The sequence below is a fragment of the Medicago truncatula genome, chromosome 5 (assembly GCF_003473485.1).
Source record: "Medicago truncatula cultivar Jemalong A17 chromosome 5, MtrunA17r5.0-ANR, whole genome shotgun sequence".
Taxonomy (NCBI): domain Eukaryota; kingdom Viridiplantae; phylum Streptophyta; class Magnoliopsida; order Fabales; family Fabaceae; genus Medicago; species Medicago truncatula.
In genome coordinates, this window is record NC_053046.1 from 7,022,794 (window position 1) to 7,094,365 (window position 71,572).

A 71,572-nucleotide genomic window follows, 5' to 3' on the forward strand; every position below is an offset into this window, starting at 1 on the left:
ACACTAGGAAATAACTTCAATGCACTTCAGTCTTGTTTGTCGCTACACGTTCCACTTTGCCTTATTGCACTCCAACTTTAACTTCCTTGATCGAAATTGCGGTGTGTCGAAGTCTGTATGTTATTGGTCAAAATCCCTTTACACTTTGCAGCATGTCGAAATAACCCATCTGCCTTGTCGAAAATATAATCATGAATTCGACCAAATAATTCCTTTTTGGTACTAAACACCAGTAAACTATGAAACTCGTTAGTACACCCCGAAACAGGTTGGGTAACATGTTTTCACAGCTCAAACGAAAGGTGTAATAGCGGGTGAGGTACGTAGTGAGAAGAAATTCTCCTTAAAAATACACAATAGGCTTAATAGAAGATATGTAATTCCAAACTAACAATGTAACATGAATGAATCAGATATTTAGAAGAGGGCTAGTCTTTCGTCGATCCCCAAAATCATAAAAACAAGTAGTTTCTTTTATTTAATTAAGTTTAAGGGTTAAACAGTAAAATAATTTTAAAATTCCTCCCCCTCTCCCCTCCCCTGCCCCTTGCAAACCAAACACATTTTTAATTAAAATAGGCTTAAATAGGTCTTTCGTCCCTGCAAATATAGGCCATTTGAATTTTCATCCATGAAGTTACTAATCATTCCAATCTGCCACTGCAAATATTAATCATTTGACTTTTGGTCCTAATTAGTTTTTTTTTGCTGAGATGGGCTATCATTAGCGACGTGGTGCCTATGTGGCAAGTGATGATTGGACGAGGTGGTTGGCTTAAATAGGTCTTTTGTCCCTGCAAATATATATCATTTGAATTTTCATCCCTAAAGTTACTAATCAGATGTAATTAGGACTATTTTTCAAATGATTAATATTTGCAGTGGCAGATTGGAAGGATTAGTAACTTCAGGGACGAAAATTCAAACGACTTATATTTGCAAGGACGAAAGACCTATTTAAGCCATTAAAATATATCCCCTCCCCTCCGTTAAAATCTCTCCCCTCCCCTCCTCTCCCCTTCTAATTCTCGAACCAAACGGACCCTTAATACACACACTTATTAATATACTAATATATTGCATTTATTATTTGTTGGTTTTTACTTTTTTAATAATAATATTAGTTAAATTAAATCCATTTTTTTACTATATCATATCTCTCAAACATAATCAATTATTTTCATTCCTTATTGTTTGTTTTTAGTATATTATTTGTTACGATTTGCATCAAATCTATGATTTCACCTTGTCATTTTAATAGATTTTTTCACACAATTGTAATTTGGATATTAAAAAATTGATCCTAACTAAATTGCTACAATTTGGATATTAAAAATCGGTGTATTTGATTAGGATTTTAAAGGACAATTTTTGTTTAAAAAAGTTTTGAGGATTTTAAAAGACTTTGCAAGATTTTGATGACTTTGATGATTTTAAAAGACTATTAAGGATTTCAATGGATTTAATTCATAAGATTTTAAAGGATTTGAAATGATTTTATGGATTTCAAGAGATTTCAACAGATTTTATGAATTTTAAGAAATAATTGAAAAAAATATCATAACACACTCTTTTTCACAAAATCTCAATAAAGACTCTTTTATTTATTTTATTTTATTTTTTACGGGAGAGCTAGAGAGAGAGAGAGAGGTTTTTTACGGGAGAGCTAGAGAGAGGTTTTTTACGGAAGACCTAGAGAGAGAGAGAGATAGAAGGAAGGGGAGGGAGAGAGAGAGGAGAGGAAAAGAGAGAGTAAGAGAGAAGGGAGGAGAGAGAGGGAGAGATAGTAAAATCTTAAAAGAAAAAAACAATTCTAAGAAATCTCATGTTTTTATGAAAGACTTTTTCATGCTAAAATTTCACTAGAAAATCCCACAAAATCCATCAAAATCTGATTTATTAAACAATCCTTCGAAATTTGAATGATTTTGAATACCACTAGACTTTTTTTAAGTGATTAAGAGTCTTGATTGAATACTACAAGACTTTTTTTAAATTGAAAAGAGTCTTGATTGAATACCACAAGACTTTTTCATGATAAAAAAGTCTTTTAAAATCCCTTAGAATCATGATCCAATACACCCCCTAAATTGCGTAAAATTGGATCAAATTAATTTTTATATTTTTATTCTATTTTTAAGTCACTAAAATCAAACCGAAACGTAAGTGTTAAAATATATAAACCCTAGAAAGCACACCTTATTATATGTTTGTTAAGAGCGGCAATAAATAATTTGGGGGATTTCATCAAACCAACAAGCTGCCTTCGTTTTGGTGGTGGAGCTTCTCTTGTGTGGCTGGCTGTTCGCACAAGCAAAGCAGGTGTTCGTTGTGTTTCTCAGTTATAAGATGCTTAATTCATCACTCACAATTCACAACTCAACAGCAACGACGACAAGAACGCGAGGTATTTTAATTTTCTCTTTTCCCCTTAAATCATTCTTTATTCTGCATGATTACTTCTGATTCAGCCGTACAATTGTTTGGGTTTGTTTCAGTTGCAAGTGAAATAATTAGAGAATTGTTGTTGCCACATGTTGTTTGGCTGAAAAACACAAGTAAATTACCCAAATACCCCCTCGATAGTTAACTGCTGAGGAATTTGAAATCCGGCTGCAGTTAACTCTCAAGGAAAACCTCGGTAGTTAACTGCCGAGGAAAACTGATTATGCAGACAGTGGGTCTGCATAATTCTAAACATTTTCAAGCCATTTTTTCGGCCAGTTTTTATCTGTAATTAAACCAGAGCATTTCCAAAGGCAAAATAATTCATACAAGATTGAAACTCGGACATAATGAAGATAAGTACAATATCTTTTACAATTGTTCATAATTAAATTAAACCGACATTTGGTTAAAATTAAACAAACGTTTGAAATTCATCAAAACATTACAAAGTGTCCATAATTAAACTACTCATTACACATCATTAAATTAAATCCCTACTTACATTCAACGCAATTGCATATGGAACGAACATACATATATAATATATTATCTTCCACCATATTCTGACGTCGCCGTCGTCGCGAATAAGCAAAGGCATATAGCTTGCCATTTTCCATGTGTATTCATCTCTATCTACTCCTAGGTCTATGCATGACATTTGACCAAACAAGTGACGTGTATATTGATTTTCACCAAGATGCTCAAAATAAGTGTTAAGTTGTGCCTTCAAATTTTCAAGAGAGTCCGTCGGCGTTATCATAACCTTAACCGTCTTTTTAAACGCGGAGTACCTAACACGCCCTTCAATTTGTGCAACCTCAGACATGTCTCACTTGAAAAAAAAATTAACAAAAGAATCATATATTAGAACAAAATTAAATGGAATGTAATAACGAATAAATCAAATGCGTAAACATTAATAAGATATAAAAAAGTATTGCATTATTTTCACCACATAAAAATCATATTATCATATATATATATATATATATATATCTATATATATATAAATTACATAATGTTAGTTATATATTGGCCACAAAAAATTGGCGTTACAATTTAGACCCCAAAAAATATGTCGGTGTAATTTCTACAAAAAAAAAAAGAACTAACACCGACAAAAAAATCACTCATTAAAGACCAAGTGATTGGAGAAGATCAAGTGACATAGAATCTTCCTCATCTTCCGCAATAACTTCAAATTGTTGCTTTGGTTTTTCGGGAGTGTCCAACAAAATAGGCGCCGCTTTGTTTGACTCCTTTTGTGGTTTGGACGGTTTGTTTCCACTTTCAATAGCCATGAGCTTTCGGAACAACTCATGTTGATCCAAATACTCATCTTCCCAAGTCACCGCATCTTCTTTTTTGTGATTATGCCACTCCGTAGATGATGGATGTAGTGGACAACCATTCTTCAAGGAAATAAGCACAAAATGATTTGGAATTTCCCCAAGGCACAAGATGGGAGTTTTTTGATTACCCGGCGGTGGTGGCCCTCTTAGTGGGAAAAACGATTCCGAGTTTCCAACTTCAAGATTTATCAACACCACCACACACATTTTGTAATAATTAGCAACAATGTGTCCCATGTCCGGAAAAGTCAACCACTTATCAACAAGATGTGCACAAGTTTTTGTATTTGCGGGAGGATGTAATCCGTTTAAAATGTAGTTATAACGATCCTCACCCGCAAATACTTCAACATAATCATCTCTATGATCTATCAACTCTTGAATAAGATGTGTACGGATCATGAGATGATTTTTTTCGGTCAAGCCCATGAACTTGGCTATAGCCCGGAATCCGCAATGTCCATCGCCGATAACATCCACCACTTTTTCAATAAATGGAAGCATGAAGCGTGGCATATAATCAATAGGACGCATAACGCATAACCGGGATAGCCTTAGGCTTTGGATACCGAGTAGGTGGTGGAAGTGGGAAAAGTGATGTTTTACCAAGACGAGCACTTTTTTTCCTTTTATACGATGATGTTGGTGATGGTGATGGTTGGCTATCCGAATTTTGGGAATCAACAACCTCCCACGAAGAAGGGATCCGACTAGTCGATGTAATTTTTCCTTTGGACCTCGCAATGTCGACTTTTTTCTTTGCTCCCTTGGTTGGTTCTTTTCGTGGTGGTGGAGACATCAAGGTGGTTTCAGGAAATGCCAACTGCCGCAAACCCTCTTTGACCTCAAGCTTCATTTGGAAAGGGAGTTTCTTTAGACGTTCTACAATAGCCTTCAACTCAACCTCGACACAAAAAGCAACTTCGTTACTTTCTTCGCCCATAGATAACCTTAGCCAATGGTGGTATATCTCATCCAATAAAATTGGCTTCTCTTGAAGGAGCTTAGTAGCAATTTCGCATGCACATGGTAGCCCGTAAGATGTCCTTTGAACACAACCACAAATGTCATTGTCCATGCACAATGTTTCCCTACAACGTGTCTCTTCCAAAGCAATGTTGTCCAAAGCATATCTAGACACATGACCACCTAACCCCGAGTACAAAGTGACATCTTTGAATCTATGTTCCAACACGCAAACACTATGACCAAAGGATGTTTGTATAGCAGTGAACTGAAGCAACAACATGTCATGTATTTTCTCCCAACAAGTACCCAAATCACCCACACTATTGTCCAAGTATTTCTTCAATAATGCATGAGCCGATTCGACCCTGTTTGTGGTCCTGCAACCAAGATGCAACACATGGTCTGTCCATGCCCTCACAATTTTCTCCTTCACTTCATTCAAGGTGGTCATGGCATAATCTACCGAAATTGGGAAATCACTACATGAATCTTTGAACTCCACTAATGCATTTGCATATAACCGTTGAGTGGGCGATTCAACCATAGCTTTCCATGCCTTCATTATCTTCTTCACCACATCGCGATTGCTCACCTCTTTCCCATCCTTTTTAAAACCCAAAGGATATTTACAATCTAAGACACACCTTTGTTTAACATTAGCTTGCACATGAAAGTAACAATTCATTGCATAACTTTCCAGAAAAACATGTGCAACTACCTCAAACAAAGTTTTCCTCTTTCTCATGTGTCATAAATCTAAACCCAACCGAATATGTCAAATCGGTTGAAGTGACCCCAACTACCTCAAACATTGGCATCCTATACATGTTGGTTTTGTAGGTGGAGTCCATAACCAAAACCGTTGGAAAATTGTTAAACAACTTAATGGATGTTGGATGAGCCCAAAAGATATCTTCAATAGTATTACTTTCAAGTTGTGTTCTTGAGTAATAAGTATAGATGTGCTCCTCCAACTTCGAGATTAGAAATTGCAACGGCTTCTTGTCACCCCTATTTGCCTTCCATATTTGTTGACGTTCATTGTACACTTGCTTCACATTTGTCATGCAATGTGGTCTTTGGTTCTTCAAATGTATCAAAATATTTCTTGGAAGCATCTTCCTCTTGGTCAAGTCACATACAATCTTCTTGTCGTCCTCCTTTAATCTACCGGCAAGAATGTGTCCTTCTAAAGCCGGCTCCATGGGATGGTTGTGAACTCCATTAAGAATGTTCAATCCTCATTCCTTTGTTTGCTTACTTTGATATCCACTATGAATAAGCAACCACATTTTCTTGAGCCCGTTCTCGCATGCTTCGGTTTTTTTTTTTGGAACTTTGTGAGTTCCACTCCTTTCACACACTAACCGGAACATTGGATTGATCAAGCTTGATCATTGTGTGACAATTGTAAATCCCGCCTTATTTGCTTGTCGACGCACCCACTCAAGCAATTCATCTCTATTTTTCGACTTAACATCTTCTGAAAAAAAACTTAGCCATGTCGACCTCGTGGGGTTGAAGTGGGAGGACACCGGAGCCGCCAACATACTTTGAAGCTTCAACATGGACGGAAGCTCCATCAATGTTTGTTTTCGCTTCAACATTAGGCGGTTTGACATCTCCAGAATTTTCGACAAAATTTTGTTTTGTCTCTCCCGGAACATCTTTCGCATTCTCTACCATTACTATAATTAAACAACACATAAATATGAATTAACAACTAAGTAATGTATAAACATCAATGCCATAATGAATTAAAACAAAAAAAAAAAACAAAAGAATTTTTTTTTTGAAAATCTAGCAGTAGTTGCCATTTTTTCGTTGTGAAATTTTTTCACCAAGAGTTCCTCGGCACCTAACTACTGAGGTTTTCCTCGGCACTAAACTACCGAAGTTTTCCTCGGCAGTTAACTGTCGAGGATTCCCATGACAGGGTTCTACGTAACTGACGTAGATACCCATAAAACACCCAAAAAATCAATCGAATAAAATGAACAATACCTGTTTTTTTACGTCAATAGTGTGTTGATACCTCCTATGTTTGATGCTTGAATTATTTTGGATCAAAAATTGATTAAAAAAAAATGGATTTTGGGATTGAATGGAGGTGAAAATGAAGGTGATGAAGAAAATAGTGTGTAGGGGGAGCAGGTGGCTGTTTCATCGGATGAAACATTTTCCTCGGCAGTTAACTGCAGCCGGATTTCAAATTCCTCAGCAGTTATCTACCGAGGGGTGTTTGCGTAATGTACTTGTGTTTCTCAGCCAAACAACAAGTGGGAACAACAATTCTCAAATAATTATGAAGAATAACAACAATAATGAAATCAAAGACAGTTTAAGTGATTTACCTAATTGTCTTGTACTTCACATACTCTCCTTTTTGGACACCAAAGTAGCCATCCAAACTTGCGCGCATTCTATCCACGAGATGGAAGAATATTTGGAAACATCTTCCCAACCTTACACTACTTTATTCCTCGCAATTTAACACGCTCGAATCTTTCACAACATTTGTTTCTAATATTTTATCTCTTCGCGATTCCTCAACTATCTTCGCGACATAAAATTTATAGTTGACCCTCGCCTACTCGAAACTATCATTGAATACGCTGTTTCACCCAATGTCAAGCTATTAGATATGGATCTCTCATCTCATATTCAACGCTTTCCTCTTTGCTTATTTTCATCTCCCACTTTAACATCTCTCCACCTCCAGGTCAAAACTCATCACAAAATATTTTTTCCAAATTCTCTTAATTTGCCAGCCTTAACCAGCTTAGTTCTATGGTACTTTTGCTTTCCTCTTAGTTATGATGGTCGAGACGAACCTTTTTCAAAATTAAAAAAGTTGAAGAGTTTGTTCATTTACAAATGTGAAGTTAATGATGCACAAAACCTTTGCATATCAAGTATCACACTTGTCACTTTACATATCATCACACGTCCCAAATATTGTTTCGGAATCGAGCTCTTTACTCCAAGTCTTATTAACTTTCTTTTTAATGGTATTCCTCTTCAAAAACTATGTGGAAGCAATACCAATCTCCCGAACATCAAATGTGTACATATTGATTTAATCAATTTGGAGAATTCTTCCGAGACTTCATTGCTTCTACTCAACTAGCTGGTCTAGCTTGCTAATATCCAATATTTGAGCATCAGTTCAACTACTCTTAAGGTACTTCAGGCCATGTTTATTTTGACTTGTTTCTTTATTCTACTTAAAAAATTCTTCAAAAATATGACTTTTTAAACCGATCCTAATTCGTCTTGATTTCTTAGGTTCTTTCCTTAGTTCCTAACTTATTGATGGCTGAGCTCCCTTCCTTGTGTAACTTGAAGTCACTGAGAGTATATGTTGACTCATGCTTATCCATACCTGATGGAATAGTTGACTTTTTGCTTCGAAAGTCACCCTCAGCAAAGGTCGACATCATAGACTGGTCGAGGTTAGATGTGCATTCAACTTTTTTAAAGAGAGATTTATTGCTATAGTAATTTTATTTCTGCCTCCTTCTCCATGAAAATGTGGTTATTGATTGTTTGTAAAAAATATTGTGTTTGAGATCAATAAATGTTGACGTGAAAAAAGGAATAACAAACTTATTTGTAAATGTTAAAGGGAACACAGAAACTAGAAAGTGTGTGTAGTGGAATTGATATTGCATAGTTCATCTGATTGGTAATTAAAAGATCTTGGCTAGATTGTTTTCCTGCTCATGGAAGACACTAATGATCAGTTAGTTGTGTGGAAGGTGCAATGGAGTGGATTTATAGAATGTACGTGAGGGATAGTTAGGTACTGCCAGGTTTGATATATGAATGTTGATTAATTGTTAACTCCTTTATAAACTGTAATTTGATAAGTTCAGGATTAGTTTCGCCGTTCAAAAGAAGAAGAAATAAAGTCTCACTAATTTCTTGATTCCTATTTCCTTTTTACTGGTGTCTGCTTCTGTTTTCTGTTTGATGTGCAACATTTTCCCTCTAAATTTTTTAAGATTTTGACATAAGAATTGACTTCCTATTTTATTGATTTCATGATGTTGTTCTTGTTTGATAATTTGAAAATGGCCTGATTGGTTTTGAGTTAATGTAAGGCTTTTAATATGAATTTTGTGGGAAAGTGAATACAAGTTCACATTCTTAATGGGTTACTTTTTCAGTTGAAACGAGAGTCAAGAGCACATGAGAGCAGAAGTTATCCATGTTTGATTTTGCAGTAAAGGCACGGTGGAAGGTACGAAAGCTAGAGGAATCTCTGATATGTTTTGCCAAGAACTTGGAATCAAGAGAGTCCTCAAGCATGATGACCTGTAACAATAACATTTTTTCACAAGAGATATCTTTCTCTAATAGCTAGATAACATGTTTAAGATTTATTTATTTTCCACAGTTTATTTGTTTGTTTCAAGTATTCTACTTTTAAGGGATTTATATATTTTCATTTGATTATTTTCGAGCCATATGTTTGATCCCTCTTTACTTAATTTGGAGAAAATGATGTGATTTGGATTAGATTCTCCAACTATTTGGTTACAAAATCGTGGGCTACATGTTATATCAATCTACAGGTTTTAGTTATCTTAACTCTTGTGTTTCTTGAGATTGTTGTCAATTGAATGCGAAAAAATGATTTAGTGCAATGTCCAACTGTCATTATATTTATCAGGAAATTATTTACCAACATCAAAACACAACACAATCATACAACTACAATCTACTTTGTACAAAAAGAATTACATAGAACAAACAATGTAAAACCGTTTCTCCATTAAGATGTAACACTACCAAGTAGTATCATTTTAAGACATCCTTAGATATGAGATATCTAAAATTGAAGTTATGTGGAATCCATTCTATGCACTTCTTGGATTTTGGAATCTGACATTTCTTAACTCTTTTCCTTAGTGATTCAGGTAGAGGTTCTAGGATCATATCCATGACACCACTAGGACACAAATCCGAGTCTTTTGCGAATGATTCAACAAGCTTCGGTAGAAGTATTTTTTGGTCCTTTCGTACGCCTAAAGTAGCTCGAATGTACTCGTCTTTCGCTACTTCTAGATCTTGAAACACCCTCTTTGGTGTATATGCACGTACCTATCATAGTTCATCAGAATTATAAACAACTCATTAGAGTTAAGCAAAGGAAAATGATAATGAAGAAATTCCTAGTATCTTTGTTATGGACTACGACACTTAAATCCGGTTACAAAAATAAGCTGATGTCGCAAAATTTGTGGATTTTAATAAGATGTTAATGTAAAACTGATATATACCAACGGTGCGGATCCTTATAATCTAAAAATGAGTGTGTTAGAAATGTAATGTGTAAAAATGGGAATTAGGAGAGTACCGCTGGATCAGAATGGTTTCCTGAACATAGAGCAAAGTGTGAAAGTGGCTCAAGATGTTCCAATGCATATGCTTGTCGTCCATCTCCTGTTTTGAATTTTGTCTTTGAAGAAAAAAACAACCGTAGCCACTACAAAAGGAGGCAAGTTTGAACATGTTCCTATGTCAGTCACACTACATTATAGGATTTAATTTATAGTAAAAATTTGCATGTTGAGGATCATTTTTCTTTATAACTTTTTTTTAGTATATGGAAGTGGTTTGGATCATAGGGTTCACCTGTCCAGGGCGAGACATTCGACACCTAAGTATAGTATTTTGTATTGTGTCTGCACTAACTGTATAACCTCCAACTTTATATGCAGCCTGCAAAGACCAAACAAACAAATACATCATATACTTAAGACTTAACAGTTTCATCTTTAAATGGCATAAAATATTAGTCCTTAGTTTTTACCTTCAAAAGAAGAAATACTCTTTTCATATTGTTTTGTGGAATGCCATAAGCCAAAAATGCCTATCAGAAGCCAAAGAACAGATTATAAGTTTAACTTATAATCAAACTAGATAAATGCATTGGAAAATTATTATAGGGAAGCATTTTATTAGACAAGATAGCAATATTACATGCATCACCAATGCATTGTGTATGTTGATCCAGAAAGCTAGCTTCTCCTCATGCTCCAACTTTCCCGGATCTACTTCTTCTAATCGAGAAATAAGTGACCTTAAACAACAAAAAGGACATGTTTAATAATACTTAGCTATGTGCTTATAACATAAGATCTTTATTATCTTAATCACATGAATATAAGAGACTCACTTGTAATTTTGAAGCAACTTTTTTGTATCACCTGATTTCTGATTCTCTTTATAAATCCATGATATTTCAACCATGGTGCTGTATGGTCCACTAAACTCCTTGAGTCCTTCAACATGGAAAGGATTGTCTAAACTTACATCAAAAGAGGAGTTATTATTCTTGAACCTTGGACTCCACATATCACCTTGATCTCCAATAGAAAAGCCGCTCGCTGAGGACAATGACGAACTGGGAGATGAAAGGCCAGGATGTATCATAGGAGGGTCTGCAAGCTTGCAATATATAGCTGATATGCATTTTACCATATCCTCAGAAAGTTTATTTGGTTCCACCGGAACATGATCAGATATTCGCGTACCGAGATGTTCAGCCAGACTGATTATATTTGATGAGTTTTCGATATACTGCACAAAATCAACTCATGCTCAAAATAAACTCTTCACGATAACTTATGAAAACAATTTATATTGTATATGAAAAAAGTTTTATTGTATTTTATCTGTTGTTAGAAAAATAACTAACACATAAGCACTTAATTAAGTTGTTTATCCAAATAGAGCCTTAGGTTGATAACATGGTTGCAAAGAAAAAGGGATGACATCATGAGTTCACTAATGATATCATGATCTCGTTAATTTCACAAAGAAGTTTATTGGCTTCCTTCGACATGCTTAATTAACAAGTGATCTCATCAATTTCACAATGAATTGCATGGCCTATTGTCAAGTTTATAAAAGAGAGAAGCGGGAGTTTCAAAGTTCAATCTATCAAAAGTATTTTATGATTACTAAACTGCATTAACCAGGTTAAATGATTTTCCATGAGACTAGATTACCTCCATCATGGACAATGGCTGCGAATGACAAGTGCGCAGAGATTTCGTTAAAGATTCTTCTGGAAGAGATGCTCTTGTAAATGTTGTACACTGTGATAATGACGAATGACAACGATAAACACGAGAATCTAAGTCATTTTCTTTCCTCAAACTCTGATGTTCATATCTACTATGTTCATTTTGCAAAGTCTCGAGCTCATCATGGTCGTTATATTGTAGCGTAGAACATTCAGTTTTGGTTAAGACCTCAGGCATAGAAGGTTTGACAAATGGTGCTTCAGGTGTTGTCGGAGAATGTTTTACAGTTTCCTCCTTGGTAGATGGAGATGCCGAAGATAATTTTTTATCGAAAGCTTTTCTGTACAAGGAGAGAAGATGTTGTTCTAAATACACAACCTCCAACTCTAACACTGCAATTTCCTTAATCAGTTCTGTGGCTGGCTGCATAACAAAAAATAACAAACAAAAATTAAAACATGAGAAACAAAGCCTAATTAAAACAATATTGTAACTCTCTAGTTCCGAAGTATATTGAACTTGTTGCTACCTTAGGCATCATCTTTTCATTTGAATGGACTAGTGATGAAGATCTGTTTCCAAGTGCCTTTTCTAAAGTGGATCTAACCTCAAACTGGTCCTGTAATCTTCTCTCTAGTTGTAGAATCTGTCACAAGGTAATTATTTTTCTTCAAAAAATAGGCATAAAGCAACTAGGCCAAGAAGAAGCATGATTAAAATAGCATGGCAAAAAGTCACACTGAGGGGATGCACAAAGTCATTAGAAATTGATGAATGCAATGCACCAAAAAGAAAAGGACAAACAAAAGAGCATGATTAAATGGTCCAAATGTCAATAAGTATTATATGACTGCAGGAAAACATGCACCAAACCAATTATGATGAGGTTCTGGTATTCTACCTCTTGCTTCATAGTACTATGGACTTCACCTTTAGGGCTTTGTTTATTCCTTGATTTAGCACATTCAGTGACGTAGCCCATATCCTAAAACCAATTCAAACAAAGACTTGAGGCAAATTAAAATTGTTGTGTGTGGGGGACTATAAGGAATGATTACCAATATGGACCATTAATGTCCCAACATTATGGTTGGGACTAATAACATCAATCATATACCTTTGAGAAAGGTAACAAGGAAAAAGGTCAACTATCTGTTCATCCATTTCATAACAAACTTTTGAAAATATAGTTCTTGAATTTTTGGCTCCCCGTGGCACTCATGATACATAATTGACTCAATATGCCAAAATATGAACCATGACACCAACAGAAATACACGACACTGATAAGTCAACTCCGGTAATAATTTGAGAAAATAGAAGCAATTGAATATGATCACATGTCGGCACCGACACGTGTCAGACAGTGGCCATGCTTTCGATCTGAAGTGTTGGTGCTTCAATTGAATGCATTTATTCAATTTTAAGATGATATAACAAACAGAAAGAAAGAAAGAAGTGATGATTATACCATCTTCACTCTATCAAAGGCCTCAACATGATTATCTGGATTATCCCCTTCAACTCTTTTCTTATTATCAGGAAGACTGCCACATAGAAAGAGCAAACCCAGAAAAAATAAAATAAGTTTGTCTTTTTCTGAAATTGTTTTCAATATTAAGATGCTTAAAACTTAGCTAGTTGCAGCATAATGAACACCAAAAAGGACCTCAATTCAAGGAACATGAGAAAGAAGAAAACCTGTTTGAACGGTTGTGCCTTGGAGTAAATCTAAGTCCTAACATTTTATTTTCTCTACTCTTTTCAAGTCCCATACCTGAAAGCCACAAAAACCATAGCTATTCACATACAATTCACAAAACAACAATTATAACAAAGTTACAAAAGATTGACCATCCTACCTAAAAACTTCACAGTAGACAGAACTCAAATGATTAACACTTAAGAGAAATGAGCTAAAAAAAAAGCTTCCAAGAGTCTAAATATTTCACAAGTCACTTTGCATTTCAGAAAAGCAGAATTTCCTTCCTGGAACTATCCTCAAAGTGATCATGTGCTGCTACTGCATAATGTCAAAATCACATGAGCAAGAATGTGAAGAAAAGACTAGTAACTCTTTTGACCAAATGAGCCTTCTCTTTGAAGACTCTCCCTCAAGTTTAGTGTTCTTCTTTTGCTATGGCCTTTGTAAAGGATGAACTTTTTGCATTTTGCATGAAAAGGAGTTATTGGAGAATGCCTTTAAGGCTTTAACACAAGAACAAAGTCTTTATAGAATAATAACTTTGACAAATGTGAACTAAGGGAAAATGTCAAAACATAAATATAAAAAAGTGAAGTCACACTCTAAAGTCTATAAAAGAAGAAAATAAATAATTGCAAGTCTCTTAATTGCTAAGTAGAAAAATGTACCTATAAATGAATAGCTACAAATTTATTTTCAACATTCTCTTCTCTCGTTGGGAAGCAAGTGGGAGTTGGTGACATTTCGTCCACCCTTTTGTCTCATTTTACATCTACCATTTTGTTATGTATATTATTATACTTAGAAATTAAGCCATTAGATTTGACAAAAAACAATGAGGAGAAAAAATAATGGGACAATAATTGAATAGTTATTTATTCTTAGCTCAAAAGATACATTGTGGTCCATTGTATAGTAAGTTATATAATAACATGGTACCATTTCATTTTAATGTATATTTAAGCAATCTGTATTGTGTTAGAGAAGCCTAAGTAAAAATAAAAAAAATGGTGTGGTACTAAATATTTACATTCAATCTATATGGTTGAACATTTTTGTTTAATTCATTGATTTTGTATTTATTTTTATGTGGTTTTCACTTTTTAGACTTTGTGTTAGGCTAAAGTTTTATGTGGTTACCAAAAAAAAAAAAAGAGTAAAGTTTAGTGTAAAAACCAACAATAATGAGAAAACAGGTGACTATGTAACAAAATGCTGGATAGCAAGAAAGAAAAGCAAGGATTTACCTAAAAAGTGATGAAAGTTAAGCAGAAAAGGGCATTGGATACTTGAAAGGAATAGAGGTTTTGTGGGGTTCTCTTTGTCAAAATGGCTTTTATTTAAAGGGAGATACCTATATTGTCCTTGAGTATCAAAGAAACTAACGTTTGTCACAGAATCCACAAATATAAATAAATATAGTAATGTGGAGTCACCTTTTTGGTTCCAAAACCAATACAACAAAAGAAAAGGATGGAAGTGCGGTAGTTCTCTCTTATTGTCCTCATACAATACAACCTTGCTCATAAATAAAGTTTCTTTTTTGCTGCTTGCACACTTGTGTTAAAGAAAAAGGTAAAAAAAAGTGCAAGAGTGGAGCTTAAAATTAGGACTCATTAAAAGATAAAGAACATTAACCATGGTTAGTAAGAAATTATTTTTATATTTTACAAAAATTTCAACTTGGACTACGTATTAGATTTAGAAATTTTTGTTGTACCAGTTAGATTTAGAAATTTTCATATTATAGGTACCAAATTTTCACCGTCGATTAACGGTGACTATCTCTGACAATAAATAACATATATGGAGCATATAAGATAGTTTCTCCGTCTCACAACTAGATTTTTTGTATATACATGAGTTGAGATCGAACTCCAAATCCTTATTAAATATTGGGATGCAACATATTTTTTTTTGTATAACTTGTATGGAAAATGAATTATAACATCTGAAATTTATTTTTTTACTCTTCTTTTTTTCAAATATTAAGACAAATTTGACAAAAGTTTTGTAAAGTTAGTCTCTCTATGAACAATAAAAACAAAATGCAGGGTTCTTATTTGGACTCATCTTATATTTTAACCTTCAATGCAGAATTCAAATATATATCTGCTCCCAACAAATAAACTAATGAAACTTCTATTTTATCTTATTATATCAAAATTGCATATAAGTCAGAAGAACCATTTTCAATGCTAAAAAATAGCACTATAAAACAAGAGACAGATCAATGTATAATTTATGGATTCAGTTAAATTGAATTGAAGATTCAATTTTTCAAATGAATCTGACAGACATGCTTCCTTGATCCATGTAATCATCGAAAAAACATATTGCAAAACTCTTTAATTAAGAAATAGGATTACAAGAGTACAAAAAACTGTGGCATCCCAATAATTAATAAGGATCAAAATTCACATAGTTCTAGAGAACTGAGATTCTCCTAAAAAAAAAACCAATCAAATCCACTTATCACCACTAGACTAGCTCACTGAAAGTCTGAAATGGTAAAATATTTGTTTTGCCTAAACATTTTCAATTGAACGCTATAGTGTGTATAGAGTACACCTTGATTTGTAATGTAATGGATAAGGCCTGAAATTGTGTTTACAAGTGGCGGATGGCCATCGCCTTACAAGTGATTTTTGTACGGGTTGAATTATGTAGAGTCCAAATTCTTAAATAGTACAAGAGCTTATCCCCATTGAACCATCCACAATCAGACCACTCTCATGCATGCTCCAAGCAGTGACGGATCCAAAAAAATTGATAAGTAGGGGTCAAAGTTATATCATAAAAATTTATATAAAATTATATAAGTTATATTTGTAATTGCTCTAAACTGTTGATTTCTTAAAACATTTTTTCATTTCTAGTAGAGTATAAAAAATATAACCTTAATTAATTATTTTTTCAACCACCAACGTCAATCATTGATCCTTTTTCAACAAATATTAGAATAGTTTAGAACAAAATAGTAGTTTTATGGTCTTGCTAATGATATGTGAAGGTGAAAAACACAAGAGGGGGGGGGGGGGGGGGGGGGGGGGGGGTTGAATTGTGTTTTCTTTTTCTCTTAAAAAATACTTCTTCTGATAAAACTTCAGAAGCAGTTTGATTGCTTCTGATGAAATGATCAGAGTCAGATTGCAGCGGAAAAGAACAGAGCAGAGAAAAGAAAGACAAAGACACAAGCAGTTATCCTGGTTCCTTCCACAACACGGAAGTAGTCCAGTCCCCCTTGCACTTCCAAGGAGATTTCACTATAATCACAAAGATTACAAATGCTCAATACTATCTAAGTATGAGACTTCACAAAAATGCTCAAGCACACACGCAAGAGTCTTCCAATGCTCAAGCACTAAGCAAGAGACTTCTAATCAAACAAAAATACAGAGAATTGAGTTTGAGTTGAACACTTGATATACAATCAGTGGTGTTCACAATACAATACAGTAAAGACTCTAGACTTTGAATTTCTAAGATATATCAAATCAGTGCAGAAATTCAGTGTGCTTTGTAGAATCAAATTGACAGAGTTTTGGCGCTTTTGAACTTATGTATCTCTATCTTCAATCTTCAAGTCTTCACACCTTTATATAGAGGCGTGAAAGAGACGTTGAGATAATCAGCACGTCTAAAGAGTCGTTTGAAATCCTTTGATTATCCACCAGTGATCCTTTGCCTGATTTGGGTGTAGTCCTTTGAAGAATAAGCTTCAAATTCATTCCCATCTTGAACGTACAAATTCTGCAGGCATGGCTGTTGTTTTGTCTTGTAGCGTAGACAGAAAAAACAGAGTAGTGGAGGTAGTGGTTGTACACTTGTACTTTGTCAACTCTATTAACGAGAGACAAGTGCTCAGTGCTATCCATATATCCGTTGATACCTCCCTCTCAATTCTTCGTTCTTCTTGGATAAGACTGAATTGAGAATCAGCTACTTTGAATCTTCAATTTGATTAAAGGATCAAACGTAGCTTCTGGTGAAGATATTGCTTCTGATGAAAACTTTTGCTTCTGATGACCTTCTGCTTCTGATGACGTCATCACTTCAGAAGCACTTCAGCTTCAGGAGCAGTTTTCTTCAGATGCTCAGAATTTCTTTTTCTTTCCATTGTTCTTCCAAGACCTATTGAAATAACTTGAGTAGCCTTTGGTCCTGTACACTTGAACAATTATTAGTAATAACCAATTGACAATTTTTAATACCTTGTTATCATCAAAACTTAATAAGGTTCATTGTGAAACACATTTTGTTCCAACAATATGTTCTAAGATAATTGGTTAAAAATTTCCTAAAAATAAATATTATTGTAAAAATAAGTGGTATTTTTATCGATATAATAATTATAACAATTTTTTATAAAAAAATTACTTTTGATTTCTTAACTAGTGCTCTTAGAACACTCATTAAAATCTTTTTTAATTTTGTAATTTTTTGTAGTGTTATGAATGGACTATATGAAAATAATAATACTTATCTAATTTAGGATTAAAAATACAATAAACAAGTGGAGGCAAGTGGGGTCGGTTGACCCCATTGCCCCCACACTACATCCGTCCCTGGCTCCAGGTGTCCAGTTATAGGCGTGAGGGGGTGTCCAATATCCATTGGACTATCCGTTATTAAGCAACTCAGATCATGCTTTAGATGAGATATTTGTTTGTAAGTGGATGACAATTGTTACATTATAAACCAACATTGTAAGATTTGAATTAGCTTCAATTCAAATTCTAAGAGAGTGCGCAAACAATGCCAACATAGGATTTGAAATAACAAACAAGCCCGCAAATATGTTTAAATTAAATCAAGATAGATAATTGCTTATATATTTTAACAGACAAGACACGGTTAGTCAAAAAAACAAACAAGACACAGTTATTTTGGCTGAATTGATCAAAGAAGACAAATTAGAAGTTATTTCATATATGCAGAAATTCAAAATAAGCTTCTAGGGCTTACAAACTAGCGTGAAGTTGTACTTTCAATATGTGATATTTTTGTCGTTGTTTATATTTAACTGGTGTGTGTTTGTTGTCACATGAGAACCAAAATAATTTTATATGAACACTGCGACAGAAAACAAATTAAAGTAACACAAGCTAGTGGAACAATGACAGTCGTTGTTTTTGTATTTACTATTTAGTCTCTTGTTCTTGGCAAGTTTTTTCACTTTGAAACCATATTCTAACTTGCTATTAGAGAAATGAAGTTGAAAAATGAAAAATTAATTATCTAGCGCATGAAGTACGGACACAAACACGAACATAAGATACATACACCGACATCGATATTAGTTAAGAAAAATAATATAATTTAACGTAAATACGTGTATTAGTGTCAATACTGACGCTTGTTGGACATCTGACACGTTTTTGATAATAAATATAGATGCTCCGACATAAAAGTGACTTTTAAAACAAAGTGTGAATGTGTTGGGCAAATTATGAGACCAATATAGTGAAGTGGCAAAATCACAGATGTGGTTTTGTTTCCAAAATTTGAATCATAGTTTGAATGTTGTTACATTGCATTGCACTGCCTATGTCCACAAGTGGTGTCAATTAGTTAAACGTGTGGGAGAAAGGAGATAGAGACAGTGTGTAATAATATGAAGACACACATTGGTATTGGGTTTGGGAAGGTGTTAGTATAATCCCTATTCCCTCCCTCCCCTACCGTGGGACAGAAAAAGTAAACTTTCCAAAGAGGGTTTGGACAAGTTAGTCAATGCCAATCATATATAGCCATCAAAAGGCATCTCACTCTCTTCCTTGGTCTGTCCCTACTTCTCTAAGATCCATACATAAGGTATTGGTTTGTTATGCCTCTCCTCAAGAGTCCCCTAAATAATAATAGCTTCCCTTCCTCTCATTATCACTGTAATTTTATTTCACATAAACTAAATAGTTTAATTTTAATTTGTATGTTTTCACTTTTATTTTATTTCGCATAAATTAAATAGTATATATATTGTCAATGTAATACATTTTACACCAAAAGTAACTATAATTAAAGCTAAACATTTTTAATAATTTAGTGTGAAAATCATTTACATCAATAGTATATATAAATTAGTCATCTATCGTAAGGGGCTGTCCCCATTTCATCTGGTAAAAGATTATATAACTCGATTAACAAGAGCGTCAAGTAGTTTCTCAAACAAGTTGATTGGTTTGGACAATGCGTAAAATATGTAAGGTTCAGATTCAAACTCCGACAAAAAAAAAAAAAAAAAAAAAAAACAAGTTGGGCGCCAAGCCAACTAGTTTATTAAACTTTATAAAATTAAAGCTTTCAGTTTAGAAAATGCATGAATACTAAACACTAATCTTACTTTTGCGGAATGCCAACTAGTTTATTTAAGGAAACTGCTCCAAGTTGGAGTTGGTAGATAAATGAATTTCCAGGCACATGTTAGCAACAAATTGGTTGATGCATGGATAATTTGACAAAAGCGACTGTCTGACATATGGGTAGATCCACAGGCTTTGAGCCTGAGCCCACTAAGGAAAATGGCGCCCAACATCATCCAACAGGAACCACTGCATTTGTAACTGAATGAGTGTGTATGTTTGGTTCTATGTCTGACGAGGGAATTGATTTTGAGTGATTTTATTGTGGAAAATTAATTCTGATTAAAATTGAGTTAAAAGTAAAATGATTTGTGTTTAGAAAAATTTATGTAAAAGTGAATTCAATTGTAGATTTGTATGTAGGGTTGGGAATATGCTAGGTCAGGTCAGGCTTTGATAGGTCTGAGTCTGGCCTACGAAAAAATTTGCAGGCCTGAGCCTGGCCTATGGCCTTTCATAGGCCTATTTTTTTGGTCTGGTCTGGCCTGAAAGCCTATTTACAGGCCTACTTACTATTAAAGTCACTAAACATTCCATTTTATCTACTTTTAAATAGGCTTAATAGGCCTCAAAGCCTATTTCAGTGTAAGACTTGTCTATCACTATATAAGGCCTTAAAAGCCTATTTCACTATAAAGCTTTAAAGCCTATTTAAAAAGTCCACTATGAAGCCTAACATGCATAAACAGGTCAGCCTACTAGGCTTCATAGGCTTTTTTGATAGCCTAAGTCTGGCCTATTTACTTAAATATGCTTTTTAAAAAGCCTAATCCTAACCTTTTTAATAAACAGGTCAGGTCAGGCCAGACCATAGACCCCTGTAGGCCGGCCTGGCCTATTCCCAACCCTATTTGTATGTAAAAATCATGTCTAAAAGTAAAAGTTACAAATTTTAACTTCAAACTTGAATCAATTCTTAAGACAAAATCAATTCTATTTGAGAACAACCAAACATCACAACCAATTTTAAGCTTTCAAATTCAATTATGGGTCCTCTAAAAGTGAAACCAAACATACATGAGTTTGTTTTTTTAAGTCATATACATTATTTTTTAGGATAATGGCTTGTTTGCGTTGAAAAAAATTGATTTTGATAAAAAGCGGATTAAATTTAAATTGATTTATGTTTGCATACATTTGTTTAAAAGTCAGTTGAATAATAAATTTGAGCGTTAAGTAAATCAATTCTATAATAGCCGGCCCTAGTTTTCTAGTGAGAGAAACTCAAACTTCTCTCTAAACTTTCTTTCTCCTTCATTCATCAAGGTGGGGTGGTTTTAGGTCATTTTTTGACCTAAAATCACTCATCTACATCTTTTTTCCTCTTTTCTTTCAATCTAAATAAGTGGTTTTCACATATATCAATTTTTTTCTTTTGTGATTTCGTCGTCTGATTGCGGCGTGGTGTTAGTGGTCGTCTTGTGCGGCGTTTGATTTCGCGTCTTGTCATGGTGTTCGTTTAGTTCATGTTAAAAGATCGACATAAGTCAATTACAAATTGAATCTATGATTTGGGCGTCAACGTTGCAGATCCGAAAGCATGGGTATTTCGAGGACTTAGATTTTATCATATTGTTTGTAGGAATTTTGCTGTTGTATGCTATTAAATTGGTTGTTTGAGTTTGTTTGCAGATTCACCTTTGAGTTTTCACCTTGTTTTGGGATGAAAAAATGAGTATTTCACCAATTCAGATTTTATAATCCGAAAACCACAAAAAAAATAGGGCGTGTTTCTTACTTTTTTCAGATTATAGAATTCGAGCACCCCGAAAACACCCTTATTTAGAGAACAACAATTCATACTGTACAATATGAATTGTACCAGCTCAAATTTTGAGCTTGTCTATAACATGGATAACCAGTTCAAGAACCATATAATCTTCCTAACTCTTATCCTTCTATATTAGGTCATTGTTGGTTGTTCACAGTTAAAAATCTGATTTTCGGGCTATTTGATTAGATTTCTTCGAAACTTTTCTTTAAAATTAGGGGAAAAAAATAAAAGATTAAGACTCCCATTGTAGGGATTATGCCCCTTGAATTTGCATTAATTTTCTTTATTTTGAGAATTTTTTGGTTGTATTTTTATAAAAAAAATTATGTTATGTGACATGTTTTTATCAATTTTTACTTTGTTTTTGTCCTTTTTAAAAGTAAAATTTGCAACTGTTGAAATGAGAGAGATTCTGATCGTTGCTTATATGTAAGCATACTTCAAATTATATAATTCAAACCCATCCAAACTATGTTCGAATTATATAATCTAAAATCTCATGGACATTTTTGTAAAAAAATAGAGCGCGTGAGAAGATAATAGGATGAGAAAAGTAATAATCATACTTTTTAATCTCTTTGTTGTATTTCTCCCGTGCTGTATTTCAACCTAAGAATCTCTCGAAATCCCCCAAAATTCGAAACCCATCGTATTGTATTATATTTTGTCTAAACTAGCTTGAATCCATCACATTTTAAAGGTTTCTAACTACTAGATTTAAAGTTTTCTAACTATTACACAAGATAGTACATATTTGCTCAAATATTGTGTTTTGATTTGCATTTTTTTCCTATCAGACTTATTTGATTCATATTTCAAATTTGAAATTTATTCTTTGACGTTCTGGATTCTAAAATCTGAAATATGTGTGAGAATTAGGGAAAAATTGATTTTTGTATGCCTTTTATCAATGTTTTTGCTACGGACATACACATTTATCACATTATGGAGAACATGGAGTAGATGATTACCTCTGTTATACAGGAGCTTCAGCTACAGTGCAAAGCTAGGAGAGGCAAACCAGATGCACCACGACTAGAGCTTGTGCATGAGCCACAACTAGAACCAACTTGAAGTGCATCGAGCAAAGATAGATTAGGAGGAGGATACACTGCCAAAACAACTAACGGAGTCATCTCTCAGTGTCCCATACGATTTGTCATTGTATGCGAACTATGTGGCCAGACACATAACAGAGGTAGATGTGTGATACTTTCGCCTTATTAACTTCAATTGATTTTCTTATTTTATATTAAATTTTTACTTAATCTCTTTGTTTTCTTGGTTCCTTGTCGCACCAAAATATGTCAACAACGGAAAAGATATATTGGCTAAATATTTCAGAGAAGAGGGGATTCACATACGCCATTGGAGTCGGTGGATAAGAATTCGTAAAAAAAAAAAAAAAATCTTCAATTTGTGTCCTTCTAAATATCATGTTTTCAATATTAGCCATTTTTTTATACAAAATTTCATGTTTCGTATTTCAAATCACTTTTTTTTATGACATGTCATTGATAAGACCATAAAATATCATTACATTGATAATGTTATTTATTTAATCATTTAGACACACGTGAGTTATCAAACCAACAATTTTTCAAAGACTATGACAAATACTACAAACAAAACATTTGGACCCAAAGAACATCGGAAAGAGAGTGTAACAAAGTATTAGCAAATATTACTGAGTGGGAGACTTGGTCACCAAGGACAGAGGAGGGCATGCGATTTATAAGATAGTACCAAGGTGAAAAGTCTGAGTGGATTCAACACGTAAACTCGTTGAATTTATTTCATATTCAAATAATATAAAAATTATGTATACATGACATATATACTTATATAACACATTCTTCAATAATCGAAAGTCCAAACTTTCAACTTAATTATAAAGCAAAAATATACCAAATCATCACAATAAAGTTTCACGCTCATAAACTTAAATCAAACTATGTAAGCCATCCACCAAATTAAAAAAATACATAACTTCTAAAAAAATTAAATTAAGGGTAAATTTGGGCCAACTGGTACAAATCCACAATAATTTAAGGTAAATTCACGATTTCACGCATGTTAAGGCAGTCTCAAGTACAAAATTATTGAAATTCGAATCTATTGGAGAGTTGATTCGTTTCTAGCACCTAAAATATGTAAATTTATACGTATTTACGCATTAAAACACAATTTTCGTAAGTAGCTTGAAAAGCCTTGGGAGAACCGTTGGTTTGGATAGTGCTAGATAGAGAAAATCTAAGGACGTGGAGGGTGACTATGGAGTTTCCAACATCGAACAATAGTTTATCCTAAACGGTGACAATAGTTGCATTTGGGACGAGACTTTGATGTGGATGGTCGTCCATGAGAATAAAAAACAACCATAAATTGTAAACAAAGGGTCACAAAAAACGACGTTGAAACTGTCAGAGAGAAAATGTGTCCAAACTCGAGAAATAAAGCGTTGTTTGCAACATAATATGTATAACTATAGCCCAAAACCAAAGAGTGGGTCATAATATGGAACTAGTGGAGTGAGTCTAATCAAAGAGAAATAAACAATGTTCTTCCTTAACAAATAAGTCGAAATTGAGTGTTGGGATGATTTAGGCTACAAGAGAAGGGAAAAAAGTATTTGGAACAAGGTTTGTTAAAAGAATTCTCACGAAGAATAGTTGGTCCACTAAATTATCAATAATTTAGGATTGTCTCTGAATATACTCAAGATGCCACATTGAATAAGAGAAAAAACAACGAACATATGATAAAACTGTGTGTTTAAACGACACAATATACTTTTTTCCCCTTCTAATCAAACAACATATATTCTATATATAAACTTAAAAACATTAAATAAGATAATCAATCCATATTTTCAAGATATGATATCCCTATGTTAAAAAATAAAATAGATATTCCTATTTATAAAGATAGTAACCATTTGCTAATCTTGTTTTAACTATTTAACAAAAAAAAAAGTACCACCTTTAAGAAAAGCAAAAAAAAAAAAAGGTATTTACTATGGTAGTATTGACCTGGGAGTATGAGCATTCTCAAGGTTTCAAGTTAGATTATATTAATTTATCAAAAAAAAAAGAAAATTAGATCATATTAAGAAAATTACATTATCTTATTTTAAAAAATGATTTTTTTTTTTCACTTTCCCCTAAACAAGTCATAAAGCAAATCCGAAAAAAAAGTCATAGAAGTTTTTTTTTCCCTTCCCAAAGACAAAAGGCATTTAATATTAATTTATTTTGTGTTTGATTTCCTTTTTCTCTCTAGAGGAGGTGAATGAATGGAAGTTTAAAAGTAGACGGCAATTGCAGAATACATCATATAAATCTAATTTTTTAGGTGTCAACTAGACGTCATCCTCTTCAATTGATAATTTGGGGGTTAAGAAAAAAATTAACATATACGATTATCGACCACTATTATAAACAATATTTTTTTTTAGATTTATTGAAAAACTGACGTATCTGATCGTTATAAACCAAAAACGTCAGTTATACAACAAATTTAAAAATAATTTTTTGTTTATAATAGAGGTGGAATGAAGTAAATATTTAACTTTTTTGTTGGAGAAGTAAATGCGTAACTAAGTGCAAATGATTCACTCAAAACACATAAAACTCGTTGTGCTTCTAATTATAACCCTGGAACATTTTTGTGTTCTCTAACAAAACTCAGCAAGTCCAAAAACACATGAAAATTTAGTTACACACATTAGAATGTGCAAGTGTAAGTGATGTACAGCCGTGCAAGTGGGGTCCACTTACCCATGACTAAATCATCAAATACGTCGTCGTTTGGTTTCCCATGACCATCGTTACAAACAAAGTGTCTTCCCCATTCAACCCAAACAAAATTCCCAAATTACCTCTCCTTCCATAGCTACTACAATACCAAATCCAACCCATCTTTAAAATTATATTTATCTTTTTCTTAATATTATTTCACATTTTATGGCAACACTTAAAATCATACTAGTATAAGAATAATCAAATCAAGGAAAAAAACTTTTTCTTTTTATCTTAAATCTTACCAAACAAAAAAAAAGTCAAGTCTATAAGACGGAAAAGAGACGTGACGAACACGGATCCTCTCTTGCCCTTTTCGTCATGCCGTCCAATATGTTTTGATCTTAACCATTTGTCTGTGTTACGATATATATGGTCAAAGGTGTTTGAACAATCGAAAGGATCCAGATCCGAGTCCGAGACATGACCTATACATTAATAATATCCAAAGTTTAGTATCAAAAAACATACTTTACCAATTGCTGTTTTTCGCAAGCTGCAGAATACTGAAAAACTCTCTCTACCCCAAACTCAACAAGAGTAGTCACAGACCCACCTACAATTTAGGACCCATCTCTTTTTTTGGTCTTGGTATAACCCCACTTCATCTTACACCTCTCAAATTTCATTTCTTTTTTCATGATTCCAAATTATCCTCAATCACCTCTATTCATCCACCCTCTTTTATTTAAGTAAATTTTACCCAAAAACCAAACATGTCCCAGAAGAACCCAAACCATTATTTATTTATTTTATCAAAAAAATAAATAATATTTTTCCTTGTGTATATGAAATTCATTCAATTTGGGCACGGGACCTGACCCAATAATAACCTCTTTCCTCTCAATGCCTAAAACCTAGAGCCGCACTTGGTATTATACATCATATACATACACATCTACATCTTCTCCTCAAAAAATAAATCTATATACTTTCTTTTCTACATCTAAACCAGTGAGGCATCATCGATCGATTATTAGAGAAAAACGATACAAAACAAAACAAAACAAATTTGTTCACATAAATAAAAACCAATTTCATACCCCACCCCACCCACCACCCCTCCATCATAAACTTCCACATCTCATATTTTAAGGTACATTTTGCAGTTTGCACTACCCTAATTTCTAGTCTTTTTTTTTCCCTTAGCCAAATCTATTATATTTTATATTTTATTTGTCACACATATATAATTTTGCAGTCAATTTGGTTATGGTCTTTGACCTAGAAACACATATAAATTGGGTACTTTATGTTTATTATATATAAACAGAAAAAATAAAATTTTCTCATTAGGTGACAGAAAAAGACGTACTAGTAATGGAAGGAGGTAAGATCTTACCCCTTTACATCTTTTAAGTGTCGAGGTTATATATTTCATGCACTTTTTTTATTTAATTTTAATTATATATGGTTCTGCAGCAAATTTTTATTACATGCAATTACATTACATGTTTATAATGTTATATACCATGATTTTGGTTAGGGTTTATCTTAATTTTACTAGCTAATGTACAATTATGCAGGGATTTAACCAGTTTATGCAATTGGGTATTTGTGATTAAGGGTTTTGGGTTTCAATGTAATAATTGTTTAACATTTTGACTCTAATTGGATTTGCATGTTATGTATTCTTGCTGTGTTGGATTTATATCTTCTGGGTACTTTGATCATTTGATAATTTGATTTATATACCATAATAACTGGGTGAATAAATTTAAAAAAAAAATGTTTTTTTTTTTTTTTTTTTGGGTTTTGATTGGTTGTACTTTGAAAGTACGAACATAACATGTCCAACGTGTGAGAGTTGTTAGATACATTTGATTTTGATGCAGTTTAACAATTGTTAGCTTTCTGTTTTCATTGGCAACACAAAATCACAATCTTTACTGTTTCTGTTTGGTTGGATTTTTTGTTTTGTTTATTGAAGAACTTATTTTTTACACAAAAAAAATTATTGGATTTTTTGGGCTTAGAGGTTGATTATTTCCTTAAACTTTAAAATTTAAAGATTAATTTTTTAATGCTATTATTTTTTAAATTTTCTTCACTCTTTGTTGCATTAATAAACTAGTGAATGCGGTGGATATTGCTAGGCGGGATACCTTCATCCGGGTTCGAACCTGGGCCTAACAGTTGTGTGTATGAGATTCTAGTGCTTGCCACTTCGTCTGCGGACAAAAAAAAACTAGCGAATTTAACTAAACGTAGTTACTAACAGATCGTGTTTATATTTGCAGTGTGTGTATTTATTGAAAATTTCCATAAACAAATATGTTTTGGACTGAATTAAATTTGCTGTGAATTTATTCTTTTCAAAATTGATGAAAAGATACCGATTTTTTCTTTTAAAATGGTGTTTAATTACTAAAGCTTCTTAGCTATTAAATGATTTCTCTCCCATTTGGGAATTAATCAAGAAAATATTGAGTACTTTGTTAATTCTCATTGGACTGACTGAAGCAGGGTTTATGTCAACAAATAAGTAGCCAAATGCACGGGTTCGAACCCGCAATTCTCCACTTCTTTGCACTTAGTGTGTCTGTATTTCGCCGCTAGGCTCACAATATCGATAAAAAGTTATCAAGTTTCTCCCCCTGCATGCGCTCAGAACACAATAAATAAATAACAGAATACCTTAAACATGAATCATATCATATCGTAATTTATAGAGATTATTTTGTACTATCTTGCATATGGTTCTGTTTATTCATTTTAACCAATTCAGACTTTTTTATTCCTCTTTTATGAACTCATAATTCCTTTCATTATCATATGCAGTCATTTAAACTTTTGCTAAACAAGTATTGTCATTGATAAATAAACTAATTTAATTGTATTTATTAGTTAGTAGTAACTGTGTGAAGATTTTGCTGTAAAAGAAAACTATGAAGGGTTTTGTACCAAGAAACCGTAATGAAGCTTCGACAAACATTTTAAATAATCTAGCATGAAATGGAATTGAATAAATCTTGAATAAAATAAAATGTGCCTATTAAACACTGGTTTTTGGATTGGTTCTGTTCTGCTTCATATTTCAACATAAATGAGTTTTCCATTAAATATTTCACCTATTGAATGCTATATCTAGATGGTTGATTTCCCTTGTAGATGTTTATCCAGGGACATTTGGAAATGCCTTATTTCCCTTGCTACCGTATCTAACGGTGATCTATACAGTATATAATATGTAATGTATGATGAACAGAAAGTTCAATTCTCTAGTGCACTATTGGTTCGTCCAAATTTGACTCCCCTTCAAAAGTCAAAAGTCAAAACTAAGTTCGAAGTAGAAAGTTTATTTGAACTTTGATAGAGCTATCATATTTGTGTTCCTCAACAGATAGAACTAACAGCAATATAATTTTTCTCTAGTATTTTTAAGTTGAATGTGAATCCTGGTGTAATGGTAAGGTTACTATCTTGTGAACACTAGGTTCTACTTGTAGAAACAACCTCTCTGCTCATGGGTTGAGGTTACATACATCTAACCTTCCTATATTCCTCAACGGTGGGGGCTTCATGAACTGAGCTGCATTTATTCATTAGCATTTTTGAATTTGACATACTTGGGCCATTTAGTTTCAATGTGTTTTCTTTCTCTTTTATTTCAGCCTTTATTTATTTTAAATTGAAACCAAAACACCATTTTCTGATTTTTATTAGTGGAATGACATTTTCTTGAGCAGAGTGGTGAGATAGGGAGTCATCAATCATAGCACGTGCATTGGATCAGATAGCACTGGATTTTAGAGTAGCATCATGGAAATACTTCCTTGTTCCGGTGTTCAATATGCTGGAGAATCTGATTGCCCTCAACGCGGTTCTGGAACAGCTTTTGTCTATCAGGAAGAACCTAATTGCCCTGAAAATGTCGAACAAGCTAAATTGGTCGACGGTCAACTGAATGGATCATTGCATAACATGCAAGAGTTAGAGATAGAAAGGAGAGATGACGGGACACAGAATGTTGCTGATTTGTTGACTAATTCGAATTGTCAATGCAATGGAGCTTCATGTTGTAACTGTCAAGGGGAAGACCAAAAGGGTTACGGTGGTTTCCATGATTTTGATGAAGACATGATAAATGAACGTTACTTAACCTCTGAGAATTCTCTCTCCGTGGTTGATACAATTGACAGTGAATCACCAAATAACGGTAGGGAAGGAGACTTGTCTTTTTCAGAACCCAAGTGGCTAGAGGGGGATGCATCTGTTGCATTGTGGGTCAAGGTAACCAAATGTTTTTGTTGCCAAAATTTAGTTGTTTACTTTCTCTGGAGTTTTTTTCTCTTTCGTTTTTTTTTTTTCTTTTTCTGATGGATGAATGCTATTTTCCTTACAATGTGATGGTTGATTACTCGTAACTCAATCCGAAATGCTGTTTATTTATCGACAAAGCCTTGAATGTCTCTAATTGGCATGCAATGTGTAATACCTGATCACGAGGAATTATCTATGTTCATGTTTTCTTTATGGCAGTAATGTCCTCTTGTATATTTAGTTTATCAGCTTATAAGATTTTGGCGTTGTTAAGAAAAGGGAAATTAAAATGTAAGCTCAGCTAATTTTCTATTCTTTCTGATTTCTATCCTTTTTAGTGGAGAGGGAAGTGGCTAGCTGGTATCCGATGTGCAAGGGCTGACTGGCCATTATCAACTTTGAGAGCAAAACCAACTCATGACCGAAAGAAATATTTTGTCATATTTTTTCCGCACACAAAGATTTATTCTTGGGCAGATATGCTGCTTGTTAGGTCAATTGATGAGTATCCGCATCCTGTTGCATACAAGACTCATCAAGTAGGACTGAAATTGGTAAAGGACTTAACAGCTGCACGGCGGTTTATAATGCAAAAGCTAGTTGTTGGCATGCTGAACATCGTTGATCAGTTTCATCTTAATGTATGTGATGGTTACGCTACTCGCTTTTCTCCGCTTCCTATTTTTTCGGTTTCTATCTATTTTCATTTTTAACTGGAAATTTCTACAATACTGTAGGCTTTGACAGAAACTGCCCGTGATGTGAAAGTCTGGAAGGCATTTGCCATGGAGGCTTCTCGTTGTAATGGTTATTCTGATTTTGGAAGAATGCTTCTAAGGATACACAATGTAAATTCCATTTTCTGATGATAGTTTAGGGAGGACGGGTCATATATCTTTTCGTAATCTGCAATTTATGTCACTTGAGCAGTATCATGGCTATAAAATTTCCAAGTTCTACTGTAATTTAGTTCTGTATATAAACACAATGATTATTGTTTCCATGAAATTTTCCTTACAGAGCATCCTGGCGCACTACATAAGTGCCAACTGGTTACAGCATTCTTCTCACTCTTGGATTGAGCGATGTCAGAGTACAAATAGTGCTGAATCGGTAGAACTTCTGAAGGAGGTACCTTATAATTTTGGCTACCCTTGTATATCCTGAAAAAAAATGGTTTATTTATGTTGCATGATCTTTAATCCAAGCATGTCTAATGTGGGGCTTCTTTCCAAGATCTTCGTTTGAAATCATAACACACATGCAACAATGAATGCACATGCCTCATTTCAAATAGTGATCACAATTTTTTACTGAATGGTTTGATTGATTTATTTCTTATCCTCTTCAGGAATTGTTTGATTCTATTTTGTGGAATGATGTCAACAATCTCTGGGACTCACCAGTTCAACCAATATTAGGTTCTGAATGGAAAACCTGGAAGCATGATATAATGAAATGGTTCACGCCATCACCTCCCTTATCTAGCAGCAAAGACACTCCTCGGCAGATTTCTCTTGATCCATACCAAACAAACCTTCAGGTATCTAGAAAAAGGCCTAAACTTGAAGTTCGCCGTGCAGATACACATGCTTCAAAAGTGGAATTCAAGGGTGCAGATCATGCTATTGCTCTTGTGAATGACCCTGGTTTCTTTAAGAATCAGGAGACATTGAGCACATTAGAAGCTGAGGCTTGTAAGCTTGAAAATATTGGAAAGGTATCTATCACAAATGATCTGTCCGGTAATTTGACCGATAAATGGAATGATATTGTAGTTGAGGCTGCTGATTCTGGTTTCATGCATACCAGAGAAAATGAATTAACACCTATAAATGAAATGGCTGGTGTAATATCTGCGGAGCCCGGTAGTAAGAATCGACAATGTATAGCTTTTATTGAAGCCAAGGGAAGACAGTGTGTAAGATGGGCAAATGAAGGAGATGTATATTGTTGTGTGCATTTATCTTCTCGTTTTTTGGCTAGCTCAGGAAATGCCGAAAATCCGGGTCAAATTGATACTCCAATGTGTGATGGTACAACTGTTGTGGGTACTAAATGTAAGCATCGGGCGCTACCTGGATCTTTACACTGTAAGAAGCACCGGCCTTATACTGAAACAGATCAGATCTCATGTTTACCCCAAAATACTATAAAGAGGAAGCATGGAGAAAATTATACTGGTTCAGAGAACATGTTCAGCAAAGACATGGTTTTGGTAAATGTTGAAGCTCCACTGCAAGTGGTTCCAGTGCCATCCATTGCTGGTGATTCATTACATGGAGAAAGCAACTTGTTTGGGAAGCCAATGCATTCTGAAGAGGGTCATGTTGCAACGGAGGCTCTGAACTGTATAGGTTCTCCTCCATTTGATAATAAGAATCCTTGTAGGGAAGCTCCTAAACGCTATTCCTTGTACTGCGAGATCCACCTTCCAAGTTGGCTTAAGCGAGCAAGAAATGGGAAGAGTAGAATAGTATCAAAAGAAGTGTACTCAGAACTTTTGAAGGGCTGCAGCTCGTGGGAGCAGAAGGTACAACTGCATGAAGCATGTGAGCTTTTTTATAGGCTATTCAAAAGCATTTTATCACTAAGAAACCAAGTTCCTAAGGATGTCCAATTCCAATGGGCTTTGACTGAAGCCTCTAAAGTTACTGGTGTTGGAGAATTTTTTACAAAGTTGATTCTTAGTGAAAAAGAGAGAATCAAATTGATGTGGGGATTCAATGACGAAATGGATGTAACCCCTGTAATAGAAGAACAGCAACCTCTCTTGCTCATGCCACCCCCAATTAATCATAGTTTCGATAATGAAAATGCCATCAAGTGTAAGATATGCTCCACAGAATTTCCTGATGACCAAGCACTTGGTAACCATTGGATGGACAGTCATAAAAAGGAAGCTCAGTGGCTGTTTAGAGGCTATGCATGTGCCATTTGTCTGGATTCTTTTACCAACAAGAAACTACTGGAATCCCATGTTCAGGAGAGACATCATGTGCCATTTGTCGAACAGTGTATGCTTCTCCAATGCATTCCTTGTGGGAGTCATTTTGGAAGTTCTGAACAATTATGGCAGCATGTTTTATCAGCTCATCACGCTGATTTTAAGCCATCAAAAGCTCATGAGCAGCAAGCTTTCTCTACTGGGGAAGGTTCGGTGGTAAAGCATGACCAGGGAAATTCTGCCTCTATGGAAAATAATTCCAAGACTCCAGGTGGTCCACGGAGGTTAGCTTGCAGGTTTTGTGGGTTGAAATTTGATTTACTACCTGACCTAGGCAGACATCATCAAGCTGCTCATATGGGCCCCAATCTGGTTAGCAACCGTCCTGCTAAGAGGGGAGTTCGCTATTATGCATATAAACTAAAATCTGGCAGACTGAGCCGCCCTAAATTTAAAAAAGGTTTGGCAGCAGCCGCATCATTGAGAATGAGAAATAAAGCTAATGCCAATTTAAAGCGATGCATTCAGGCATCAAAGTCAATTGGCCTGGAAGAAACAACAACCGTGCAACCTCATGTAACAGAAACAACATATATTAGTGGATTGTCAGAAAATCAATGCTCAGCTGTTGCCAAAATTTTGTTTTCAGAAATTCAGAAAACTAAGCCTCGGCCTAACAATCTTGATATTTTATCAGTTGCTCGCCTTGCTTGCTGCAAAGTTAATCTTGTAGCCTCATTGGAAGAGAAATTTGGAGTTCTGTCTGAAAAGCTCTATTTAAAGGCAGCAAAACTTTGCAGCGAGCGTAATGTTGTTGTGAAATGGCACCATGAGGGGTTTGTTTGTCCAAAAGGTTGTAACTTGTTAAAGGATCAAGCCTTGCACTCTCCTTTAGCATCTCTTCCTAATGGTTTTGTAATACCGAAGTCTGTAAATTTTTCTGATCCTGCAAGTGATGAGTGGGAGGTCGACGAGTTTCACTGCATAATCAATTCTCAAAGTCTAGGTTCACGGAAAAAGGCCGTAGTATTGTGTGATGACATTAGCTTTGGAAAGGAATCAGTTCCTGTTATTTGTGTAGTAGATCAAGAACTTCTACATTCTCTAAATGCTGATGGATCTAATGAACCAGATATTATCTCTTCTAAACCTTGGGATAGCTTCTTCTATGTTACGAAGCCAATAATTGATCAATCCCTCGGTCTTGATTCAGAGGTAGTTCATTGTGATTTAATTTGTTCATTTTGATAAGATTGTAGCCAGAGATGAATATATTTTTTAACAATAAATGCATATCACATCACTTTTTTGAGAAATTAGGTTAGAGGTTTTTCCGAAGACATCATTTTAATAATCTAGTGTGTGCACGTGTGTGTGTTATATTCTACTAACTTTTTCAAAAATCCTTTTACTTGCAAAACCTTAAAAGATGTTTTACGCTCTGGCCACACTGTACGTTTCACTTTTAAGTAATACATGCATCTAACTTTTAAGTTGAAGATATAAAATGTAATTCATTTAATCCATCTGTTTGTTTGCAGAGTCCGCAATTGGGATGTGCCTGCTCATATTCATCCTGCTGTCCTGAAACATGTGGTCATGTATACCTTTTTGGTGATGACTATGCGGATGCAAAAGACAGATTTGGGAAGCCAATGCGTGGCAGGTTCCCATATGATCATAACGGTCGATTAATATTGGAGGTAAAATATTTTGATTAATTGTAAACTGCCATTCTATCCAAAATCTGAGCCGAGAATAATATTTGGACCTTTTAAGCTTTACTTGCTTGAGATAATTCCACTGTCCCTTCTTGTATAAAATCCGAGCTGATACTATGTCTATTTTACTAATAAATGAAGTCTTCCTTTTTGTCATTGCAGTTTGCAAAATATATATGTATTTTTTTATAGTATTTTTTAATTTGCTGACTCAGTGACTCAGCTTAGGTGTCAATAACATTGTCTTGATTTTTGTCTAAGATTTTTTTAGAAATACTATTCGAATATTATTATCATCATATGACTTTGCCTTTATGCTCCCTTCAAAATTTGTGGTGTATATTCAGAAGATATTTGCTTTTTATTCCTTCTCTATTTTTCCTTTATTTACAAATTTTCATTTTGTCAAATACTTTTGTTTTACAAAACTGCAGGAAGGTTACCTTGTCTACGAATGTAACCGTATGTGCAGATGCAATAAATCCTGTCCAAACAGAATATTGCAGAACGGAGTACGGGTCAAATTGGAAGTCTTTAAAACAGAGAAAAAGGTTACTCTTCTTTTGATTAACTTAAATGGTTCACGAGGCTTGTCATATTGACTTTTATGATGTGATTTGTAGGGATGGGGAGTAAGGGCTGGCGAAGCTATTCTGCGTGGAACATTTGTGTGTGAGTACATAGGAGAGGTTTTAGATGTGCAGGAGGCACACAACAGGCGCAAAAGGTTTACATTTCTTCAACATGTTGTTTCTTTTGAACTACTTGTATGTATAAATACCTATTTACTGACGTGGTGTATATCAACACCAGATACGGCACAGGGAATTGCAGTTATTTCTATGACATCAATGCTCGTGTTAATGATATGAGCAGAATGATTGAAGAAAAGGCCCAATATGTGATTGATGCTTCTAAAAATGGAAATGTGTCGAGGTTCATCAATCATAGGTAAGCATTTATCTCCTTCACATACTATTTATCAGTTATGTTGCTGTTGTTGCAGAACCTTTTTGCCTTTTCAATCATCCATGAAACCATGCTACTTTCTGCTATTTTATTTTTTATTTTTTTATATAACATGCTATAATATCAGGTGTTTGAAATGTGACTGACATTAATATTGTTATCAATATAAGGGTGACTTTTTATGCCCACCTTGTTAAAAGAAATGACTGTTATTTGTTTTGATATTGTCCTGGCAACCATCTAAAACACCATGAGAAGAATTTTACTACTATTTCTTTCAAGCAACATCAATTTTATCATTTCTACAGCAAACTTTTTTCACTAGCAAGTAGCAACTGTTTACTACATTATGATTTATTTTAAAAAAAATGTGTTGGTTCGCTCTTACCTTTTGTTGTTATTGTAGCTGCTCGCCCAATCTTGTCAGTCACCAAGTTCTCGTAGAGAGCATGGATTGTGAGCGTTCACACATTGGTTTTTATGCAAGTCAAGACGTAAGTGCTCTCCTCTAATCAACTATTTCCTTGATAATGATCCATTGTCTATGATGTTCTACAATTGGTACGGTAGGAGGAAACATTGGATGTGCAACGAGATATTTTTATAAACAGTTGTAGGTCATATAGCTCTATTAAATGTGCTACAAAGATAAAGAAATATCATCTTTGTTCTATATATGTTTAAGGTTTGTGCATAAAGATTAAGAAATGATAAACATTTGGACTAAATTATCCTCATCAATTCCTCAGTATCTTTCATTTATTGCATTACATATTTCTAAGTTCTTTCTGTCAACTAAGATTATAGTCGAAAGTATTAATTAAACATTACAATTTTAAAACATCAATAGTTTTGAAACAAAAATGAAACATCAAAACAAAAATGAAACATCAAAGACATCAATTCATATGAAATGGTTGGAGTATGCTTGTTGTATTGTGCTTGATGGATAATGAACATCACTTCATATTGTGTTATATTGTGATTCGAACTTGAAATTTCTAGTAGCTTAATTTGTACTAATAGATTATATTTCACTTTGTTTCTTGTTGACAGATCGCTCTGGGTGAAGAACTGACATATGGATTTCAGTATGAGCTTGTGCCTGGGGAAGGATCTCCATGTTTGTGTGAATCATCAAAATGTAGGGGACGCCTTTACTAGAACCTCAACACCTGCGTGTTCTGTTGCAATAATATTTTCAGATTTGTCAATTTGATGCTCAATTTATTAAGATGAAATGAATTCAATCAATTTCCTGAGGCAGGTAACTTGTAAAATAGGCTATAATTGATTGGCCGGCTGTCTATAGAAAACTTCATAGGGTTCAAGGGATTTGGATTTTTTGCTAGCCGTGTACTGTGCCTCCATCTCTGGTAGAGTAGTTTTAGTAGTTTCTCTTGCTTTTTCGATATTTTTTACTTGAAGCAGAAGTCCAGCGGAAAACAAAAGAAGTGTTTCTGCAGTTCTGATATGATTTCTCTCTTAAATTTGGATCTATGGCTCAATTTCATTAGTAGTGTTGCAGGATTGTACATATGCTTGCTATATTTGGTCCTCCTTTTCTTTGCTGAGTTACTTATTTATACAATTAGCTTGCTTGTAAATTGTGTTGCTGAAAGTCCGGTTTCTAATGATGAGTTAGATGCAATATAACAATTCAATATGGTATCAGAGCCTATTGATCGGGCAACCATTTATATACACGCAGCAAACCCAATAGTGTTGGGCATGAAGGGGTGTATAGAAAAGATACGACTTTTTATAAGAGTTTATAAAGAGTGACACCTCTCAACTTATAAGTTAGCGTCGTTGTTAAACCCAATAAATAGTGTAGCCATCACCATCTTACACAAGGTATGGAAGGGAGAGAAGGAGTAGTCACTACTTGTTAGTTGTTACTTTAAAATGCTAGTGGTAAAAAGACATACATTGAATTTGAAGGTTTTGAGTTCGATTATTGCTGCATTGGGAGGGAGATAAATGATCTTTGATTGTCTTCCATACTTTGGAGTGGGACATAATAAGTGCACAAATTACAGAGAAAGATAAATATTTGCATATTCTTAATTAATTGAAGTCCACAAGTCTATTTAAGTCATTTTTACTAAATTTATCTCTTAAAATGCACCATTCATATAGATTTTGAATTCAATGCTTTACAAACCAAAATACCAAAAGGTTAAGCACGTCTTCCTCTAAAAAAAGAAGATTAAACACCTTTTTCCTTCTTTTTTTCTGAATGATTTCATTTTATTTAAAATTATTTATGGTAGAAAGTGGGTGTATCATGATCTCGGAAGTATAACTCAATTGACAAAGATATGTAAGGGTTGAAGTTCGAACTATGGATTCCTCACCTATTCATATGAATAGATGAATTTCTAGCCACCTTGACCAAAAAAGAAAAAGAAAAAAGTTGCTATTACAATATGTCTATTCAACTAGAATTAAGTAGTTGGGTTAACAAGTTTAGGTGGTTAGAGAGTTAGTTAACCCAACTCAATCTATTAATAAGGTTCTTCATTGTATTATTTCACTAATTTTTTTAATCAATCTATCTATATTTATTCAATATGAATTCTTACTATTATGTTTTTTTTCTTCCCGCTCATTATGATCTTTATCGCTACTGCCTTCAGTGCTGCAGCATAAATAGAAGAAAGGAACTATTCGATATTGGATTAAGAGGAGGTCACAGTGCAAGTCGTGTTTTAGGGGGGCCACATTGGACCACTAGATGATTGATGAAATATGGAGTATGTGCATAGATAGGCCAAACCAATTTGTCGATGTTTATTTATATGAACTATAAGGTAATTTTGTCATAAAGTTTTGCTATGTTTTACTAATTTTTGTAAAATGTAAAGTAACAGATGACATAGTAAGTGTAGGACAATGCTGTTACCATGTGTTAAAGTTAAATCGACATCAGACATATCAATTGTCATTAGATCAAGATCGAACAATTTAGGTTTCAACGTTTACTTCGATATTTAAAAAAATAAAATTGAGATACTAAATTTAAAATATAGACCATTCAATCTTGAAACCACAATCAAGTATGCTCTTAAATGTGTCCTACTCCTACTTGCAGTTTTAGCTACATCTATATATTTGATTTTGCTAGTCTCTTTCATTTCAAGTCTCCATCACCCATGCATGCAGCTAGCAGAAAGTGAAACTGAAAACTGCTTTCACTGTCTCTCACAGACAATGAAATAGTATTATCCCTTGAGAATTCAATCTGAAAAGTTTTCAGCTTAACATGAACTCTGGGATAGTAACAGAACTATTTCTTATTGGTGGGACTCAATTAGACCTTTTGTTAGAGGGTCTCCATTGAAGTGGTTCAGTACCTATAAGGTACTACTCCCTCCGGTCCTATTTACAAGAGACAATTTACTTTTTAGATACATTAAATAATTTATGTATTTGATTTAGGCTCTTGACTAGATACATACATTATTCAATGTATTTAAAAAGTCAACTTCTCTTGTAAATAGGACCGGAGGGAGTATTATTAAAAAATTATTAAAAAGTGATGTGTCAATGTGGAACAAATTTAAGACCTCAAAGATGAGGGGTAGCAGTTGGGTGACATAGAGTCTCTATTATGGATGCTCTTAGCACTCATTTCTCACGTTCCAATGCATGTTCAACCGTGATAATCAGAAGTAACAAAATCCAACTTCTACATTGATGTGATTTTAATCGTACATTTTGTTGTCCTAGTCACAAGACCAAACAAGCACTTAGTAGAATTAATATTTTGTTTAACTTTACTTTTAGATGAATGAATCTAAATATATTTTCTGACTTATGTATATAAACATAAACAGTTCTTCATTCAACTAAATTTTAATTAAAATCAATTTGACATAATTTATTCATTTAAAGTTTAAGAATATCTCTCTATATGTGTGAAAATTTATCCTATTAATAATATGGAGAAATGTAGAAAAATATACATATTCTAACACAAAATGACTTTTTACAGCCGAGGACTTAAAGGCCTAGTGGTCCTGAATTGAGTGATGATGATTGCAAGATAAATGTGCGCTTTATGAATGAATACACACTGCCGACTTGATGATCATAAATACATACATCATATTTTTACAACCATATATAAAGTGGAAAAAAAATATCAAAAGAAGAGAAAAATAGTCTGCATTTTTTTTTTGGATTTATGATTAACATGATGGACCACACAAATTATAATATTTACAAGCGCAATGATATACAAATACAAAAAACCATACTTAAATGGCAATCAATAATTTTCATATGAGTGTAAGGTCAACTCAGTAATATTCAATATACACTATTTCTCTAGTGACATTAGCTCGTCTATGAGAAAATTGGATAGCTCAACTTATTTGAGTAAAAAGTAAGGAATTGGAGGTTTTGTATTCAAAGCCAAACAAATGAAAAAAAAATTAACCTAATAACTAACATTTGTTATTAAAAAAAAATGTTAGCTCGTCCTTGTCCTCCTCTTTATGTTAGCCATCGGAAAATAGTTGAGTTATTCTATGTGATACTAGTGTGTAACTCGTGCCGACGCACAAATTTAGATATATTTTATCAAATAATGTAATATGAATCACGCAAATGAATAATTACAATCGAATAGCGTAGCGACAACAAAATCAGAAATATATTAAATGACATAACACAAATATTATGAAATAAGTATGGACATTTCAATGGATTAAGGTGTTATTCCACCTATAATCTTAGACCATCTTCCCAATCTAACTTCAAAGGTTCATTATAATCTCTATTAGACATGACTTTAGGACAACTATCATGACAACTAACGAAATTCCATCCGCTATCCTACAAGGTCTTTCATCGTAACACAAACCGGAAAACCAAATCATTATCCCACTTCAACGCAAAATACTTCGTCACGAATACCAACCATAAAAATATCATCTTATTCAATAACAACAATAACAAAAAACCATGACAAAGATTTAATATGTCTCTACCAGAACAAATGGTAATAATCCATGCTAAGTCTATTAATGGGAAAACACTAAATATAATTATTCCTACATAATCTATTGCTAATTCTTCAATATTGATAATACTAATAAGGAACAAAACAATGACAAATAGAGTGATGCATATAAGAAAATATTTAGTCATTTTGAAAGTATTGATAAATATTCTGAGAATGATGTGAAAATTATGAATGAAGGTGAAGTATTTATAGAATAGATTTTGTAAAATGTCAGTTACGATTATCGTTAATTTTACTTTTACTGTTATTGACCGTTGGTCAATGAATAAAATACTTTAACTTTTAGGGATCATGACCGTTGGTTAATGATCTATTTCTTTTATTCTGCAACTTCATGTCATGTGGTAGCCCTAAGTAGGTAGAAAAGGTATAACTTTAATTTGACATTCAGTCTTTTGGACATCATGGAATTTTCAGATAACATTATAGATTATAGATGTCACATGGTAAAATACATATGATATGAAGGTGTAGTTTTGGAAATAGTTCTAGCCATAAAAAAGAGTTGAGTCATTGCATGTCATATGTTAATCTCTAGATAGTTAGTTATATATTGGTCATCTTACTCCCTTCAAATCCAAGTTTTAATAATTAATAGGCACGTTAGATTTAGTGAGAGAATTTATCTCTCTAGATCAAACGGTTTTTACAACTATTGTCCTCATAAGTTTAGTTCAGTTGGTAGCGACAATATATAATATATGTAAGGTTCGAACATCGAACACCACATGAAAAAAAAAAAAAGGTTTTCACAACTGCCGCCTGCACCAACAGTATGTTAAATATTGCTACATATCTTAACGTAAATTCGTTAACTAGTATGTGTCTGGTTTGCCGTTTTGTACCCAAACTCACGTCTCACAGTTACCAGTGCATAAAGGCTCTAAATTGGAGCATTCAATTTCGTACGTTTAAACGTTGGAGGGATCCCAAATGTGGTTCCAAACACATCATTAGTATAGATGAATGTTCCAAAAAGCAATCTTGATCGTTGCAGTAGAACAACCTTGTAAATTGTAATTAATAAGAATCAATTGCATGTAGCTAGAGAAAGCTCTCTTTCATTTTGTTATATGCGATGTTTCTCAAACAAGAAATAATATTAGGTGAGAAGTGCCTGTTGCTTTGCAAGTTCTTGTTTTCGTTTTTAAGGAAGAAGCGTTCGGCTTTGTTCTATATATAAGCGCAATATTGTTCCTGTTATTTGTTAATACGACTTTCTACAAAGATTAATACACATAACAGAAACTAATTGACAAGTTTGTGGATATGCTCAAATCAGTTAAACACTTCCTAATCAAGGTTTTTACAATTGCGTTTTAAATCGTTCTTAAGCAACAAAATGCCTATTTTTTTCCTTCCATTAGTTGGTACAAACAACAAATGCATATTCTTTATTAATGAAGTAGGTTGGTGGTTAGAATTCAGCTGCAGAATAAGTGAGGCGTCTAGGGTTGAAATCTCGATCCCTACATATTTTTCCACCAAATCTTATTTATTAACTATAACTCGACTCACTAGAAGTTGTCATGTAGCGATTAGTTTAGTGACAAAAACTGTCAAATAATTAGTTGCTTAATCAATAGCTATGAAGTCTGGATACTCCAAAACGGAGACGTACCTGTATCAGATAAGTATCGGATACCGATACTCTACGGATACTCGTGAATACGTACCCACGAAGTATCGAAATTAATATTTTAATTTTTAAAAAATATTTTATCTGATACTTATAGGATACTCCATAGATACACAAGGATACTTATAAGATGCTTCACATATATGTATCCTAGAAAAATGAAGGGTAAAAAGTGAGACAATGTTGTAGAAATTCAGTAGAGATGTATATGATTCACATTTACATATGGATCAGTATAATTGTGTCTCGATGAACAACTTAAAATTATATTTCTAATAGATGAAGGTAACGAAATACGTGATTCAATTAATCAACATTGGATAAAATTTGTGTTGAATGTTTCTTTTGATATATAAGAAAACTTTATATACATATAATAAGGAAGAGTAATCAATGCTTATTTTCTTCAAAGTATTTTACATACATATAAATTTTAGTATAAAATTTTTGCTAACGTATCTTAACCGTATCGTATCCTAAATTTCGCGTATCCGTGTACCCGTATCCGTATCCAGGCTTCATAGATCAATAGCTAGTCTTAGCCGCTAGTGGTTTTGTGATTTTTAAAGTTTTTTTAAATCGGACACAAACTTTTCTAGTGACAAATTTAGTGATTGATTACAAAAATCGGTCTTTCATGAGATTAAAACGATTCATTTACTAACCGGTAGAAAATAATAAGTTTTAAGCAGTGGTCTACCCAACTACGATCTATTAATTACTTGATTAATAAGATGAGCACGGTAACACAAACGATAAACATGTTTTAGAGAGTATTTTAGCATTTGTAAGTGTGTTTATTGGATGATGGAGTGTATTTTTTATTGCTATTGCCTTTGTGTTGGTAAAATGACAATTCTAGACGAGAATTCACTATAGGTTGTGGTTAAAACAGGGAGATCCTTTTTCCCTATCTTATTGTGTTTGCAGTTAAAGGTCTTGTTTTTTTATATATGCTTTAATTGATTATTTGGGTAGTTAATATATGCTTCAAATTGATCATTTGGGTAGTTATATAGGTTGTGATTATGGATGACAATTGAACCCATAAATACCTATTGAATATCCACAAAAAATATGTAGGATAAAAACTCAAACTATGGGTATAGACAACACCGGTAATTATCCATAAAAATGAGCAAGTATGGATGTGGTATTTTAGTCTTGAGTGTTACATTTTATAATTTATTAATAATACAATGTTGTTGGATAAAAATAGTTGATTCAACGTCAGGGTTGTTCCAATAAAATTGGAGCTCTGCTCTCATATCAAAAGGGCTTGTATTAACAAAAGTTGCAAAATTTTGATAAGAACCGTCATTTATTTAAATTGTAAATAATATCAATAACACGTACAAAAAATAGGGCATCGAGGAGGTTAAACTTTATATATTTTTAACATCCTTATTGTTAAAAGATTGTTTATTTGGTCAATTGGCTTACAACTTAAATCTTGTCATCGCTATTAAACGTTTCATACTTATACTTATATTTGTCAGATGCCCTCACAAAAAACGCGCCTCAATAATTTGGAGACCCAACTCAATAAAGTTGTTTGCACCCGTTATGGACGACTCTGTCTAACGCACAAATTGTACCACAATTTTATTACTTTTTGAATTAGTGTTCGTGCTCAAGTTGGATTTTCAGAAGAGTTTATTTGTTGACGTTAATGTGAATTAGTTATTTTTGCTTATTCACATGTAATCTCTTTTTTATCATAAAAATAATCAGTTTTTTGTATAAGGACATTGGAAGATTAATCTTATTCAAAAGATTAACATAGATCTGTTAACATGACCAAATCAAGTCCTATGCTGAGACTAAACTACAAAGTACAAACTTTAAACAATTGAGTAGATAAATGTTGGGAAAATCATGGAAATTAAACAAAAATCATAGTAATTAAACATGCTACTATACACTTATACCAGACACCAAGATCTACTATACTATTGCTAACATAAGACTACCTTTTTTCCATATCGTATTACCTTCTTTCCTGTCCTTAAAATTCCTGATACAACACAACACAAATAAAAGACAGAAGGATATTAATTAATTAAAGTACAAAAAATGCTGTGTTTTAATTTGATGCTGCATATTACATAATAAAGCATCTTAAAATTCCTATAATGGAAGAATTTAAATGCTTCCAAAATCTCTAATAGAGAAAGTTATTATTTTTATCATGCACATTGCCAGCATGGCGTAACCCTAACGTGAGTGACACGTCACCAGTAGTGGACCCAAACCTAATAAGAGTTGATGATCCAATGTCAGAACCTGTTTCATAATCTTCTGCAACTAAGCTTCCATATCGACACGTGTCATCCATGGCCATTGATCTGTGTGGTGGCAGGTCTGAATCAAAGGGTGGAACCACCACCTCAGAGACGGTGGTGTTTATGGTGGTTGTGGATTGCATTGCTTGGTTTTCTGAGAAGTCTTGCTGTCTATTGATTGCAACTAGTGAAGGGTCGTTTTCAGCTGCATTGATATCAGATCTTTTTTGGGGTGGTGGTGGCTCTGTTGCTGTTGCTGTTGATGTTGGTGGTGTTTGTGTTTGGTGACCACTGTTGTTGCTATTGCTTTGGTTCATTTCTCTGTCTTCTGCTTCAACCTCTGCTTCATTAAGTTCTTGTTGGTACATCTCTTCTACCATAGGTTTCCACAATCTAACCCTGGCATTTATGAACCAGTTTGATACCTGAAAAAGAAGAAGAAGAAGAAACAGTAACATCACATTCAAACCATTCAACACAATACATAGATAATTCATACACTAGTGGAGTTTTACATTTTCACATTATGTGAAATACTAAGATATATATGAATTACGGAGTTGGAGTGCATATGATCGAACGGTCTAAATTTAAAGTAGTTTAAATAATGAAAAAAAATTGATTTAAATTTGGATCGTTCAATCTTGATGAGACGGTCTGATCTCTCATGACTGCATGCAATCCAAATCCATATGTTCAACACCTACGAGCTAGTTAAATATACTTAGTACCTTAACTTTTGTTAGCAAATAAATCTTGGAATTCTAAAGTAAGCAAAAAAATAAATGCATAAGAATACAATGATTAGATACGAAGTTCGGCCTACTGTATCTCTGACAAAAAATGTTTGTTAAAGTAGTTTTGTATTACACAATGCTTAAGATTATAGAATACAAGTTTTGTTTAAGCGTTGTGGTCCAGTTTACTAGTTTACCCTTAAATTATACTCGGGAGCTCACACCCCCTAATTTTTGCGGTTGTAGAATGAGCTAAGCCTAGAAGACGGGCACTCTCATCAAGCTCATTTTGTTGGTTGTAGAATGAGCTAAGCCCATAAGAAGGGCACTCTCATCAGGCTCATTGTGCTTTCAGCTTCACTCGCTACGATTAAGTGTCTGCTCACTTGTTAGCTAAAATGAGCATGATAACTTAAGTTTGTAGTTTCACATAAAGTATATAATTAACAATTAGTATAAGAAAATAAAAAGATACTTGAAAATTTGTTTTTTAAATAATTGGTTGTTTGTTGCACTGTGCTAGACTATGATTAGGCACCAAGGTATCTTGATCTTCTCTGTGTGTGACTCAAATGAAAGTGAAATGACAAATTAATTTGAATTTGAAACTATTCATCAGCAGTTTGCTTCTACAAAAGGACAATGCTTTTAATCGTATAGATGACCTCTTAAGTCTGGTTGCGGTCCTTCCCCGTTTTTAACTCACCATTGCAGGGTACATGTAGGCCTAAATATATAAGCTAGGAAATTAATTGTAGGCCTTTTCTTTTTGTTTTATTCAACCATTAATTACTCATGTACTATACTATATTATATAGTATATGATGCATGCAAGAAAGTTTCTGGATTTTGGTTTATGTGGAAAGTACACAACGATAGTGATTTAGTACAGAATCCAGACATGTAACGAAAAAAATTAGGAGCATAGTATAAAATATCGTTTGGGCTCTTTGGAGAGTGGGACAAAATTTCCATCTTATATATAAATATGAAAGTAAGTGCACAAAATCAATGCATTGTTTATGCACAATAAAAGCATGCATACCTTATGTTGAATATTCTAAATCAAATTGTATTATCAACAAATTAATACAAATCTAAGCATGTATTTTGTTTTGCGGCGATCAAAGTAGATTATATGAATAATATGCATAATCATAAAATGACAAATAAAAAGAAATGAAGGGAGTAAAATATATCAAATTTTGTTGATTATAAGGTTTTTTTTTTTTTTTGGTGATGGAGTACAAGGTTTAACCTAACGTTAAAGAGTATTTGAGATCCTCAATTTAGATTAGACAAACGTCTATGATAATTTATCTGATTATATATTTATAATTAAAAAAAATGCTAACATATATCTTAAGGGCACATGTTACGCTTTCTTTTAACCAACGTTTTAAGGCTCTTAAAACCCTAACTTGGGGTATGGTGGTTGCTTGGGAAGCCTGGACCAAGCCAGCCATTGTCTTGACATCCCCAAACCACACATTTATTTCCCATATTTATGGTTACCAATTGTATGGATGGGTGATGAAAATTGAAATGAGAGAGACAATGTCAAAAGGGAGTAACTGAGATAGTCAAGAGAGTGAGTTAATTGGTTCCAAAACAGCACATTTTCATGTCCCATTTCTTGCTTCACTACTTACATCACCTCATTAAATTTCAAAATTAATTATGTCATGAGGTAAATGTTCCAAAAAAAAAATTCTAAAAAAACAAATTAGGTATAAAAACCAAACATTGCTTCTTTAAGAAAGACAAAGAAACAAAAGAACCAAAACCCAAAATGATGTAAGTTACATCTGAATTAAATTTACTGCTGGTCCCCCTTTATGATAGTTTCTTTTTTACGTGAATTTGTATATGTGGGCCTTATATATGAATTGATTAATTAAAACTATACAGTTTACATGGTTGTCTCTTTCTGAATTCTAATGTATACTCTACACTGCATTGTGGAAAGCTAAGAATGAACGAACCTGATTTCGTGATAGCCCAGTTTGTCGTGCCAATAGATGCTTATCTGCATCACTTGGATACCTGAGAAAGAGACCAAAAGAAAATGACATCAAAGTCCTTCCCTTAACCATATAAAGAGACATCAAAGCTTTTTCTGCTTCAAACATTTCTTTTTTCCTTTCATGGGCGTGAGAATCTAAAAGAAAGAAAGAAAGATCTATGTCCTATTGCTGACATAGCAGAAGTAAAGAGGTATCACTGTATACACTGATCATGATCACTGTCTCTATACTTTTTAATCAGTTTATTTATGGCTAATAGTATTCATATACACTTTTTTTTCCTACCTATTAATAAAATAGATGGTTTGTACCAAAAAAAAAAGATGGTTAATACAATTTACTATGACTTAATTGTGATTAATTCAAATAAATGATTGACTATAATTTCACAAATATGGAGAAATGAGAAGTCTAGGGTTCGTACTCCCAGGATATATTGTTTATACAGCCACCATTGAGGTGTGTTTACTCGACTTTTACATGATCTAAATTAAACATCTACTAAACTAAATTATCATAATTTTTTATGTGATTAATCATGTATAGTAGATGAAAGAAAAATGAAGTGTCGATGATACATTTGTTTATTAATTTAATTAGGTTTTAATGATTTGTTTTTGCTTTTTTAAATAGTGATAGTATATTGGATGTTTTGTAGTTTTTGTTTTGAGAATTGGATGTTTTGTAGTTAATGCATTGATTCTATTATGTGAATCTTTTGGCCTTTTTGCTGGCAAGACAACATAGAAGGACACTGTTATATTACTGTTTTTCTAAACGATGTCTTATGTATACGACAGAAATTATGGCTTTTACAATTCTCTCTTTTCCTTCTACTCACTTTTTCTTTTCAGAAGCCCTGCTGCTTTTTTCCTTAGTTAATGATCACACTACCTTAGTATTGTGGGTTACCTTTTTGGTGTAATTTGGCAAACTAAATGATAAAGATCATTATGGGATATTATCTTAACATCATACCTAGCTAGCTCTACTTTTTGGATACTTTTTTGTATTAAAATGGTGTGCATATGTATTTATTGTCTTCTTTTTTGTATTAAAATGGAGCATTTCATTTTACTTAATGGTGTTACATTAGATATCTTTGAAAATTTTATTAAAAAAATAGCTAGCTTTGATAATTAACTACTCATAGATAGAGTATGATAAACTAATTAATATGGTGAGAATTTGAGAGAGAGAGAGAGAGAGACTGACTTAAAAAAGCCATTGGTGCAGCCTACATCAAGTTCAAACTTAAAGCCTATTTAGTTAAAAATATCACAATAAACATAGTTTTTTTGTCGAACCCGCTAGATGGGCTTATTTAAATAAACATAAATAATATATTTTATTCTTTCAAAAAAAAAATTATTTCATTAATATTATTATATTAAAGTTTGTATCTTGTGTAAAATCATAAAAATATTAACTTTTTAGCAATTTAAACACACTTTCTAATTTGAGTAAAATGTTAAGGACTTGTTATAAAATATTAGAAAGACTACTAAGGTTTTAAAAATTAGTCAAAAAAATTAATGATTTGATTTAAATTTTGAATAAAATTCATCGACTTTTTCTATAATGAAAATCTAGGGTGAGGGAATGGTGTCCAATCTAAGGTATAAGGAAGACATTCGGATTCAAAAACGTTTACTAATATTAGTATTTAAATTACTAATTAAATTTGAGTTTTAGTCTAACGTCACTAGAGTAATACAACACTCCCTTTTAACACTTTATATTTAACGCTTCATCTTTTACAAGACTCAAAATGGTAAGACCGACCCAAATTTTACTTAATATAAAAGAGTGAGTGTTGAATAAAGTCGAGTGATTATTGATATCACTTTCGATGTTAGTATAGTATAAATGGTTGATTAGGGAAAAGACGTGAGAACTTACGGGTGTAGAAAATGCTCGAAAAGCCAAGCTCTCAAAACATTGACAGAACGATCAGGCAAGCCTCTTTGTGGTCTCCAAGCTTCTTGATCCATCATACCCATCTGGTGAAATGCTCTTTGTTGTCTTAGGCTTTGTTCAAGTACCTTAAGCCTAGGGGTCTCACCTTTGGTTAAACCTCCTCCTGCACCTTCTTTCTCACCTAGTAACTCACAACTTTGCTTCACTTGTGTTGTTATTGCATCCTTTAGACACCGAAAATGTCGAGACATTGCTTTTTGTGCTAGTGCTGTGTATGGAACTGCTGCTCCAAAACCCATCATCACATCAAATGAGTTCACTACCATTTGCATTTGTTCACAATAGTGATTGTATCTCCTGTCCACCTGTATCAAGTATATTCATTATAAAATTATTAATGATGATCGGTAGTTAACTAAAGATATATCTTCACACAATTGTAAAAACTAATTTAAAGTAACTAAAATTTATTTGAGATGTTAAACATATTTTGATTTATGTTTTTTTTTCTTCATGTGCATCGGTCAGAAAGTAAACTTTGACCAAAAAAAATTGAAGGACTCAAGTACATATAAAATGATTAAGGAATGATGACACATTTAGTTATTTGTTTTAAGAATATCTTGGTACATATGGTTTGGACCTCGCACAACTCTTATTGTGATTTGGATTCAAATTTTGACGTTTACGATTGATAGGTTTCACGTAAATTACATTGTAAATTTTTAATGGGGTTGATGGTTCCCCTAACACGGTATCTTTGAGATATGCCATGTCGCCCCTATTTCTTCCTTGATAATAAAAAATAGGATGAATTTTTTTTTTGTCATATAGCCTAGTGGGTAGAAATTCTTCTTTTTAAGGAGAATAAGTGGGGTGTCCGATGTTTAAATCCCGACCCCTGCATATAGTATGCAATGTTCCTACCAACTGAGTTAAACTCACGAAATGATGAATTTTATTTATAAAAATGTGAAAAGAAAGAAAAGACTGATCATGTGTGTATCACTTTCCTGTCAAGTGAGATATCTTAACAAAGGCTTTCACTGTAAAATATTTCTATGATAGGAATATTTGGATAAGTAAGGTGGAAGTAGCATTTGAAAACAACTTGCTACGTTACTTATTGATATGGTGAGCCAATATTGAGCAAGTGAGTGAGTGCCTTCTGTTGGAAACAGGAGGAATGTCGCTTCATGATGGACGTATTCTCTTCTCCTAATGGTTAGTACTCTCATTTCATGGTTTTCACCAAACTAAAACAAACCCAAAATTAATACTACTATTAAAATACCCTCCTCCTACCAATTAAATAGATTGATTAAAAAACTAAAACAAGTTTCAATAAAGTAAGACAAATTCCCCCACCAACTAATCCTATGCAAGGAGGATATTCCTACTGTTCCAGCCGGCTTTTTTTCTTTCTCAAATAAATTAAAAAATATACATTCTTTAAAAAATATATAATCTTGATACCAGCCGGAGAAGAAAACTAACTTATTATTATTTATTTATTTATTACAAATTTATTAATATTATTAATGAGTTCTATATAGATATGCACCGTCAATGTAAAAAGTTTTACACATGCATCAAACACATCTTACACAGATCATTTTGAAGATATTTTAAAAACTACCATAACAAAACGAAATAATATACTTCCTCTGGTTGCATTTATAAACAAAAAAGAACTTTTTAGATACATTGAATAACTAATGCATCAGACATATAAATGTGATCAGATACATTAATTATTCAATGAATTTAAAAAGTTGATTTTTGCTTATAAATGTGACTGGAAAGAGTATGACAATTTTATAAACGGTTAGATGCATGTGTAAAAAAAAATTGGACAAGATTTAGGTGTATTTCATCTGGTTTTTCACATAAAATTCATTTTTTATGGTTATAACAAATTTTGAATTCAAGAAATCGTTAATAGTTATAAACATTTTATGTGAAGACCATACAAAAAACACATAATGCATCTAAGTTTTGTCTTTTTTTGTAAACAGACATGTATCAATTGAATTCTAAGATGTAACCAAAAAAAAAAATGAATTTTACTCCAAATTGATAATCACATAAACATAAAGAATGCACTATTTATAAATTAATTAAATATGAAGAAAAATATATGGGGAGGGGGGGACCTTGACTCTTGATGAAGAGAGAGGGAGAAAGAGAGAGATTACATGCCTCATCAAGCATGGAAAGAAGCTTGACCTTCCTTCTTTGATGTTCAATCCTATCAGCAGCTGACAAAGGAAGAGGAGGAGTGTCTTTTGATGAAGAAGAAGGAATAGAATCACCAACATTGGAGGAACAATTGTTAGGGTTTGATGAATTTTGTCTATTGAACTTAGTCTTTTTAATAAACTGACCCCTTCCAACACTGCAAAACTCTTGAAGCAATTCTTGAGTAGGTTTCATATATTTTGAATTTCTTAAAACATTTACTACTACACTTCCATATCCTTGACCTTGATTATGACTTTGTAATAATTGGTATCCATTAATGGTCCCTCCTCCTTGCAATTGTAAATTCAATGCTTGTTGATGATTTAATTTGTACGGATATGTTGAAGAAGATGGTCCTCCACTTCCACCTTGAATATTGTAATTATTATACATAAAACTACCACCATCTCCTCCTCCTCCTCCCATTCGCAATTCTTCCTCGGCTTTTGCAGCTTCCAATGATGAAGATAATGATAATGAAAGACCTTGAACACTTTGTCCTTCAACCGCACCTTCTTGATGAGTAGTGGTAGTACTATTCCATGTGAATTGTCCAAAATTACCAGAATTTGGAAAACCTTGTAAGGAATTATTAGGAGGGTTAGGGAGTAACATGTGAAGAGTTGAAGAATTTTGATGATGAGTTGGAGGAGGAGAAGATGATGAAGTTGTTGTTTGATGAGATTGAGAAGGGTTCATGAGAAAAAGTTGCATGGCAGCTGCAGAATCATCTGCTACATTAATGCTTGAAATCTGTTGCTGATGCTGCTGAATCCCTTGTCTGTTATTATTACCATACCAATCATTTTCTGAAGCTGTTGTTTGTGGTAGTTGTCTTGAAGAAGAAGAAGACGAAGAACGAAACGTCGCGGTTTCTAACAATTCAGCTGTTGAAGGATCAGCAAAATTAAACATCTCTGATAACATACCTGCAGTTTCATACACACCTCCTCTTTCATCTCCTTCTCCTTCTGATAAATTCAACCCTTGAAGCAGCCTAACTTTGTCCCTTTGGATCTGTTGCTGCTGCTGTTGCTGCTGTTGTGACGACGATGATCTCTCGAATCCATTCGAGGAGAAGCCGAAGATTGCTTGCTGATAATCTTGGGACATAGAATTTGAAGTTGAACAATCCAAGGTTCTTTGGTTTTGGTGTGTCTTCAACTGAATAATGGAAGAATAAGAAGAAGAGGAAGGAAATGGTACTGGTGATGCTACTCCCATGTTAAAATCATCTTCCTTTCTCAGCAACTACCACCACCTCCTTATAGTTATTCACACCTTATTTTATATATATACACCACTGTCCAATAATTCAATTATCATTAATATTCATAGGACAGAAAAGTAACAAAATCCAAAAATAGTGTAAAGATAAATAATTAAATATGTATAGCTAGCTAGCTAGGTAAGCCTAGTAGAAATTAAGTGAAGAAATAGAAAAATGGTGATTTTTTTTGTTTTCATCAATCATTTTCAAGTTTGCTAAAATTGATGATGGATCTGTGTGTGTTTGATTAATATATACATGTAGATACAACAGATATATGATATATGTACCTGTTAGATTTGCAGGGTATGAAAGGATGATGTAAAGCTTTCAGACATCGTTTTCTCTTCTGTGGTTTTGGTTGAAAGCTTCCACAGTTCTCTCTCTATCTCTCTATTTGTTGTCTCCTGTCGTCTCTTTCTCTCCTTTTCTTTTGTTTCTCTTGGTGGTAAGTGTTATATTTTGCAATCACCTTCTGGAAAATGAAAGTGCAAGTTACACACTACATATTATTAAATATAAAGTAGAGGCTTTCTAACAACTGTTATTTTATATAATATATCACCATATACTTGTTTCATATTGGAAAAATCCAACTACCGTGTTAAAAATTGATAAAGACTAAAAAAAATTATAATGATCAATGATATACTCTTTTTCGGGTTACAAACCGATTTTATAAGAATTATTGTATGAGTTGGAAATCAAGTATGAATGGTTGATCTCACATCGACTAGAGATGGAGGTGGCGTATGATATATAAAAGTGATAACATATATGCTTAATAACTTATGGTTTTAGATAAAAATGTAATGTCAAAATCTCTTGAAAGTCAATTGAGGTGGACTAATTTAATTTCTTAAAAAAAAATAAAAATCTCTTAAAGGTCTGAAAGATTGTTGGAATTCAAATGTAAAATTGAATGATAATTCATATACCTAACACTTTAAAGTTTTGTGAATAATGACTCGTATATTTAACATCTTGTTTCCGATGTGACAAAATATATACAAAGTTGAGTCAATAAACATTGATATATTTGGTCTAAATTTATTCAATTTTACTTATATTTTACTAATGGAGTAAAGTTTTGGATACCCAAACAATATATTTGATTCTTTTTTTTTTACAACCAATATTTGATTCTAATTTTGGATAACGAAAAAATTGATTCTAAAGATTTAGAATTTAATTTTTGTGCATGTTTATTCTAGTGAACCAATATGATTTTGTAAATATTACACTCAGTGAAATTTATTTTGTCATATTTGTTTGTTGTCAAGTAGAGTTTATTTTATCTTCAGAATTAATTTTAATATGAATTTTAAAGATGTAGAATTTGATTTTTGCACATGTTTATCACAGGAAACCAATATGATTTTGTAAAAGCTACACTCAGTGGAATTTATCTTATCATGTTTGTTTGTTATCAAGTATAATTTATTTTGTCTTCGGATTTAATTTTAGCATGAAGTTATAATTTGTAATATTTACCTATTGTATTGATTTTTAGCTTCACTTTTGTAGAAATTTATTCAAATATAAATCACTTATAATTTACCTTTAATAAAATTAATTTTAAACAACCAAATTTCATCAAAACTAAACACACAATTAGACCCAACATAAAAAAATTAATATCATACTAGACTGTATCTATTAGGTCTATTCACTAAATTATCCTCCATCAAACCCAACAATACTAAAAGGAGTGAGAAAGATAAGAGAGAAAAAGAAAGCGATCGCTGTCCTCTTTCTTCTTCGGTCTTCACCTCTTCCTTTTGTTTTTTCCCCACCAATAATGTCCTTTTATATTTGCTTTAATTTTTTTTTATCTTTATATGTTATTGTTCAATTTGACACAAATGTATATGTTAACATAAACGGTAATTAGTGGAAGACTTTCCCAAGTTGTTCCCCCAAATGCCTAGACGGAAATTAAAAATACTCTAAATATGTATTTTTTTTATTGAGTGAAAAAAATGTAGATCATATCTTTTGAAAATGATTCTTTTATAAAGTAATGAAACTCATATAAATGTTGGAAAAAGAATATTATAAGGGTTATGTTTACCAACGTCCAAATACATCGGTTAAGGTAGTAAAACAAAACATGTTTTAAGTTGAAAATAATATTTTTTACATTTTTGATAAACTGATTACACAAATTTTAATGTAATACTACTATATTTGCTTACTTAACTAATGTTTTGGGACACCAGTTAACATTTTCCGTATTATAATAAAACTTGGTATCAATATAACACGGTCTCTCAACAAATTGTACTAGCTAGAAGAAATATTCATAGCTTGCAGTGAGGGTAATAACTTTATTTGGTCTACACAACTAAATTACAAACATAATAATTGTTGCAATTACAAGTCAAAGAAAGGAAGGGAATAACGTTTTCGGCAAATGATGATTACAAGGAATTTTAACATAAACAGACCACAGATTTGGATATTACTATATCATGGCTTTTAGTCTTTAAAAATAATGCACGCGTGACGTAGGTACCTTTACAAAAGATAAATAAAATACAGGAATGCTATTGGAAAGGAATTTCTATATGGTTAGTCGTACAAAAGCTTCTTGGTGCAATACTTAATACATTAAATAATCACCTACGAAGTTTCCACCACCTTCTAGTAATGACTGATTTTAATCGGAAAACTTATAAAGTATATGAGGTCGGTTCTCTTCTTTCAACCAATTTTTTTTTGATACGCATGAGTCATAAATCAAACCCTAACTATATACTCAAAAACGTCCAAATCCTTTACCACTTAGACAAATTCATTTGTTGGTAACTTGAATATATGTATGGGTGTTAGGATATTGGCACAATATGTCATCCCTTTTTGGCTTTTATGCGATTTAAATACGTCCTTTGGAAACCAACGCAAACTACCGAATAAATAAATAAGTAAATAAATAAAAATAAAGTACAAGGTGATCCCAATTATCCAAACTACCACCATTTTTAGACATGTTGAAATGGCCACCATGCCCTGATTAATCATTGCGTATTTATTGTGCTCAGCCCCTTTAGTTGGTAAGGTCATTTAGGTCATATGAGCTGCTATAAATTCACTAATTAGCTAGTTAACTTAATTAAAGTAAGATTAGGAAAGATAACTTACTTTTTAGAAATAAAGAGTGCTGCACGAAGTTGATCGATGGCACGTACGAGGTTATTTGGATGAGCAAAACAAACAAGTTATGTTTGTGTGGGAGAAATAGGGATTTGGTTTCTGTGAAGACACTAAGTAGTCAGTTAGGCACATCCGAACCTTTCAAACTTGTTGGATAATCCAAAATTTTAAGTTAGAATTTAAGATTTTTTTTTTTTGGTGGAAAGAATTTAAGATTTATGAATTACTTAAATATGAACTTAAAATTTAAACCGTTCAATTAAAATCAAGCAATTTAAATGTGTTGAGTGTTAACTGCATGTCGTCAGACTATACTAAATCTTCTGCGTGACTTTAACTTAGTTGATACAGACAATGCATAATATATGTAAGGTGCGTGGTTCAAAAATCGACCACCACTAAAAAAGACTATACTAAATCCATTAAATAGGGTATAAAAAAATACTAATAAATGTGGTTTGAACCTATCACCAAGATCATGTAATTTATTTTCCCTTTTGGTTTATAACAAATATTTCTTCCATCCCAAAATGTAAGCAAAAAAACTCACTTTCTTTGTACCAAAATATAAGCGAAAAAGACAAACTTTTATCTTATTTAATTTTTTTTTTTTAAAAAACATTTATTTCAAGAAAAACTTTTACTTATTCTCATGAAATTAAATACAAATTACATTCAATTTTCACGCTCTTCCATTTTCTCCGTAATCAATAGTCAATGAAAATTATTTTTACATTTTCCCATGAAACTTTTAGAAATGCACAAGACTTAGCATAAATTGGTAGAATTGCACAAAATATTATTGTTGAGAATTTTTATTATTATTGCAACGACTTATTCTGATAGAAATGATTCTGACAGAATTGATTTATGTTTGGATACAATAATGCGCATAATTGATTAAACAAACTGAATGTTGTTTGGATAGTTTTGATCAAAATTGTTTTTGAATGTATAATTACCAAAATGGACATAGGTAAATAGAAATTACTAAATTAGGATAATTAAGTGCAATATAGTCTTAAAATTTAAGTTATTACAATACTAATACCATGAAAATAAAAATTACAAATAGATAATAGAATTTAAATTGCAACAAAGTACTAATATTATTACAAAACTAATTTAAAGTGTATTATGGTACTAAAATATTGATATAATAATTTAAAGAACAATACTAATTATTTTGCCTGTGCTCAATAATTTCATTCCGGATTATGTTTCGAACGTGATTCATTTCTGACGACGAAACTACATTTAAAACATGGGACTGATCCAAGTTAGATGAGCTATCATCATGGTGAATGGTCGTGCTTTCATCTTCATAAACATTAAAATTAATATCAATTTCTGCCTTCCTTCGGATAAAGTTGTGTATAGCCATTGTTGCGACAACTATTTGAACTTGTGTCTCAAATTTAAAGTTAGGCATGCGACGTAGGATTGCAAATATGTTCTTCCATACCCCAAAAGTTCTTTCTATTGTGCACCTTAAATTTGAGTGATAATAATTAAATACTTCATTATGATTTGCAAGACCATTAGAACGCCTAAATTCAAGAAGATGATATCGTTCATATTGTATGGACCAATGTACCCTATTCGTGTTGGATATCCAGAATCTACCAAATAATACTTACCTAGAAAGAAAGAAAAATATATTTAAACTTAAGTTAAATATAACAAATCATTTGTAGTAATATTAAATAACAAACCTGGCGGAGGGTATGGAAAATTAAGATTTGCATTTGTCAAAGCTTGGTCATAAACACGAGCATCATGAGTAGTACCTTCCTCTCATTATCCCACCTCATTCCAGTAACTTTTTCAAATAGGTTATACCATACTCTCCATTCCTTTTTCAAGGCATCATACCTACCTATTCTTCAATTGAATCTTGTCATAATCTCTCCCGGTTGATTCATGAAATTGGCAAACAATGTTTTTTCACCCTTGCTTAGTAAAGCTAGTGCCAATGTGTTCATTCTTGACAACTTGATCCAAACATGTTTGGATGAATATTTCATTCACTTTAAGATCCGACCAATCCGCAGAAACTTTCCTTTGTTTAGCCATAATGCTATGAACACATAGTATGATAGGAAAAATAAAAGATAAAATGAGCCAACACTACCTCTATAGATGCATAACAAATATTCTTTCTTTTGATTGTATAAATTTTACTTCATGGCATGAATATATAAATTTTACATAACAAGTGTTCATTCTAAAACTAGTGTTTAAAATTACGTTCAAACACTTTAGCATAAATATTTATATTTAAGTTCCTAACTGCATAATTTTCATAAAAAATCAGTTTAAGCTCTAATAGACATTTTATCAAACACATAAATTTAATACAACAAGTAAGCAAATCAAAGTAAAAATCACTCAAAATGACAAATTACCTTGTTGTTGTTGTTATCTTTTGAGCAGAATTTTTCCTTATTGTTGTTCTCTTGAGCACAATATTTGCTAGCAGGAGGTGTTGTTGTTATATAACCTAATAGCAATAAATTTTCAGATTAAATTTGTGAAGGGTGGTTGAGTTCTAGCTAGAGAAAAGTGGACACTAAAGTGAATGAATTTAACGTTACGGGTAGAAAAAAGCAAATATGGTTGGAGAAAGGGTGAGAAAAATTGATGATAATTAAGAGGGCAGTTATGGAATTGATAATAGTTTAATGTAGAATTGATTCTACAAAAGCCAAAAGCTAGGATTTGTAGCTTCAAGGATAATTACTTTTGGGAAATAGAAGCAATTTTTAAAAGCCAAACCAAACACCATTAAAAATTCAGTTTTTCACTTTTGAGGGTTGTAGAATCACTTCTTGGTACTGAAAAGTCAAACCAAACTGGAACTTACATATAGAGCTGTCAAAACGGGCGGCCCGGCCCTAACGGGCTTCGGGCTTTAGCGGGCCGGACCAAAAAGCCCGATTGAAAAAACGGGCTTGAAATATACTACCCGAGCCCAGCCCTACACGGGCCGCGGGCTAAACGGGACGGCTCGTATAAAAAAAAAAAAATTTAAAATAGTACTATAAAACATTGCTATAATTTTTTTATAAATAATATTTTTAATATGTTTAAATAATGTCTAGCACAAAAATAAATTGTAAACATTTTCGTACAAACGTCGTAAACTAAAACGACGAGGAAAATGATTTTAAATAAATTAGATATGTTATGGTTATAGATATTTATATATTCGATCTTTAAAACTATAAATAACGAAACGAATAAATATAATTTTATATTACATTTATATTTGTGTTAATTCATTGACTTTTCACTTTTGTTTTTTTACTTTGATAATCAACTAAGTAAAGAATTATTTGAAAAATATATATAATTTATAGGATTTTTTTTGTTATGCAGGCTAACGGGCTACCCGCGGCCCGTTCGGACTAGCCCTAATGGGTACCGGACTTTTAAGGACCGGTCTAAAAAATCCTATTAAAATTCGGGCTCAATATTTTAGGCTCAAGCCCTATATTTATTCGGACTAAACAAACCGGCCCGTTTTGACAGCTCTACTTACATATATCGCTATTACATCTATATTTTTGCCAACAAGCTAGTTAATTGTCGTTGGAAAAAAGTCACTACCAATGTCTTTATTCTTGCAGTATCTATGCTAATATCCATATTTAGTTTTTCTTTTTCTTTTCAAAAACAACTAAACAACTAAATAGTCAATAATAATGTTAATAAAATCTCATAGATATTAACCATTACAATCAATGGTAAAGACAAAATAGACTTTTCTGAAAATATATTATTAGTGTTTTTAAAAATACGGGGTTTTGTTGCATGATGTATACAGGCATAACGTGTTTCACATCACCTATACATAAGATCTTTTTGCTTACAAAACTTAAAGAATGTGATATAAAAAATAATATGGTTGAAAAATCAATAGCCTAGCTAGGCAGCGATTACTTTATGTGTACATACAAAGCAAAATAAAATAGCATGATTTGAATTTTTTTTTTTAAAAAATATAGGTAGCATGATTTGAATATTATTTTTCCTAACACGTATACTTTGTATATCAACTAATGTATCATTATCATCGGCCATTGACGAAACAACCTTAAATATAAATAGATCTTCACAATAATACATATATAACTCAGTTGTTCTCGTAAAAATAATTCAGTTGATAAAAATATTATAGTATACAATGACTTAATTTGAACGCGAGTTTCCTCATTTAATCACCTTGATTGATGAAATTCAGACCACTAAACTAATTTTAAAAAAATGACTCATACCCCTCTTACATATGCCCATCCATATTGACTATACTATAAATACATAGAAACCGTCAAATCCATATCATTTGTATCCATATGGCAAGCATTAATGATACCTAGTTTTATACTTTTTTTTTTTTTTTTGGACAGAATTCGGAGTTTTATAGTTACCAATTAAGGATAACTGACGTTCGTTTACAATAAGGAATTTGGACGGAAATGTAGAAAAGGGGGAATCGTCTTCGTTGAGATGTGACTATAGCAACTAACTAGCTATGCTTATCTTGAGCAATCTTAAGACTCTAATTTTCTCCTCATTACTCAAACACTCAATTGAGAAGGGGGAAAAGAACGATTTACTTTGCTTTTCTTTTTACAAGTACAAACTTAAGGACAATTGACAGCTCAACAATCTTCTCCTTGAACTTCATTGATTTCCTTTTTCATGTGTATAAAAATTAAATTTATATTATCAAATTCTAAAAATATAAGAAGTAAATAGTACTATCTTCATCCTTGAATATGTTAAACTTGTTAGGCTAATAAGAGCTTAAGTCTCATGCTCTAAAAAAAAACAAAAGAGGTTAAGTCTCATATGAGTCACTAATTTAGCAAATTACTTGAAGTTCAAGTAATTTAAGATTTGTTAATTAGTGCTTGAAGGTGGCTATGAATATGCATGCCTCCCTTATATATATATATATCAATAATAGAATAAAGGCTAAAATATGGTTTTAGTCCCTGCAAATATGCCTCGTTTTGGTTTTAGTCCCTGTAAAAAAAAAATTGTTTTTGGTCCCTGTAAAATTTTTTGTTTTTGAAAATAGTCCTTCCATTTTTTGTTTTTGAAAATAGTCCCTGGAGGGACTATTTTCAAAAACAAAAATTTTTGCAGGGACCTTTTTTAAAAACAAAATATTTTGCAGGGACCAAAAACTACAAAATTGGTTCAGTTATAATGTGCCACATATGCAAATCATCACAAAAGTGGAGCCAGGGACTATTTTCAAAAACAAAAAATTTTGCACGGACCAAAAACAAATTTTTTTTTCACATGCACTAAAACCATATTTTAGCCTAGAATAAATCACTTTTACATCCTACAAAACGGAACATGTTAAATATTATCATTATAGCCACATCCTCAAATATGTTTTTTATTAATTAGTTAATCCCCAAATGTTTTTTTAGTAGTAGTCAATTTATTCATGAGAAATAACTAAAGAAAATAGACGCAAAATGTTTTTCGTATTTTCAAATATTTATCAACTACAATCGTATGTCTTTTTTATTTTGTTTTTGTGATGTCTGATCCCGGACCTTATATATATTATGTATTGTCCTTACTAACTGAATTAATTCGACATGGACATGTCTTTCTTTAATTTGAATCTCTCAAAAGTGGTCCAAAGATATGGTTTTGCTATTTTTAGTAAAAAAAAAAGTTAAATTTTATTATAATAATAATAAATAAAAATATATTCAATATTTTTATTTTTTTTTACTAAAAATGGTAAGAGCTATATTCTAAAAAAAAAAAGGCCACAATGTTGTGTGACCTTTATGTTTTAAGAGAAATGATATTTGAACAACCATTTTTTACAACTTTTATTATTTGAACATTCATATATGTGACAACTTTTGTGACAACCAAAATTTTACAAAGGAAATGAAGTAATGGCACAAAAACCAAAGCAATAGAGAGAGAAAGTAAAAAAATAATATGAGTATGAGAGAGAAAATTGTCACAAAAATTATAAAAAATGATTGTTCAAATATCATTTCTCTTAAAACATAAAGGCCACACAACATTGTACCGTCCTTAATGTTTGTCTTTTTGGTGTCATTATACGTTTTTGTTTGAGAAAACATATTATTATATTTTAAAAATGGTACTAGTAAAATATGTAATTGTCTTTTTGGTGTCATTATACTTGTTTTTTCTTTAAAGAATCTATAATTTCCAAATTCACACACATTATAAGTGCTCATAAATGGAAAATTGCAAATTCTAACATGCTCCTCAACATATCTATCGTTCATATAAATGGGATCCAAAGCAGATAGGGGTAGAGTGGAGGATGCTTAGATTAATGTGATGCTTATAGGTCTCATATTTCAACGATCTTTATTGTATTGCTTAAATTATAAAATAAGAAATATTATTTATACATTATTATGAGATGATTTTGAGACAACTTTCTCTTCCTTTCTTTCTATATTGTTTCTGTCCAATAAAAATAAAAAATAAAAAGTTGTTCTACAAGTTGTAATTAAAATGGTTGTAGGAACATTTTTCTAGTATAAAATTTCAACATACACCATTATATCTTAACATTGGTTTTTATTTGCTAAAACTATCTATCTAATATATGAGCAATGATATTTGTACATCCATTTAATGACAACTTTGGTGACAACTTTGTTTTTCTCTCTTTTGATTGGTCAAAAATAATGGAGAGAGAAAAAGGAAGAGTGAGGATAACAACATCATCATGTGAGTATGAGAAAGAAAGTTATCAAAAAGTTGTAACAAAATGGTTGTACAAATATCATTTCTCGTGATATATAAACCTTACATATGTGATACAACCCTTACCTACTGATGTAAAGGCATAACTAAAATTAATTGTTAGTAAATATAGCGGAAACCCAAACCTTCAGATGTTAAGCAACCAAAACCTTGCAGTTTTGCTTTAAAATTAAGCTTCGTGGCTCTCCTCTACATCACCAAACCTTAGTCTCGTCTAGTTTCCCTCGTTATTGGTTGAAAAGGTTTAAACTCATTTAATAATTTGAATATACTTTAATGAGTGAATAGTAGGGAAAAAAACTATTGTTTAATATATCTTTCTATAAGCAAATTTTTGTTTATATAGAGTACAAGAGGTTTCACAATCGGGTACAATAAAATTTGGAGACAATGGTCTCATAAATGAAGTTATCACAAAAAGACTATGTGTTGGATGCGACCTCATGAAATCAAACTAGTAATATTCATCTACAATGTTTTAAACAACGGTCTGGTAACCCACAAAAACAAACACCCTAAATCAAAAATTATGATGAAGAAGAGGGTTTGGAAACCATTTAAAAAATATACAAGACACTCTTTTTTCTAACGAGAATTCACATCCAAGAGGTTAATTTGATTGCATTTACAATATCTTTCATATTCATCATCAATTCATACAATCGTCTGGTATTCGACCCACCAAAACAAACACCCTAAATCAAGAATTATGATGAAGAAAAGGGTTTGGAAGCCATTAAAAATATATACAAGACCCTTTTTTTCTAATGAGAAATTAAATCCAAGAGGTTGATTTAATCGCATTTACAATATCTTCCACCTCTGTGTTCCTACGAGAAAAAGTAACTTCATCCCGAGGCTCTCAAATCTTCCAAATTGTTGCATACGAAATAAGAGTTAATCATTTCTGATGTTTTTATTGCAAGAAGAAGATAAAAAAAACTATTGAGAAGAGAGACAACATTTCCAATTAAAATGACTCTCATTCTGATCCACTTAAAAATCATATAGCAAACCTTTCAGGCAAAAGTAAACCTACAAAACAAGTGATTTGCCATCTAAATTTTCGCAAGTAGGAAGTCTTTTAAGAATATGTTGCCAAGAAAAATTGAATCTTTCTATAAGGCTAGTCTAAATTCCCCTCGAACCCCTTTGACAAGCGGCACTCAAAGAAAAAGAAGAAAGAAGTTTATCACTCAAACTAACATAAAGATTTAACCGTAATTGTTTTTAGGTTTCAAGCACCCAAATCCACTTGTATCTCTTGTTTTTACCATACTATTAGCTCAAAGGCCCCTTAGCTCATGCAATGATTGCTCATCTCTACCAAATAGCTTCCCCCTCCATTTAAGATCCTAATGTCAATCATCGTCAAGCCACTACCTCATTTGACTCGTCTTCCAATTGTTTTTTATAGACAACTAAATAATGTTGGAAAAATTGATGAAAGAGGTTTCAACCCTAACTAACCATGTATGCATGGCTGGATCTTTGGGGTGCAAACTGCTCAATGGAGTTGGATCACCTCAAGGTATGGGCCTCAAAAAAAAATTATAGCATAATAGTACTACTAAGTACTACCCCATTAAGTACTAGCTCAGCAGTAGGGTTGGGAATGGGCCAGGTCAGGCCAGGCTTTGATAGGCTTGAGCCTGGCCTACGAAAAAATTTGCAGGCCTGAGCCTGGCCTATGGCCTTTCATAGGCCTATTTTTTTGGCCTGGTCTGGCCTGAAAGCCTATTTACAGGCCTACTTACTATTAAAGTCACTAAACATTTCATTTTATCTACTTTTAAATAGGCTTAATAGGCCTCAAAGACTATTTCAATGTAAGACTTGTCTATCACTACTATAAGGCCTTAAAAGCCTATTTCACTATAAAGCTTTAAAGCCTATTTAAAAAGTCCACTATGAAGCCTAACATGCATAAACAGGCCGGCCTATTAGGCTTCGAAGGCTTTTTTGATAGCCTAAGCCTGACCTATTTACTTAAATAGGCTTTTTCAAAAGCCTAAGCCTAGCCTTTTTCAAAAGCCTAAGCCTAGCCTTTTTAATAATCAGGTCAGGTCAGGCCAAGCTTAAACAGGCCAGGCCATAGGCCCCTGTAGGCCGGCCTGGCCTATTCCCAACCCTACTCAGCAGTACAGATTTCCACTTTCCTTTTTTGTTGTCTTGTTTTAGACCTATTAGAATTAGGTCATCTTGCTTTTGATGTTAGGTTGATGTTTTTTTGGGAGGGAATAGTTATAGATGCTTGAAAAGAGTATAAAATAAATACTATTATTATTTGTTTGATAGGAGAATATTGAAAGATTTAGAAGGAAAGACTTTGAAGGGTTAAATCAATATTTTAATATTTTATAAAAATTAAAAGTACGTCAAAATAAATGATCATATAATACTTCAATCACAATAAATTAATAATTTCTTTTTTTTAAAAAAAAAAACATTTTATAACATCATATTTTTATATAAAAATGCTCTCCCCTGCTAAACTGGATCTCCATCCTGACATACTCTTAACCTTAATTCTTAAGTCACGTGAGTTCTTTAGTGTGCCTAAATAAGAATGGACTTTAATCGATGTACAGTATGAATTAGTTTTACATGCAATCTGGAATGATATAAACAAGACACTAGGAAAATGTCAAAAGATCATTTGGAAACTTCTGACACTAAATAATTCCTCCAGCATAAACATAAGACACTCTAAAGATTCTAACCTATATATTTAAGGCAAATTCTATGGTACATTCAAATATTTGAGTGTACCGATACACCAAATTGTTAAATTATTAATTAAATGAGTTGTTTTTTTGAAGAAATCTATCATTTACAATTATAAAAATTAAATCTTATTTACCAAAAGCGTCGACGAAATAAAATTTAATTTTTTTGAATTTTTATTACTCATAATGAAGATTATTGGTTATTTTTTATGAGTAATGTTAAAAATTTAATATGATTCTTATAAACAATGAAATTATGTTTTTCTTCTTATGAAATGATGTTTTCTAAAGGATAACCTTGACAAATAGCTCTTTACTTCCTAAAATAATCATGAATTTATCAATTTATGAAACAAGGAGTACCGGTACACCCCAATTTGTGAGGTGTACCGTAGAAGTTCCCTTTATTTAATCAATTTGAGTCATCATATATGATATTTGTACAATCATTTTTGTACAACTTTCTCTCTCATACTCACATTATCTTCTTATTCTCTCTCCATTGTTTTTGACCAATAAGAAGAGAGAAAAAAAATTATCATAAAGGTTATACCAAATGATTGTTCAAATATTATTGCTCATATATTATATAGATACCACCATGCCTGTATGTATCTTAATCTGATAGGGCGTTGTTCTCGGGATCAGAGGAACAACATATTTTTCCTCCTAATTAGATGGTCATTTTCTCTGAGATGATTACATTAGGCATTAGCTAAGGGACCAACATTCTCATTTGCAACCCATTCTACGCTACACATATTTTAAGTGTCACAAATGATTAAAAGTATATTTATAAATGACTATTAATTTGATCTTATATACTCATATTTCAAAGGTTAACCCAACTTTTTTTTTTTGAAAGAAGGTTAACCCAACTTTTAAAATAGTAAGCATATTTAAAATTCATTAGACCTCATGCTATTAAACCACCTGAGTTAAAATTTCATATTGAATAAGAGAAAGGTTGAAAATGTGTTTATATGTCCAACACGATTTTGAAGAATGGATAGTTAACATCTTACAATCCGATTTTATAATGATTGGAGTAAATCCAACTTCACATATTAAGAATATATAAACTATTTTTTTCCCATCTTTAATTTTACCTTTAGAATAAGACTAAACACATAAATAAATAAATAAAATAGCATTTATAATTATGGGTGTGGTGATTGTAGGGATTGGGAGGCCTTATAAGCATGGACCCATATGGAAAATGACTTGATATTATTGAAAGCATAGCAATTGTGATGACGAAAAACAGTACTGTGCTACACTATATGAAATAAAATGAATGTGTTATATAATGAGAATATTACTCTTCACCCTGCATATTTTGCTCGCGTCCTGCAGCCATGTTAAAAATGCTCTTGCGCTAGTTAATTAGCGCAAGTGTTAATCACTGCGCCACTTAACATACGCTGCGTGAGTTAACTAACGCGGCGTTAGTTAACTTGCGCTACGTGCGGTCTTAAACAAGGCATAACACCTCATTTCCTCATTTCTCATCTAAAATCTCAAAAAATCTCAAAAATCTCTCTCAAATCATCCAAATCCAAAATTCCTTCAAGTTCAAATCAAACAACACTCCAATAACAAGTAAGTTTTCATGATCAAACACCATTAACCTTTTATGTTTATATGTTATATTTTTCTCATAAATTAGAAAAAATTTAGATTTAGAGTTTGTTTAAATTTTGGTGTTTTTGGCAAGAAATCATACAATGTTTTCATGTAAATGACTTGTGTTACTTAAATGTTTAGGTGTTTGCATGTTTACGTTGTAGTTTTGAGTTTTAGAGAACTTTTTTAGACTAGGGTTTGTTTAAATTTTGATTTTTTTTGCAAGATATGATACAATGTTACATGCAAATGACTTATCTTGCTTAATTGTGTTTGGATGTTTGCATGTTAATGTTGTAGTTATGAGTTTTAGGGTTTATGTATAATTTGCACTCCAAGTGTTTGATGAATTGTTTGAATGAGTTTTTCATTGATTGTTTTTAATTTCTTATAGTGTAGATTTGAAGCAATGGCCGGATGGATCGACTTTCATGCACAATTCAACGACAGAGAAGCGTAGAGGTTGAAAGTTCGGTGCCTTGGCTTAACGTTAAGAGGTCTAAAGGATGAACTCACTGAATTCAACCAAGGAGTCAACCCCAGAGACACAAGGAGGGTGGAACACGTTCGGTATAAACGTCCAACGCTCGACAAGCATGTTCCAGTGGATCGATATGCGGGTGACGTTGCTGAGATCAACTGAAGATATCATCAACAACTTGATTCCGCCAGAAGATCGTCATTAGTTATGGTAAGGTGCATTCCAACTACAACAATTCTCTTACCTCTGAAAAGGGGTAATTCAAACTTGCCAAACGGATAGAACTCAAGCATTTCGCTCGGCATTCATGTTTTTCCTTTGAAAAGATTAAATTCTTGTTAGGCTGATTTAGATGAAGGTATTAAGTGTCAAGGAATGAACCTCATTTCGTTGGCACTTGAATACCATCATCTAAAGCAAGCCTAACAAAAATTTATTCTTTTCAAAGGAAAACATGAATGTCGGGTGAAATGCTTGAGTCATGTTGTATGACAAGTTTGAATTTACCCCATTCAAAGGTAACACAATTTTTGTAGTTGGAAGGTACAAACGTTCGGCATAAACGTCCAAAAGATCGTCAGTAGGTACAGAATGAATGCACCTTCCAACTGCAACAATTGTCTTCCTTTGAACGTGGTAATTCAAACTTGTTAAACGGCAGGACTCCAGCATTCGATGAGCATCTTGAATGATGGTATTCAAGTGTCAAGGAATGCACCTCATTCTTTAGACACTTGAATACCGTCATTTAAAATGCTCATCGAATATTGGAGTCCTGCAGTTTAGCAAGTTTGAATTTGCCCCATTCAAGGGTAAGATAATTGTTGCAGTTGGAAGGTACATTTCGGAATGTAATGTAATGATAGGAACATGTATTACTGAGAATCAGCTATATAAGTTATTTATTGACTTTTTATTCAAATTTATTCAATACGCTGTCGCAATTTTTATTTGAATTCACGCAATCGCAATTTTTATTTGAATTCACGCTGTCGCAATTTTTATTTGAATTCACGCTGTTGCAATTTTTATTCGAATTCACATTTTTATTTGATTTGATATATTCATTAAATAAATACAAATAAAATGAAATGAACTAAATTAATATTTATTCATTAAATACAAAATTAGAAAATAAAAGAAAATATAAAATAAAAAGGAATTAACAAAAATTGATGCATATAACAATATCATCTCATTTTATTAATAGAATTCATACAATACAATAATTGATACAACAATTTATTCGAAATCACTAAATCTACTTATTTTCTCCCTCTTTGGGGTAAAAGGTGATCAATCATCTTGGGGTAAAATAGTGAGCAGCCTTCATGGAGAAAATACACCATCAACCCTTCAGTTAAATTTAAATCTGGTTTTTTTTTATACCCCAAGACAAATATTTTTACCCACGTTAAAATGTTTATGGAGTAAAAAAAACAGATTTAAACTTATCTCAAGGGTTGATCACTTCCCCATGTCGGCTACTCACTATTTTACCCCGACGAAGATTGATCACTTTTGCCTCAAAGAGAATATTGAAAAAAGAAAGAAACATGAGAAATAGAGGGAGAGAGTGAGGAGGAGGAGAGAGTGAGATGGTGTGAGGAGTTAGGGAAGTATGGAGGGATATTTATAGGTGGGAATGGTAGTATAGGTTGTAAATATCATTAATGTGGTCAAAAAACGTGTAAAGTTTGGTAAAAAAAACACGTGTGGAATGAGTGTTGGAAAACTGATCAAGGACCAAAAAATATTTGTCCTTCAGCTCTGACCACCGGCCAAGGTGCATGAGTTAACTCGCGCATAGGCCATTAGTGCGTGACTTAAGTCACGCATAGATTATAAGGTGCGCTAGTTAAGTCACGCTGCGTGACTTAACTAGTGCAAGGGTATTTTTGGCATGACTTCAGGGCGCGAGCAAAATATGCAGAGTGAATAGCAGAATTCATATAATAATGTGGTCCTAAACTTGATCGTATAAGGGGGTCCAGTGGCACGGCCGCCGGCAACAGGGGTGTCCACAGCCAAGTGGGAGGTGTGGTCCAAAAGGATTGAACCGTGCTTATGACGTGACACGTGACACAAAAAGAGAGGTGACAGTCTGGTTTGTTCATGAGCATGGATGGAAGAATAATAATATGATTATATTTGTTTTGTAGGGAAATTAAACTTGGAAGACTTTTCTAGTCCAAGGTGTATCTGTTACCCCCACAAACTCACCTGAATCTCAAGTTTGCCTTTGACATTTTAAGATGAAATTTTGTAAAAAAATTCAGATTTTAGAAGACTCCTCCCTTACAAGATTGTCATAAGTCATAACACATTATATGTTGACATTTGTTTTTTCTTTTCATACGTTGACATATTTAAAATTGCGTTTTTCGGCTTATTATTATTTTAGTAACCTTAAATTTAATTTTGTACAAATTTATTTCTATTTCGAGAAACTTGAATTTTGAGTTTGCTGAAACATGAATGTGTTCTGTAAAATTAAAACTAAAGTTTTTTTTAACAAGCAAAATTAAAATTAAAGTTAACTATTTTTTATATAAAAAATTGTTATTCTGATAAACTATAAATCAACTATATCGGAACATATTTCTGTTTTGGCAAATTCAAAATTATGTTTGTCGAACATTTTTTTGTTAAAGAATTGTTATTTCAACAAATTCAAATTCAATTTTTATGGAATCTATTTCTTTTCGACATACTAAAATGTTGAATTTGCATTCCCTAATTTTTTATTTTTGAATTTACACAAAGTAATAAAAATTGGAGTGAAAATGATTTCTGCAATAAAATTTGAGTATTTTACGTAAAGTTTGTTGGGGTAAGACTAGGAGGTACCAATCGGAAGGTCGGAAGTGAAAATGGATGGGCCTATGCAGGGGATGGGTCTAGAAAATTGCTTTTCACACATATAAATTTTCTTAAAAACACATGAAAAATACGCTTTTGTCCCCAACGGTAGTTAATTTACGTTCAGTCTTTTTCAGCGGTAGTTAACTTCCGTTCCACATATAAGATTTCAGAAAGAAAAAAAAAACTTCAAAGGTAGTTAACTACCGGGAAGCATGAAAAATGATTTTTTGTGTTTGAGGTGAATTGGATAAGTTGTTACATGAGAGGGATGTCATATTGGTTGACCACAAGGCTCACTTAGGCAAGTCTTGAAACTGTATGATATCCTTATAAAAATTAACAGCTTATGGAAATTCTAATAAAAAGTGGGAGAAACCTTATAAAAATTCTAGGCTAAAATATGGTTTTGTCCCTGTAAATATGCCTTGTTTTGGAAAGGTATCCTGCCGGTGGACCAATTGATGGAAATTCAAGAACTATCATGAAACAAAAGGTGCAAAAATTAAATTTTTATGCTCCACGGTAGTTTTTTTTATTTGAAAACTCGGTATCCGATTCAAGAATCGACTAATCCGAGGGGACCAATCCCACCGCCCACTTGCGGGGACCCCGTTTAAAGTCAGAGCAAGCTCTGTATGGACTTAGCCCACCGAAATTGACACTAGAGGGAATCGAACCGGAGACCTCTGGAGGAGAAAACTCCAAGATCCCAAGCCAACCACTAAGCCAGCCCCAAATGGGTTGCTCCACAGTAGTTAACTATCGTTGTAGTTTTTTTCTTTCTTTCAAATCTTATATGTGGAATGTTAGTTAACTACCACCGGAAAGACCGAACGGTAGTTAACTATCGTTGGGGGCAAAAACATATTTTCTATGTGTTTTTAAGAAAGTTCATGTGTAAAAAGAAATTTTCAAGGATCTATGTATGCAGTGGCCGGTCCATAACTTAGCCCATTAAAGCAGGAGTTTTTCTTTAGTTAAGTAGTATATTTGATAGAAAATTACCTTTTTAATGTGAGTGAGATGAGATGTTTGATGTTTGGTGTTCGAACTCCGACTCTTACAAATATTATTTAATATTTTTACCAACTGATCTTTGCTCACGAAAACAAAAATGCAAGAGTTTAATAGTCCCTTAAATGTTTTGGTTATTTGATTTGAGCAAGAAAATTGTTCTAACAAAAATAATTTAAAATCATAAATATAGTGATTGTATGTCTAAAATAAAAATCTACATCAAACATAGTTTCATATGACATATCACCAAGTCTATTTTGAAAAAAGATTTTTCATCTACCAAATTAGTATTAGATCGGGTCACATGACACTATCTAAAATAATACAAGGCATATTATCAATCACGCCGTCTACATGATAAAACAAGCTCAACTACAATTATTCAATTAACTATGA

General features: G+C 32.7%; 3 protein-coding genes and 2 long non-coding RNA genes across 9 annotated transcripts; 2 read left to right on the top strand and 3 right to left on the bottom strand.

Annotated features, from left to right (window-relative positions):
* The first annotated feature begins 2,214 nt into the window (after positions 1-2,214).
* LOC11415558 (uncharacterized) lies at positions 2,215-9,237 on the top strand. Of its 2 annotated transcripts, XR_003012365.2 has the most exons (4): positions 2,215-2,407; positions 7,809-7,953; positions 8,058-8,224; positions 8,942-9,237. It is a non-coding gene; the product is annotated as an uncharacterized lncRNA (long non-coding RNA). The 2 variants fall into 2 exon arrangements; XR_003012364.2 differs by lacking the exon at positions 2,215-2,407 and having other exon boundaries at positions 6,524-7,953.
* Positions 9,238-9,411: 174 nt separating this feature from the next.
* LOC11410642 (uncharacterized) lies at positions 9,412-14,095 on the bottom strand. 2 transcript variants are annotated; one of them, XM_003611823.4, is made up of 12 exons: positions 13,672-14,093; positions 13,511-13,586; positions 13,281-13,356; positions 12,711-12,794; positions 12,339-12,455; positions 11,792-12,232; positions 10,957-11,360; positions 10,761-10,860; positions 10,591-10,650; positions 10,413-10,499; positions 10,135-10,263; positions 9,412-9,878 (listed from the first exon to the last, which is right to left on the bottom strand). In XM_003611823.4, the coding sequence occupies exons 2-12, from the start codon at positions 13,582-13,584 to the stop codon at positions 9,576-9,578; spliced, it is 1,875 nt and encodes a 624-aa protein (XP_003611871.2). In that variant the 5' UTR covers positions 13,585-13,586; positions 13,672-14,093; the 3' UTR covers positions 9,412-9,575. The 2 variants fall into 2 exon arrangements, with proteins under 2 accessions (XP_003611871.2, XP_024640144.1); XM_024784376.2 differs by lacking the exon at positions 12,711-12,794 and having other exon boundaries at positions 13,672-14,095.
* Positions 14,096-26,221: 12,126 nt separating this feature from the next.
* On the top strand, positions 26,222-36,957 carry LOC11413511 (histone-lysine N-methyltransferase SUVR5). 3 transcript variants are annotated; one of them, XM_024785127.2, is made up of 12 exons: positions 26,222-26,546; positions 29,140-29,683; positions 30,052-30,354; positions 30,451-30,561; positions 30,734-30,844; positions 31,065-33,875; positions 34,202-34,363; positions 34,816-34,932; positions 35,005-35,108; positions 35,195-35,332; positions 35,757-35,844; positions 36,407-36,957. In XM_024785127.2, the coding sequence occupies exons 2-12, from the start codon at positions 29,213-29,215 to the stop codon at positions 36,512-36,514; spliced, it is 4,524 nt and encodes a 1,507-aa protein (XP_024640895.1). In that variant the 5' UTR covers positions 26,222-26,546; positions 29,140-29,212; the 3' UTR covers positions 36,515-36,957. The 3 variants fall into 3 exon arrangements, with proteins under 3 accessions (XP_024640895.1, XP_039690470.1, XP_003611873.1); XM_039834536.1 differs by lacking the exon at positions 26,222-26,546 and adding an exon at positions 26,587-26,780 and having other exon boundaries at positions 35,005-35,099; XM_003611825.4 differs by lacking the exon at positions 26,222-26,546 and adding an exon at positions 26,588-26,780.
* A 6,948-nt stretch (positions 36,958-43,905) lies between these two features.
* Positions 43,906-53,010, bottom strand: LOC11409450 (BEL1-like homeodomain protein 2). Its single transcript, XM_003611826.4, has 5 exons — positions 52,798-53,010; positions 51,196-52,540; positions 48,976-49,358; positions 47,032-47,092; positions 43,906-44,734 (listed from the first exon to the last, which is right to left on the bottom strand). Exons 2-5 carry the CDS (start codon positions 52,459-52,461, stop codon positions 44,189-44,191), a joined length of 2,256 nt encoding a protein of 751 aa, XP_003611874.1. The 5' UTR covers positions 52,462-52,540; positions 52,798-53,010; the 3' UTR covers positions 43,906-44,188.
* A 3,766-nt stretch (positions 53,011-56,776) lies between these two features.
* LOC120580715 (uncharacterized) lies at positions 56,777-58,212 on the bottom strand. The gene is made up of 3 exons (XR_005646449.1): positions 58,072-58,212; positions 57,379-57,743; positions 56,777-57,303 (listed from the first exon to the last, which is right to left on the bottom strand). It is a non-coding gene; the product is annotated as an uncharacterized lncRNA (long non-coding RNA).
* Positions 58,213-71,572: the final 13,360 nt, after the last annotated feature.

Coding starts and splice junctions, on each gene's coding strand:
- LOC11409450 (XM_003611826.4), bottom strand. CDS start 52,461: ATGGGAGTAGCATCACCAGTACCATTTCCTTCCTCTTCTTCTTATTCT. Junction 47,093..48,975: donor TTCGAGCATTTTCTACACCC/GTAAGTTCTCAC, acceptor TCTCTTTCTCAG/GTATCCAAGTGATGCAGATA. Junction 44,735..47,031: donor CTGGGCTATCACGAAATCAG/GTTCGTTCATTC, acceptor CTTCTTTTTCAG/GTATCAAACTGGTTCATAAA.
- LOC11410642 (XM_003611823.4), bottom strand. CDS start 13,584: ATGGGACTTGAAAAGAGTAGAGAAAATAAAATGTTAGGACTTAGATTT. Junction 11,361..11,791: donor AGCCATTGTCCATGATGGAG/GTAATCTAGTCT, acceptor GATTTTGTGCAG/TATATCGAAAACTCATCAAA. Junction 9,879..10,134: donor GAAACCATTCTGATCCAGCG/GTACTCTCCTAA, acceptor GAACTATGATAG/GTACGTGCATATACACCAAA.
- LOC11413511 (XM_024785127.2), top strand. CDS start 29,213: ATGGAAATACTTCCTTGTTCCGGTGTTCAATATGCTGGAGAATCTGAT. Junction 30,845..31,064: donor CGGTAGAACTTCTGAAGGAG/GTACCTTATAAT, acceptor TATCCTCTTCAG/GAATTGTTTGATTCTATTTT. Junction 34,364..34,815: donor ACGGTCGATTAATATTGGAG/GTAAAATATTTT, acceptor ACAAAACTGCAG/GAAGGTTACCTTGTCTACGA.